Below are 71,257 nucleotides of genomic sequence, written 5' to 3' on the forward strand. Positions count from 1 at the left end.
GAAATTTTACGGGAAATTTCGGCAGCATAACGGGTGGGAGGAATCGCATACACAGCGGCAATTAGGAAAAGGAAAAAGGCAACTCTTTTCTGAAAACACCAAATGCTTTCTTTAAAAATTGCTTCTTGATATAGCAATCACTCACAATTTTTTTCTTTCATTACAATTAGATGGTTGACTAATAACTATAAGAGTCTAGCAGAGTGGGACTGATTTTATTGTCTAAAATTTATTATAAATTTGTTTCTGTTGGTAATAGGATCAGAAATGTTTTATAAGACTATATCAATTTTCGCAGAGTGGGGCTAATGAAAGGCAGTTTCTGTGTCTGTATATCCACCTCCAAGGCTCCAACTAAAGGCAAGAAACATGATTTATTTGTTTCCATAATGAACCAATATGCAAGTTTATAATGTCAATTTAAGGAACTGAAAGAAAAGCTCAGCGGGGAGGCAAATGAACGCAAAGATCTTTACAGCAAGCTTATTAAGAACAGGTTAATTAGATGTTTATTCTATTGTCAGTTTATACAATGCTGCTGCAACAAATGGTGACAATTGGATTTAAAGCTACTTGCACTTTGCTCATTAGGTAACATAAGAGTGTTTTGCCATTGTCGGCCACTGAGTATTGTACATAAGAAATAGCACAAGAGGCTTTGGTGGCGGTTGACTTTGAATCTACACTTCCATCATTCCTTGCGTTTTTAACCATTTATCTTCTTCAAGTTTTATCAAGATAACGTTTTTGAGAAAATTTCCCCATTTGCGACTTCAATGTTTGTACCTTTACTTACGGACAAAACGACATATGTAAAACATTTACAATGCAAGGAACTAAAGGTGCTCAATGGGTTAACTACAAAATTCTAGATGAGCTCTTTTGAGCAATCAGGGACAGACATGACATCTTCCAATCTGAGACTACTGTTAGTGCCTTGAAGGTTTACAATGAACAGACTCATGAGCCCATAACACTAGCTAGTCAGTACCTTATTGTTCTTATTGTTGCTCACCAGATTGTCGTTCACTTGCATTAAGCTGTAGACTGTAAAATAATGTCCTCGCAATTTGTTCATTCGGTATGCATTAATTGTGTGATGGTCAAAGGAGAAAACTTGATGAATGGAGAGGGTACAAACAATACATTATGGCTAATTGACCTCGCTGGAAGCAAGTGTTAAAACTTAAAAAGACAGATGCTCAAGGTGAACGACTCAAAGAAGCACATAATATTTTTCCCACTTTTACAAACTTTCAAAAACAAAAATTAGTGATGAAGATGGTGAAACATCTTTAGCGATGAAAGGGGCATCGATCAAGTGGTGAATTGCTGATGCATAGGTATATAGAAGAATTTTTTGCACTGACTTTTGATTGAGTTTGCTCATCCCAGTCTTCCGAAACACCTGGCGCATGAGAACTAGCCAATGAGCGATCTAGTTGATGGTCAAAGCAGGCCACACCAGCCTATTCATGAAGCATCTGCATCTAGGTTGACGCATGCGTGCCAAAGATTCCAACCTAGAGGCTAGGCAACTACATCAAGTGATAATGTGTTGCAACTTTTTTCTCTACTCTTATAAAAAAAACAGAGTTGATGATGATGGTGTACCTGCCATCCTGCAATATAGACCGTTCGATTTATATCTGACGGATAGAAAGAAAACTATGACAATTTTATAAAATGCCCACACCCCTCTTCATATTTGCAAATAAGGTCTTCCTTCGTTCATCCTTTTCTCCCACAAAATAAACTACTCATACAATGCATCTTGATGTTCCGTGCAACGCATGGGCATCTTGCTAGTTGAAGAAAAAAGGGTTGTGTGACACTATTTACTACTTGCTTTCACAAAACATTGAAGTGACACAGGCATTACATACATATTTAAATAGTATCATTTCCTGTTTTTTAAAGGATTAACGGCGCAATCCGAGCAATTTCACGCCAAAGGAAAGATAAGGGAGGTAGAAGTAGACGGGCTGAAATCTACCAAAGTGCACGCCGGCCGGCCGATAAGCTCTCGAATACCACACAACTCAACTTTATTTTATAATTTCAATTGCAACACACACACTTTGCAAGCAGAATTTTCATGATATGCAAATATGTTTTTGCACAGACATTTAAATTAAATGCAATTCAACTTTTTTTTTTCCGTTCCAATGCACGGGCATATGTGCTAGTCCTTTCCAAAAATCCTAGACGTACGGAAACACTGCTACGTGCTGGTTTTACGAGAGGATGTGTCCTCCTGTCAACCATAAATTCTTCCTCCACGGTAGCACCAGCCATCCAAATCTTATCTTATCTTATCTTACCTAATAATAATAATAAAAAGCCTATGGTTTCTGGAGGTACTCATGATTATTACCCTGAAAGTTGCACAATATTACCCACCAATGCAACCTATAAGTGATAAAAAAAAAGTTTCCCATAAGGAAATTCCCCGTCTGGGCCGGCCCATGCAGTAAAAACTTTCTATACAGCGCTCTGCACCTTGTGAGTAGACATTTCGCGCCTTCAAGAAAATTGTTTAAAAATATGTTCAATATTTTAAAAAATGTTTGCAAATGGCATAAAATGTTCATGAATTCAAAAAATGTTCTTGATTTTAGAATATTTTCAAAATTCATAAAGCATTTCACAAATTTGAAAAATGTTCACAATTTCAAATATGAGCACGAGTTTAAAAAAATATTCATGATTTCAAAAATTGATTATGATTTCACAAAATTTAGAGTCATAGTTTATCTCGGTGATGCAACAAAATATGGTCCATTGAAGATTATGATTTTTTTTTCCTCCCGTTGCAACGCACGGGCCCTCTTGCTATTGTATATCCATACCTAGTAATAAAGCACAGAGTGCTTCTGTCGGTTCACTGTAGTGCCTTTTAAAAAAACCTCTATTTTCTATAAATTAACCCGCGGTACACGTTTAAGTCACAACTGAACCATTTTTTTTTGCATTTTCTTGGAAAACCCCCCTATGTTTAAGGTCATCAACCCACCATCCACATTGAAATCAAACGAATCGGCTATTTTCGTTTTAACAGAAAACCTGCTGAATTTTTGGTTGACCAGTCCGCAGCTTATCTAAAACAAAATTGTCCATATCTTTAAACCGTAACTCCGATTTTAACATGTTATATATGAAATTTAGTTAGAAAAATGTGTAGAATCTAAATATGATATTAATTTTAGCTGTTAAATATTTCTAACATATTGTTTTTGGTGCAAACTTAATTTATAGTGCAGGTCTATTTTTCTTTCTAGCGACGGCGATCTGAATTGCAAATACTCACTAAACCCAGATTGAGAGGAAAAAACATCGATAACCACATATGTACACCTCCGAAAAACCTTGCGGAAAAAAACAACATATTTCTCATCTTATTCCGAGAGAGAGAGAGAGAGAGAGAGAGAGAGAGAGAGAGAGAGAGAGAGAGAGAGAGAGAGACCTTAGGACTGACCATATTCAAACACGTTTTCGTTGTGTGAGCACTGAGACCGCCGTTGGCAACACAAATGTGATGTCATGTGAAAATAAAAGGACGCGGACCTATTAGGGCCTTGAGTCATGGTTATTGTGTTAAGAGCGTGTGTTATTTTTTCTCTCATTGTAACATATATTTTTATATTTTTTATTTTATTTTTTCTACTTTAAATAATTTGGGACTTCAAAAATATTCCAAAAATTTAAAAAATGAGATTTTTTGAAATAAAATGTTTAATAAATCATTAAATTTTTGTGCATTCAAAATGTTCACCGATTCAAGAAATTTGTTTAGAAAAATGTTCACAATTTTTTTAAAATGCTTGCAAATAGTATAATATATTCATGAATTCAAACAATATTCTTGATTTTTTGAAAATGTTTGATTATTTAAAAGGTGTTCACGAATTTGAAAAATATTAAAGATTTCTAATATGTTCTCGAGTTTAAAAAATGTTCATTATTTTCAAAATCGTTCATGATTTCACGAAATTGAGAGTAATAGTGTATCTCGGTGGTGTAGCAAAATATGGTCGTTGCCATTGAAGATTACGAATTTTTGTTCCCGTTGCAACGCACCGGCCCTATTGCTTCAAACCTACAAACTATAGAGCTCCTCCACGCCTGGCATCGACCCTTTGCTGATTCTATGAAGAACTAAAGATACACCGATTCCACCTCAAGTTGTCTGTCCGACTGTATATCGACTGTTGTTGCCCCAGTGCTGCCCTCCACACTACTAAGAATTGGCACATCGTACTAAAGAAAGGCATAGCATTCACAACACTACGGTGATCTTTAGCATTCAGAAGTTTTTGGGTCACCTGGACATGCTCGGACATCGCCAAAAATCGATCCACTGCTTGTAACAACACGTTTGCAGATCAACCAAAACTCCAAAAGTGAAGGAGACAGAGCACATGGCTATCTTTACTCAATCTGATAATCACATGTGCATACAATGAATAGGGAACGCGCCTTATTTATACACGAAATTCAATCTGAATCTCACTTTATATGCAATAATAAATAGAGAACTACTCTCTGCGTCCCATAATGTAAGATGTTTTTTGACACAAGTGTAGTGTCAAAAAATATCTTACATTATGGATGGGAGGAGTATTTTATTTTATTTATGGTGAAGATGACCCACATAAGATTATCTCTACAAATTGAACATCTCAGATTGGTCCACAAAGCGCTGTAAGCATGTAGGCTTGTCTGCGAATAGTGGACGGAAGAATTTATTCACGTCCTCCTTAAACGATGGTTCGCCACAGTAGGTGCGATTGAACATGGCAGTTGATAGAAGCCAGATGACGGTAATGAACTCACCGCCGCTGTTGAGCTGCCTGGCGTGGGAATCCCTGCTGCAGTGGTGGGCCGCATAGCACATCATCTCTACCCACACTCCAAGTATCACCTGTAGCACCCCTGGCACGCCCCGCTCCTCCATGTCTAGCAGCAATCTGGCAAGCTCTGCTCCACGGGCCAAGGCAGGTGGAGCTGTAGAACCAAGCTGCCTGCTTTTGATGCGTTCAATGAGATTCTTTGCGCCTCGCCTACCCCATTCCACACTTCCTATTTCAGTATTGGCATACAATATGGGAACAGAGCTCCATCCCACATTTTGTACTTCAGTATTGGCATACAATCCGGGGCGGACAGGGCTAGGCAGCATGTAGGGCCGTTCAACAAGGAGGAATATCATGTAGTTAGACAGCTCCCTGATTGCCTCCACAAGGGGCCCTGCATGCCAAGTAAAGATGAATATTTCGGTTGCAAAATGCCAGGTACAAATTTTGTCATCAAAATCAATGCCAGTGTTTATGGTGGGATCCTCAAAGATTCCGTGCCATGGATTCAACGCGCACTGACCACTATAACTCGTCATGATTTCCTCTTTGCCCGCACACGCCTTCACCATTCTGAGTATCTCTTTCAGCACTAACTCCTTAGTACCATCTGAAATCACCGTTAAGGAGGGATGTATCTTCTTCCACAAGTCCCAACATACAAACGAATTACCTTGCTTGGGTCCAATGGTAACATGAACACTGGGCCCATTAAGCTGCAGCTGCAGAAACTTATGTTGTCCAATGGAACCTGACCATCTTCTACTTCTTTTCCCTGCCTTGACATACCGCCGAGCAGATATGGTTATGTGGTGGAGCCAATCCCACCTTCCAGCACGCAACAATGCACACATCCATGTTGAGCCAATCGCCCTCAACACTGCTGTCATCTCTAGGAGGAAAGCCCCACCTAGTAAGATATACGTGACGACGACATCAACTCTTATGAAAACATTTTTGCTAGTGCTGGATCGAAACAGGAAGAATGTGGCGATGATGGCAACTAATGAAATGGCACGGATGAAGCATCCCCACCATGTGTTGATCACGACTGCCTTGGTGTAAAGGACGTCATGCATCAGGGACAGCTGCATCTCAATCAACTCATACGTGTAGCCCTTATCACCAAAAAATCTTATGGCTTTACTCTGGAATGGGGACGGCCAAAACTTATAATCCATGAACTGACCCATGCAAATGGGGAGCAGGTCATGAGCTCCCTGTAGAATCTCTTCAGAACCCAACTGCTCTGCTTGGCCCCACCGTTCACGCGGACGGTAAGGCCCTATCTGATCCTGTTGTCGAGCCTCTCTGAACTTCCTGCTTTCGAGGAGGTTACTGATGTTCTCCAGGTTGGCTGACTTGAGCGCCCATACTCTCTCCGCATACTTGAGAATACCAGCGACAAATATCAACACCGCGCCTGTGACCAAGGTCCGGCTGCCTGTAGTATACTTGTACAAGACATAAGCTACTCCAAGGGCTTGCACAATCAGAGAGAGTAGGTGGCGTGGCCACAGATAGTTGTCTTCCATGGCATAGGCGGTGACAGTGTCCTGGCCACCAAGATGCATCAACAGGAACGGCGTCCAGAACGCCGCGAGCTGTTGGTATTCATGGGGCTTACTACAGAAGGACATGTGGCCGAGGATATATATCGCAATGGAGTCAGCCAGCAGGTATGCTAGCCAGATGAGGGTCCTTGGGACGATGGAGATGTTCCGCCGTCGCATTCTGGCGAACATGAGCAAGAACACTTGCAACACAAAGCTGAAAAGCACTAGGACTTGGACCTCCCAATCGTTCCATAGGCTCACCATTCCAGCCATCAGTGACCACTGAAATGCACATGGCAATCATCATATGAAAACAAATTAGCTAAACATATGCAAACTCCTTGAAAAAGTACACACAATGATAGATAAAATTTTCCAATGAATATGGCAGCCACCTATCTATGATTTTTCTACTGCCTTGGTTTTTCTACGAATTTGTTTATGTAGTTCACACATTGGAGCATCTTTGCATAACTACATAGTAGATGGGTGCACTCTGAGATGAGATGCCAAAAGTTCTAGCAACACGACGATGTCCCCCTCCTCTTCCTCCCGCATTGTCCTCGCGCTTTGGCTGGGACGAAACCCTAGGCCACCACCGCCAGGGGCTCAGCCAACCAAACCTCCACCGGAGCCGGCGGCGGCGGGGCTCCCTCGTTCCCCTGCATGTAGGGGCTGGCGCGGCTCTGCCACCTTGGGCTGGGGCATGGCACAGGCGCCAGGAGCTGCGGTGGGACAACGCGCGGGCGTGCTGGTAGGCGCAGGTGTGACGGGCAACACTTTGGACGGCGTGGTTGGTGGTGGTTCGTGCAGAGGCGACTTGTGGCGGCGGTGGACCTGACGTGCGATGGTTCCTGAGGTGAGGGGTGGGGGAGGCACGGCCTTGCGATCCTTGGGTCGTCAGGCGGCGGCTGATGGCGGTGGTGTCTAGCAGTCTCTTATCACGGGCGTGGAGGCGAGCCAATGGTCGGTTGGTGGTGGCCTTCGCGTTGGACGGTGGTGACGGAGCTCTACTTGGGAAGCCGGGGTAGGGCTAGCACCGGTGTGGCTACTCACCGGCAGGAGTTGCCAGCTGCCATGAGCGGCCCTCATCTAGATCGAAGTTGTTCGGGTCTCTAGGTCTGATGGGGCGGCATCCACCTGTTCCGGCCATGGTTTGTGCTCCGTGAAGTGGGGGGTTGGAGATGTCTCGTGGCATGGATGCCGGGGCGGTAGCCCAGGAAAGTCGTCCGCATGGTTGGCTTTCCAGCGGGCACCATGGTGATGGCGGTGACTATGTTTCTAGATCTAGGGGCATGTACTCATCACGGTTGTCCTACGTGCCTCGTGATTGCACGGGTGGGATACCAAGCGAAAGCTTCGCCCTTTGACACCGACGGCAGTGACGCCCGTGGGTGCCTCCCTCCTCTTGAGGATGTCATCGTGGTTCTTCTCTCGGTGGCAGGGCTCCAAGTGAAGGCCATAGATTGTTATCAGGCATGGCAGCGGAGATGCTTAGCGTTGTTCCCCCTCCTCGGGGCGTTGTCATGGAGCGTAGGTGACCTAGGGTGTTTTGTGGCGTTGTATTCTAGCTTAATTGTTTTCTTTCTTGACAATGTAGTCATGGGTGCCTCCCTCCTATTGAGGACGTCGTTGTGGTTCTCCTCTCGGTGCCAGGGCTCCAGGTGAAGACCTTAGTCCGTCATCGGGCATGGCAGTGGCGATGCTTAGAGTCGTTCCCCCTCTCGAGGGCGTTGTCATGGAGCTAGGTGACCTAGGGCATGTTGTGGCGTTGTATTCTAACTTAATTGTTTTCTTTATCGGCAATGTAGTCGTGTGTGCCTCCCAACTCCTGAGGACGTCGTCGTGGTTCTCCTCTCGGTGCCAGGGTTCTAGGTGAAGACCTTAGTGCATTAATGGGCATGGCAATAGTGATGCTTAGCGTCGTTCCCCCTCCTGAGGGCGTTGTTGTGGCGCTTAGGTGACCTACGGTTGTGGCTTTGTATTCTAGCTTAATTGTTTTCTTTCTCAGCAATGTAGTCGCGTGTGTTTATGTGGTTATCCTAGGATATGCTTGTAACAGGGCCTCCTCGGTACTATGTATCGTTCAGCCTTGTACCTTGATTGTTGCTTTATCTATAAAGTGGGGGTGAGTCTGTTTTGAGATGAGTACACTCTATATTATATTCTTGTGGTAGTCTAGACCAACCAAAATGATACATTTGACATACTATGCCCCGTTGTAATCTCTAGGCACCAAATAAACTACTCCCTCTAATTCATTTTACTTGTCGCTCAAACGGATGTATCTGCAGCGGATCAGAGAGACGAATACGAAAACCACCTGTCTAATGCAGTGAGTGAACACAAATGAGGAAAAAAAACGTGATGGTTCCAGCAGTATAGCCTACTACAAACATTTTAGGAACAATTGATGTCTAAGCTAAAAAAAATCTACCACGCTTCATAGAAATGCTCCATCGACAATACAGTTTTTCCAATACGAAATTTCAGAAGGAAAAAAACATACAGGTATTGCCCTCTCAATATTTATTATACATGCACCCCGCAAAAAGAGTTTTTTATTATAAATTTACAAGCTACTACTAACACATTCTAAAATTTGAACATATGACAGGGAACATCATTTTTTGTTCTGAGGAGCACCTAATTTGCAGTCTATGTAGATCTTAAGCATGTAAGAGAAACTCACCTTAACCGCACGAGACACGAGCGAGATTTACTCCCTGTATGTGCAGAAGGACTCCAGTTCTAATTGGCTGGCTATGCATCTACGAAACAGAAGACCGGGCAGGCCTTTGGATGTTTTGATCAATCAAAAACTTGGTCTCCAGGGGCTACTATATATCAAAGGAAGTTGAGGAACCAGGTTCCTTGCCCTGCCCCCTACCCTAAAGAACGACCCACAGCAGCCTTTTTCTCTATGAAGGAAAAGGCACTCACTGACCATCCCTAGATTTTGGTATGTGCCAAACAAAGTATAAAAGCCCACAGAAAAGATAAAGCAAGGCCAGCTAATGCCTTCCTTAGCACAAACTAAATAGACAAAATCTGCCATTCAAGAAAAGAGAAAGTTGTAGGTGCGGGACCTTGGCCTTTGGATCCTTTCCTCTTGCTTCTCCTGCAGCAGAACATTAGAGAACCCCGCAAAGATAAAACCCATCCTGCTTGGAAGTAAGGTATGATTTGTATTTCAGAACAAGAAGCAAGGTATGATTCGCAAATGGCGTCACAATCAAGCTTATATCTTACAGACCCACCTCCTCCAGTCGCTAGTAGCAAATGTAGGCGCGGTGAGCTCCATTGGCTGATGCTGGATCCAAGGCTTCGTCCGTCCCCTCCAGTCGTCGGTAAAGCGGGATCCGGCAATGCTCTGCTGTTCGGGGCCTAGCGCAACGAGCGGCGGAAGTGGCAACCAAACGCTGGGGCGGTGAGGTGGCAGGGGCGACACATGGCCGGCCCTGGGTTTCGGGAGGCCCTAGGCGAACTCGACGACATGGGCACCTATGTCCTAAGACCATATATATGTATGTATGTGTGTGATACATAAACATATCTATATATAACTTCATTTGCAACTTTCAACCACACATCTTTAGTTTGAGATCTGACTATAATAATTGTTGGACAATGCCGTATTACCAAAGAAATAATTAAAAGATAGCAAAAATGAACTAACATGACATGATTACCTCAAATAAGAACCAAATTCGACTGACTCCATCGACAACAATAATACTTCACTGCTTCAAAAAAAGTTTTTTCAGACGTTTCTTGATGCAAAGTCATTTAGGGCAATATCATGATCAACATTGTCCAAGATATCCTTCTCAATGCGGCACATAGCCAAGTCATTCGATCTATCTTGCAACATAGTTGACCTCAAACAATTTTTCAGTAGTTTCAGTTTAGAGAAACTTCTTTCAGCTGAGGCTACAGTCACATGCATTGTTAAGAGGATCCAATAGGAAACAGAGACATTTGGATAGCAACCTACAGCCATAACAAACTCAAGAATCTCGAGCGCCGACATCAAACTATCTGGCAAAGTTACCTGCAACACTTTCAACTCAGAGACAAAAACATCAAGATCAACATCAGATGAGTCATTCCCGTAGATTGCTATCATCCAAGAGAGAGAGAGAGATAGCGTGGTTGACCAGTCATGAGAGAAAGAGGAGATGGTGTTTGCCTTGTCTGAAAATTGTGATGGGTTTAAAAAAAGAATCTTTTTGGGAAAACTTCCAATCTATTCATTTTCTACGACAAACATCGAAAATAATAAATATTACATCCAGACGCGTAGACCACACCTGACGACGATTACAATCACTGAAGTGAGCTGAAGACGCACTGCCGTCATCAGCCCTCCGTCGCCAGAGCCGGGCCAAACTTGTTGTAATAGACAGTCAGCAAGTTGTCGTGTCAAGACTTAAGACCACATAGGACTAACGCATCAGAACAACAACCGTCGCTGATGAAGAGAAGCGTTGATTGGAAGGACCCAACCTGAAGACACACAAACATAGACAAAACGAAGGGCGGATCCGATCAGATCTACCAAAGACAACCACTAACCAAATCCTACGAGATCCACCGGAGACACGCCTCCACATGCCCTTCGATTATGCTAAACACACCACCTAGACGGGCTCTAGGCAGGGAGTACCTTATTCCTTCTTCAGGGAGCCGCCGTCGTCTCGCCTACTCGAACAGAACACAATCCTAACAAAACTCAATGAAACATCTAAAAACGGAGCCCTCTCGGCGCCAAGGGTCGGGACCAACCGCGCCCCCGAGACGAGGAACATTGGCGGGGCCGCCGACAGGAGGCAGGAACCCTCGTCGCATGTTCGCTTGGGAGGAGAGACGAAGGGGTAAGCCGACAAAAAATGAGGACACCAATAAGTCCCGAACATTTGGCATTTGACCACACTAGTAGAAAACTGGGCTTTGGTCACAGGGCAATATTCACATTAGTCCCGGTTCAGTCACGAACCGGGACTAATGTGAGCATTGGTCCCGGTTCGTGCAGCCAGGGGCCTGCCGGGCCTCGTTGGGGCATTGGTCCCGGTTCGTCCGGCCCCTTTGGTCCCGGTTGGTGGGACAAACCAGGACCAAAGGGCCACGCTCCTGGCCCACCACCGTTTAGTCCCACCTCGTCAAACGAAGGGCGCTCACACCAGTTTATAAGCCCGTCCCTCTCTGCCTTTTAAAGTGAAAATAGATGCCCTTATACAGGGAATTTGACCTAAATTCACAGTAAATTTCATAGAAATTTATTATGAATTTAGGTTGAATTTTCTCTATAAGCGCATCTATTTTCATTTTTTTATATTTATAAAATAAATAAACCTTAATAAAATAAATAAAACTAAATAAACCTTAATAAAATAAAATAAAATAAACTATAGTAACTACAATAAATAAACCTTAATAAATTAAGTAAAAATAGCAGCAGTAAAATAAATAAAAATAAAATAATTAAAGTAAAATACATAAGTAATTAGAAATAAAATAAATAAGTTTTTTTGTTGTAAGTAGAAACAAAACAAAACAAATAAAGCAAAAGAGAAAAAAAACAGAGGAAAAAAATTATGCCACCTACTGGGCCACCACGGCCTGAATACGACTAGAAACCCATCCATGGGCCAGGATTCAGGCCCGCAGAAGGCCCAGTAGGCCCCACAGGCAAAGAGTGACAGAATAGGCCCGTAAGCCTGCATTTGAGAGGAGCTCGAAGTGGTCAGCGCAGCTGCGCTTATAAACCACTGTCGAAGCCTCTCGGCTAGCGAGGTGGGACTAAACATCCCACCGCACCGCGCCAGTTCCAGCACAAGGCCTTTGGTCCCGGTTGGTGCCACCAACCGGGACTAAAGGGGGCATTGGTCCCGGTTCGTGGCACCAACCGGGACCAAAGGCCTTTAGTCCCGGTTGGTGCCACGAACCGGGACCAATGAGTTCCCTATATATACCCCATCGCCACAGCAGAGCACTCCAGAGTGCTCTGTTTTTTCTGGCCGGCGAGGGGAGGGCATTTGGGTGCTCTAGCTCACCTCCTATGCACATGAGGTATTCGATGAAATGTCTAAGCCACACTAGTTAATCTTTGTCCTCTTGAAACTCGACCTCCGAGCTCCATTTTCCCTGAGATTTGTCTAGGTTTAGCGGTCCATCACGTCCCGTCCCCGTCTTCACCGACGTCGATCGCCCGCGCCGATCTCGTCGCCAGCACCACCGTGGTGAGCCTCTTGTTCTTATCTTCTTTCTGAAAGGAAAAAATTCTTACTTTAGATAGTTACTTGTCTAATTTTGTTACTTTTATTATTCCTTCTTATTACATAGTGCGATGGTTTTGGTATCCGCCCCCGTCGGCCCTCGTCCTGTCTATGATTCGGATGTGGTATATATTATCTTTTTATAACTATTTGGTTCATTTATTGTTTATGACAAATATACCGACCAACGTGACATAGATTTTATTTATCTAGGAGGTGGTTGAACCGGAAATTCTAACCGACCCTATTGTCGAGAGGTTAAATTTAGTTGAAGAAGAAAACAATTATTTGAAGGAAAAAATAAAAAAATGAGGAGGAGAAGATGATATTGGAGTTGCATGTTGCGGATGTCGTCGATGATCACAAGATCAAGATGGATGCAATGCGCTTGAAGATTAGAAAGATTAGAAAATATGCCATTCATACCAAGGCTTGGTATCATTATGACGTTGGATCAATTGTTACCTTGGTTGCGATTATGATCGCATTTGTTTTCGCATTGAAATGTTTTACATAGTTTCAATGTATGGTTTAATTAATTAGATGCTCTAGAGAGCTATATATATGTTGTTAGATGAGAACTATGTATGTACTTTGGTTTTAATGTGATGATGAACTTCTATTAATTTGGTCACTTAATTATCTATTCATGATGTTCTGTAATGGTTTTTGACACACTTAATTATATATAATGCACGCAGATGAACCGGCAATGGATGTACGATGACAGACACACCTCCGAGTACATTAAGGGCGTGCATGATTTTCTTGAAGTGGCTGAGGCAAACAAGCAGAATGGTTTTATGTGTTATCCATGCCCTATATGTGGGGATACGAAGTCTTACTCTGACCGGAAAATCCTTCACACCCACCTGCTTTACAAGGGTTTCAGGCCACACTATAATGTTTGGACGAGGCACGGAGAAATAGGGCTTATGATGGAAGACGGCGAAGAAGAGGACGATGACAACTATGTGCCCCCTAAATACGGTGATGCTGCAACGGGGGAAGCTGCTGAAGATCAAGAGGAACCAGACGATGTGCCCAATGATGCTGCAAGGGGGGAAGCTGCTGAAGATCAAGAGGAACCAGTGCCCGATGATGATGATCTCCGTCAGGTCATAGTCGATGCAAGGACGCAATGCGAAAGTCAAAAGGAGAAGCTGAAGTTCGATCGCATGTTAGAGGATCACAAAAAAGGGTTGTACCCCAATTGCGAAGATGGCAACACAAAGCTCGGTACCGTACTGGAATTGCTGCAGTGGAAGGCAGAGAATGCTGTGCCTGACAAAGGATTTGAGAAGCTATTGAAAATATTGAAGAAGAAGCTTCCAAAGGATAACGAATTGCCCGACAGTACATACGCAGCAAAGAAGGTCGTATGCCCTCTAGGATTGGAGGTGCAGAAGATACATGCATGCCCTAATGACTGCATCCTCTACCGCGATGCGTACAAGGATCTGAACGCATGCCCGGTATGCGGTGCATTGCGGTATAAGATCAGACGAGATGACCCTGGTGATGTTGACGGCGAGCCCCCCAGGAAGAGGGTTCCTGCGAAGGTGATGTGGTATGCTCCTATAATACCACGGTTGAAACGTCTGTTCAGAAACGAAGAGCATGCGAAGTTGATGCGATGGAACAGTGAGGACCGTAAGAAAGACGGGAAGTTGAGATCACCCGCTGACGGGTCGCAGTGGAGAAAAATCGAGAGAAAGTACTGGGCTGAGTTTGCAGCTGACCCAAGGAACGTATGGTTTGGTTTAAGCGCGGATGGCATTAATCCTTTCGGGGAGCAGAGTAGCAATCACAGCACCTGGCCCGTGACTCTATGTATGTATAACCTTCCTCCTTGGATGTGCATGAAGCGGAAGTTCATTATGATGCCAGTTCTCATCCAAGGCCCTAAGCAACCCGACAACGACATTGATGTGTACCTAAGGCCATTAGTTGAAGAACTTTTACAGCTGTGGAATGGAAACGGTGTACGTACGTGGGATGAGCACAAACAGGAGGAATTTAACCTGCACGCGTTGCTGTTTGTAACCATCAACGATTGGCCCGCTCTCAGTAACCTTTTAGGACAGACAAACAAGGGATACCACGCATGCACGCACCGTTTAGATGACACTGAAAGTATATACCTGGACAAAAGCAGGAAGAATGTGTACCTGGGCCATCGTCGATTTTTTCCGACCAACCATCAATGTCGAAAGAAAGGCAAGCATTTCAAAGGCGAGGCAGATCACCGGAAGAAGCCCGCCATGCGTACCGGTGATCACGTACTTGCTATGGTCAATGATTTACACGTAATCTTTGGAAAGGGTCCCGGCGGACTAGCTGTTCCGATTGACGCTGAGGGACACACACCCATGTGGAAGAAGAAATCTATATTTTGGGACCTACCCTATTGGAAAGAGCTAGAGGTCCGCTCTTCAATCGACGTGATGCACGTGACGAAGAACCTTTGCGTGAACCTGCTAGGCTTCTTGGGCGTGTATGGGAAGACAAAAGATACACCTAAGGCACGGGAGGACCTGCAACGTTTGCACAAAAAGACGGCATGCCTCCGAAGCAGTATGAAGGTCCTGCCAGCTACGCTCTTACGAAAGAAGAGAAAGAAATCTTCTTTGAATGCCTGCTCAGTATGAAGGTCCCGACTGGCTTCTCGTCGAATATAAAGGGAATAATAAATATGCCAGAGAAAAAGTTTCAGAACCTAAAGTCTCATGACTGCCACGTGATTATGACGCAACTGCTTCCGGTTGCATTGAGGGGGCTTCTACCGGAAAACGTCCGATTAGCCATTGTGAAGCTATGTGCATTCCTCAATGCAATCTCTCAGAAGGTGATCGATCCAGAAATCATACCAAGGCTAAGGAGTGATGTGGCGCAATGTCTTGTCAGTTTCGAGCTGGTGTTCCCACCATCCTTCTTCAATATCATGACGCACGTCCTAGTTCATCTAGTCGACGAGATTGTCATTCTGGGGCCCGTATTTCTACACAATATGTTCCCCTTTGAGAGGTTCGTGGGAGTCCTAAAGAAATATGTCCGTAACCGCGCTAGGCCAGAAGGAAGCATCTCCATGGCCATCAAACAGAGGATGTCATTGGGTTTTGTGTTGACTTCATTCCTGGCCTTAAGAAGATAGGTCTCCCTAAATCGCGGTATGAGGGGAGACTGACTGGAAAAGGCACGCTTGGAGGGGGGACTCAATAATATGCAGGGACGGATATTCTTGGTCTCAAGCACACTACACAGTTCTACAGAACTCTACCTTGGTGACCCCGTATGTCGATGAACACAAGAATAGTCTGCGCTCCAAACACCCGGAGCAGTGTGACGACTGGATTACATGTGAGCACATCAGGACTTTCAGCAGTTGGTTGGAAACACGTCTCAGAGGTGACACCACTGTTTGTGATGAGTTGTACTCGTTGTCCAGGGGACCATCTTTGACTGTATTGACTTACAAAGGATACGAGATAAATGGGAATACATTTTACACGATCGCCCAAGATCAAAAGAGCACCAACCAAAACAGCGGTGTCCGCTTTGATGCAGCAACCGAGAGGGGAAAGGACACATATTATGGTTACATAATGGACATATGGGAACTTGACTACGGACATGATTTTAAGGTCCCTTTGTTTAAGTGCAAATGGGTCAATCTGTCAGGAGGCGGGGTACAGGTAGACCCACAGTACGGAATGACAACAGTGGATCTGAACAATCTTGCGTACACTGACGAACCGTTCGTCCTAGCCAATGATGTGGCACAGGTTATCTATGTGAAGGACATGTCTACCAGACCGAGGAAAAGAAAAGATAAGGAAGCGAATACAGCATACGATGAGCCAAAGCGCCACATAGTTCTTTCAGGAAAAAGGGACATTGTGGGAGTGGAGGGCAAGACAGACATGTCCGAAGATTATGAAAAGTTTCATGAAATTCCTCCCTTCAAAGTCAAGGCTGACCCAAGCATCCTGATAAACGATGAAGATTATCCATGGTTACGGCGCAAGAAGCAAATGACACAAGCGAAGAAAAAGTGAAGACTTTCTCCCGCAACTATTATGATGATACCATGCCAACTTTGTAATAGACGGGTATGATACCATTGTCCGTTTTGTACAAGAAGTGCATCTAGATTTTGCCGTAACCCTCTCAACTTTCTTGCACATGCTATGTGGATGAAATGATAATACCATGCCAACTTTCAACCTTTTCAGAGTTCATTTGAAATGCTTTTCAATTTTAGGGTCTTATAGCTCAAAATAATTAGTAAATGCATGAAAAATAACAGGCCAAAAATTAAAAATTATGCCACCTACTGGGCCACCACGGCCTGAATACGATTAGAAACCCATCCATGGGCCAGGATTCAGGCCCGCAGAAGGCCCAGTAGGCCCACAGGCATGTACAGAGAGGTTAGGCCCGTAAGCCTGCTTTAGAGAGGAGCTCGACAGCTCAGGCGCACCGCACCTTATAAACAGGTGCGGCTCTCTCTTAGCTAGCGAGGTGGGACTAAACTCACCACCACGCCGTTGTGCAAGGCCATTGGTCCCGGTTGGTGGCACGAACCGGGACCAATTCCACCCTTTGGTCCCTGTTGGTGCCACGAACCGGTACTAATGAGGCTGTGGCCCCACGAGCACCTTTAGTACCTGTTCGTGGCACGAACCGGTACTAGAGTTTCTTACTAAGCAGGTTTTTAGTCCCACCTCGCTAGCTGAGAGGCACTAGGAGCGGTTTATAAGCCCTGAGTGCAGAGACGATGAAGAAGAGGCGCAATGCTCACGTTGCTTAGCTTCAAGCCTTGAGGAATAAGGTAGACTGCATCGAGCTATGTGCAGTGCAGTCTACGCTATTCCGAAAGGCTTGAAGCAAATCAACGAGCATTGCGCCTCTTTTTTATTTTTAATCATTAAAAGCAAAAAGAATTTTCATAAAGACCTTTTTTTGATAGAAACTTTAATAGCAAAAAGAATTATCATAAAGTAAAATAAATAAGTAATTAGAAACAAAATAAAATAAAATAAATAAGTTTTTAGTTGTAAGTAGAAACAAAACAAAATAAATATAGCAAAAAAGAAAACAAAAAAACTAAATACAGCAAAAAGAATTTTCATAAAGAACTAATGGCACTAATATAAAGTTTATATTTTTTCTAAAACTAATGGCACTAACAGACAATTTATAATTTTGCTGACCTAAAAGCAAAAAGAATTAAAAAATAAAGCAAAAAACAAAAGAAAATAAATAATGCAAAAAACAAACAAAAAAACTGAATAAAAACTATTTTTATACTAAAGTTAATCACAAACTTGTGATTCACACAAATTTCAAAGAATTCAAATTTTAACAATTCAAATTTGAAAACTAATGGCACTAATAGAAAGTTTATATTTTTTCTAAAACTAATGGCACTAACAGAAAGTTTATAATTTTGCTGACCTAAAAGCAAAAAGAATTAAAAAATAAAGCAAAAAACAAAAGAAAATAAATAATGCAAAAAACAAAACAAAAAACTGAAAAAAAAAACTATTTTTATAGTAAAGTTAATCACAAACTTGTGATTCACACAAATTTCATAGAATTTAAATTTTAACTATTTAAATTTGAAAACTAATTGCACTAACAGAAAGTTTATAAATTTTCTGACCTAAAAGCACAAAGAATTAAAAAAATAAAGCAAAAAACAAAAGAAAATAAATAATGCAAAAAACAGAACCAAAAAACTGGATTTTTTTTAAAAAAGTGCCACCTATTGGGCCACCATGGCCTGAATACGACTAGAAACCCAACCTGGGCCAGGATTCAGGCCCGCAGAAGGCCCAATAGGCCCACAGACAGCACAGTGTAACATTAGGCCCGTAAGCCTGCATTTGAGGGGAGCTCGAGAGGGCAGCCGCAGTGGGGCTTATAAACCACTCCGAGCCCCTCTCAACTAGCGAGGTGGGACTAAACTTTTGGCCGCGGGCAGCGCAAGGCCTTTGGAAAGGCCGCCGCTTCCCGCCCTTTGCGCTGCTGAAAAGGGACCTTTGGTCCCGGTTGGTGGCACCAACCGGGACTAAAGGGTGGCATTGGTCCCGGTTGGTGCCACCAACCGGGACCAAAGGTGTGCCTATATAAGCCAACACTTGGGAAATTTTCAGATCCCTCGCCAGTTGCCCCCGACGCCGCCAGGCTGCCCGTGCTCGCCGTCGCCGCCCGCTCCTCGTCGCCGTCGCCCCGCGCCCTTGCCTCGACGGGTCGCCGCCCGGTGCTCGTCGCCGTCGCCCTGCCCCCACGCGCCGCCCCGCCTCGTGCTCCCCTGCTCGCGCGCGCCGCCTCGGCGCACCGAGCCCCCTGCCCGGCCCGCGCGTGCTCGCCGGCGCCCTCGCCGCCCCCGCCGTCGCCATCGTCCTAGCCGCCCCCGCTGTGAGAGCCGCCGCCCCGGCTCTGTTTTTTTATTAGTTTAATTGTTTTTTGATCATATATATATAATGTATATGTGTATGTATGTGGCTATATGTTTTTGTTCATATGTGGCTATATGTTTTTTTATTTTTATTAGTTTAATTTTTTTGTTCATATGTGATGTATATGTGTATGTGGCTATAATGTATATGTGAACAAAAAAAATTGTATGTATGTAGATGTTCAAAATGTATGAATATATATGTCAAAAATGTTTTTTTGTTCATAGAAAGTTTTTTGTTCATATATAGAAAGTTTTTATATATGACAATGGATATATATTCGATATATATGAGAAATGATGATCCATGGAAAAGTTTTATATATGCAAAAGTTACAATTTTAGAAAAGTTTTATATATCTAGCTAGGAAGGGAAGAAGAAGAAAAAGAAGGATAGGAAAGAAGAAAATAAGAAGAGGAAAGAAAGAAGAAGAGGAGAGGAAGAAGAGGAGAAATAAATAAGAAGAGGAAAAAAGAAGAAAAAGAAGAGGAGAAGAAGAAAAAATAGAATATTCTATTTTTCTTCTTCTCCTCTGAATATTCTATTTTTCTTCTTCTCCTCTATTCCTTTCTTCTTCTCCTCTATTCCTTTCTTTTTCTCCTCTTTCTTTTTCTTCTTTTTTTTCTTCAATCCTCTCCTCTAGTCCTTTCTTCTTCTCCTCTTTTTATTTCTTCTTCGTTTTCTTATGTTTTATCGGGTCTGTCGTCGTCGATATATACCCCCCCCCCCCGATAACTTCAACACGAGGGGGGTCGATATACCCCCTCCCCGATAACATTATTTTCCCGTGTATATATGTCGTCGTTGTCGATATAACCCCCTCCTGATAACTTCGACACATGGGGGGGTCGATATACCCCCTCCCCGATAACATTATTTTCCCGTGTATGTATGTCGTCGTTGTCGATATTACCCCCTCCCGATAACTTCAACACGAGGGGGGATAACTTCAACACGAGGGGGGGTCGATATACCCCCTCCTCGATAACATTATTTTCCCGTGTATGTATGTCGTCGTTGTCGATATAACCCCCTCCCGATAACTTCAACACGTGGGGGGGTCGATATACCCCCTCCCCGATAACATTATTTTCCCGTGTATGTATGTCGTCGTTGTCGATATATATAACTCCCTCCCAGATAACTTCGACATGATGGACGGTCGATATTTATACCCCCTCTCGACCGTGATAACTTATACCACGGGAGCACCCCCCGGCCCTCTCGCTCGACCAAAACTCTCGAGGACACCCAAACCCTAGAAAAAACGATGTCGGTCTCCTACCCCCTCCCGCCGCGCCCCTACCCTTGAAGCGTTGCCTAGGCCACCCCAAACCCAGAATAAGCTAGGTCTACGTTTGCACTAATATATCCACCTGTTGTCATGTTTGTGTAATAATTGCCATGTTGTAATATTTGCAGAAACAATGGAGCACGGACGAGATGAGCAAGCAGAAGAGGTGTTGGGGGACATAATCTTAGCCGGAGGTGATATCTTGTCGTATCTTAACGACAATGATGGTCTGGAAGAACAGGGTGAAGAAGCAGGCTACGGTGATCGAAGAGTGGAGGAGGAAAGACATGATTATGATGGCTCCGGTGACCCAATGCTGGTGCAAGAAGGAGCCCGTGGTGACGGCTCCGGTGACCGAACAGAGTCCGGCCAGGTAAATATATTAGTTAAGCCTGTGCTGACTAGATAATTGATGCATTCATTGTTTTGGTATGTACACATATTAATTAACACTCATCTTTCTTCTTTTTTCTAGCCCTCCGGATCGAGCACAACTGCGGTAAAGAGACGAGGCCCGAAGAGAAAGTTGCGCTCGGATGAAAGGTTTGAGATCACGGCAATCGCGCGCGACGGCCAACCGATTGAACCCATCCGGACAAAGGATGCATTTGCTGCTCAGTGCGGGGTTCTAGTTAGGGACAAGATCCCGATCAGCATCCACCAATGGTATAAGCCTAAGAAGGAAGACCCTGAGGTGTCTTATGTCAATGATATGCAGAAAGATGATCCTTGGACTGAGCTGAAGGCAAATTTCACCCTACCGCCAGAGGAGGATCCGGAGAAGCCAGTTATAGAGCAATTAATCAAGTCTCATGCTCTTAAGAAGATGGCAGACCTATTCAGGAGGTGGAAGAATGAGCTGAAAACGTTTGTCGACAAAGAAGAGACACCAGAATTCATCGGCCGGTATGAGAAGATCAGAGATCACTGGCCCGCATTTGTGGCCCACAAGACATCGGAAAAGAGTAAGAAGATGTCAGCGACAAACAAGAAGAATGCTGCGAAGAAGAAGCTTCACCATCGCACGGGGTCAGGTGGCTACCTCAAAGCCCGACCTAAGTGGGCCAAGGCTGAGAATGATCTGCTTGAAAAAGGGATCGAACCACAGACAATGAACTGGACAGACCGTTGCCGGACTTGGTTCTTCGGGGCTGGCGGAACCTTGGACCCTGTATCAGGGAGGTGCGTTTGGACGAATGAGCTTTTGAGAATACCAGTCAAGAAGATTCAGCAATATATCGATGCAGTGCAGGAAGGGACGTTCGTTCCAGACAGAGAGAACGACAAGCTCACAATGGCCCTCGGGAATGCTGAGCACCCTGGACGGACACGAGGCACGCCAGGCTCCGTTCCGTGGAAGGCTGGTTTTCCGGACGCGGGCGGTTACAAAAGTCAGGAGAGGAGGAAAAAAGTGGAACAGATCCAAATTCAGAAGCTGCACGAAAGGGTTCTAGCGCTAGAGGAACGAGACGGCAATCGACATGCCGAAACTGCCCCCGAAGCTACACCGCCATCTCAGCGGAGAAGCAGCGTGGCTTCCACCGAGTTGCTTTAGCTGGAGCATGCGGCTCCTGCTAGCTACCCCGTGGATGCTATCATGGAGTCTCAACATTGCCACCTTATGGCGGAATGGCAGAACTTCAAAGTCAAGGCGGCTGTTGGCTCTGTTTTACCTCCTGAACCCGGCGCAACCTACCACTGCCGGCCGATTCCAGAAGGATATGCTAGGGTGATGGTGGATAAAATAACGGAGGGATTTGAGGAGCTCCAGCTTGACCACCCTACCGGTGAAGGGGAGATTCGGCTGGGTTCTGCTCTGAAGACTCCATGCCTATGGCGGAAGGAGCTCATCAAGCTTCCGAACTGGACGGCTCCGGCGAGTAAGGGCACTCCGCCTCCTCCTCCGCCTCCTCCTTCGGCGAGTGATCAGGGCACTCAGCCTCCTTCTCCGGCGCGTGACGGCACTCCGCCTCCTTCTCCGCCAGCGCCGGCGCGCCAGAGCAGCCAGCCTCCTCCTTCTCCGCCTCGTCAGCAAGGGCGGAAGAGACCCGCCGCCGCTGCGGCTGCTCCGGCGCGTCATAGTCCTTCTCCTCCGCCTCGTAAGCAAGGAAAGAAGACAGCCGCAGCCGCTCCGTCTGCTCTGCCGGCGTCTAGCAGTACAGCTGCCAGAGGCGGGAGGCAATACAGATTCGGTCCTTCTTTGAAGACTCCAGAGAAGTTACCATACGAGAGGACCGAGGAGGAGAACGCGAAGATCGTGCGAGCCGAAGTGAAGAACTTCTTTGAAGGGGTGAAAGCAAAGAAACATCCACCTCCGGAGGAGAAGGTAGATCCGGTGAAAGCAAAGCGCACTCTGGCTGCCCTGACAAAACCACCAAAGTCTCCGCCGAGAGGCAACTATGAGCGCATTCTTGCAAAGACATATGCCGAAGCGGAGCGGTCGGGAAGTACTGTCAGTGATAAAAGGTTAAAGAACGACGAGCTGGGAAAAAAATTGCCCAGCTCGGCGAACAAGCGAACCAATCGTGCCCCCGCTCAAGGTGTCAAAAGACATCGTCGCTAATGATCCGAGTATGGTGCCCGGTTATAGCAATCTTGGAGATTACCTGCCCGACGATGTACATTATGAAATCATGGAGGTGGACGAACACAAATACCATTACGGGAAGCCTCTCGTCAAAGATGAAAGATCTCTATCAACGATGATGCGAAGACTACATGATTGGTACATGAAAACCTGCAGAGAGTCTGATGGGATGGCTACTTTGACGCTGAGAGTTAAACCGGAGCATGACCTCGTTGGAATTGATCTGCTGAATGTTCCATTTGAGGATTTCTTCCAGTTTTACAATCAAAAGGCCCTCGATAAAACAACGATCACTTGCTACTGTCTGTAAGTAGTACTACTTCTGTCATTAAGTCTCTCTATATAGGTCAGCTCTTTCATTGCATGTATTTATACTTATCCTCACTATATTATGCAGATTGAAGATCGCCGAATTGAAGAAAAGACAAATCGGTGATATTGGGTTCATTAACACAAATCTCATAGATGCATATACGGTTGAAAAACATCCCAAAGAAGCCGAGGCCAACTTGCTACAATCGTTGGTATTAAATCAAAACAAAGATATAATACTCTTTCCTTACAACTTCAAGTGAGTGTTACTGTCTTGTGCATATTCGGTTTCCCTTATTAGTCCAGGTTATGGTAATGTAATTGATGACTTATGCATGCATGCGCAGCTTCCACTATATTCTCCTAGAGATTAAGCTTGAGCAGGGAGTAGTAACCGTCTTAGACTCGAGACGAAAAGATCCCCAGGACTATGCGAACATGACTCAAATGCTCGAGAAGTAAGTTAAATCGATCATTATCCACCATATCAGCAACTTTGTTCATTTCCTGATATCAAGTAATTGTTTTCTTTGTCTGGCAGGGTTTGGAGAAAATTCACCTCAAAAGCTCCGGGACTGCCGAAGAAGCTGCAATTTAATCACCCGAAAGTAAGTACTATAGTAGCATGTTCCGCGCATCTCCTAGTGATTCAAGCGCTAGTTTCATCAATACCATTTAGCATGCTTGCTTATCAGTTAGATTGACCTCTATTTCTTGTAAAGTGGTTGTGGCAGGAACCCGGGAATAATTACTGTGGATACTACGTTTGCGAGTCCATCCGCTACACGACCTGTGAGCGGGGCTACACTGAAGAACAATATGAAGTGCGTAAGCAATAATATTCACAATTTTATTTTATTACCATCATTTGTGTTGAGTTTCATTTATTCATATATATATGTATTGACCCCCTTCTTCAAATTAGATGTTTCGGAAGCGGGATGAACTCCTAGCAGAAGATCGTATGCGAGGAATTCAAGAGGAATTGGCGGCATTCTTCCTTGACCACGTGATCGCTGAAAACGGAGAATACTATGTGGACCCTGTGTTCCTACAATTTAATTAGGAGATTGTATTGTAAGAGATAATTATTGTATATATGTAGCCGGTAGTGTCGGATAGATATACGAGAACTTGTTGTTCGACCAATATCTCGGAGAAGGAGAGGTGGTCGATATCACTTCTCTCTGTATGCATATGTTCATGACGATCTTCTGTTTCCTTCATTTGATTACTAGCTAGCGTGTCTACTCTCTCCATACGTATATAATACGTAGCGTCGACCAAGCACGGAGATAAGAGAGGACACTTCTCTCTATTAATTAGCTAGCTAACACAATATATGAAACACCTAAATTAACCCCCCAAAACCCCTAAACCACCCCCTTTCAAAAAAAACAAAAACCTCAGCTACTGCCAGCTGCTGACGCGTGGATGCCTATTGGTCCCGGTTGGTGACACCAACCGGGACAAAAGGCCCTGCCTATTTGTCCCGGTTGATGCCACCAACCGGGACCAAAGGCCCCCTGCCTGGGCTGGCAGCAGCGGCCACGTGGAGGACCTTCTGTCCCGGTTCGTGTAGGAACCGGGACTAAAGGGGGGAGGCATTAGTAACGACCCTTTAGTCCCGGTTCGAGAACCGGGACAAAAGGCCCTTACAAATCGGGGTAAAAGCCCCTTTTCCTACTAGTGCCACGGGAAATCGAACTTTTTTGTGGCAATTTATATTTGTTGACCATGGCAAGTTTAGTTGGCAAGCATGGAAAATCCCTCACCAGTTTTTTTGTTTGGAAATTGTCATCCACGCGAACTAAACTTGCCATTCTCACATCAACTAAAAGTGCCTTAAAATGTTTAATTTGCCATGGTAAAAAATCTGATGTTCAGATTTTTATCATTTCTGAAAAATAATCATTGTTCAATACATGTATGATTTTTTCCACATGATTGCACTTATTAGCTTTTGTATTCATTTACTTAATACTCCGCCATCTCTTCCATCCATTTAGTTCATTTGTATATCAGGCATATAATATACTATCATTTTCTCGCAATATGTGATGACTATTACATAGATTTCCTAAAGTTTAAAAAGGTGCCAAAAAACAGTTGTAAGTTCATATCACAGATTTTTGAAGTAATGGCAATTTGTTAGATAAAGGGCGGACGAAAAGATAGGAAATGAAGGGGAAGGAAGGGTAGTGTGAAAGATGTTGATTTGTCTTTGCATGTAAGTGGTGGTTAAGGAAACTAACCACGACTCTCAATGAGCAAAGAAGTAGAAGAGAGTACGAAAGTCCATGAATCTGAAGTCAAATGCACCTGATGAACAGTAAAATCAAAACAATCTAGTAAAAATGTGCATTTATTTTTTTCTGTGTGAATGGAAACCATGCCTCACCCACTTTTTTGTTTTTTTGGAGGAGGATAACCCGGGCTTCTGCATCAGAATCAGAACGATGCATGCAGCCATATATTATTAATAAAGCAAAATCCAGCAGCCAAACGATCTCAACCCGAAGATAAAGCGAAAAACAAACCCTAAGGCCGTATACCTCGCGACAGTAACTCCCTCAGATAGCCACTAACCCTATGTTACAAGACACATCAGAAACGAAAAATACACAACTCACAGGCTACACCTTCAAGAAGGAATCGCCGCACGTACGCCGATGATGACAGTCCACCACAAGGTTGACCTCCGGATTCTCATCCCCAAAGCAAAGCTTCAATCCACCGCCTTTAGCAAAGACACGACGCAGAGATCATGTGTTTCCACCAGAGTGCATAAACTCATCGTTGAAGCCGTATGTACCATCTACCCTTATCTGTCTAACGACTCCTCGAAAGTCGGATACCTCTGGAGAAGACAACGGAAGACAAAGACGCCCCATACCACCTGCCTCCCGCAACTGTCGCACAACCTTTGATCCAAGAACTACAGGTTAAACATGGCACCTCCGCCAGAGCCACCGTGCATCACCTGCCGGTAGCAGACATGATTTGACGTCTTCGTATAAGACGTCGTGCGTAGCATCCACCGGTAGCGCATCCACCGATGCCTTCACCTGCCGGCGACATGCACTACTCGACAACACCGAAAGAGACGCATGTGTCACCTGCCGAGCCGCATCAAATCCGATCTGTTGATGAAGGGGACGTCCCATACCGCCACCAGCCTCAGAAAGGCCGTCGCCACCTCGAGATCCAGACTCCGAGTCACCCACACAACCCTGGAGTCCGCCGCCGTCGATGAAGAGGGGCCGCCACCCCGATTCCGAGCAGTACAGGGAGCACCCACCGTCGTGCCAGCCGCTATCGTCGCCCATGCAACTGCAACAGCCGCCCCGCGATCTCGCATCCAGCATCGTCGACGCCAGAGGAAGCTCCAGCCGCCACGCGCATCCTGTAACGTCCCTGGGAGTGGGATCCCAAGATCCGCCGCCACAAGGATCCACCACAAGGCCTCACCCACTTTTTTGAATTGGAACAATTGTTTGAGACAGGTGCAAATTTGTGGACTCTCTTCTACGAGGATGTTTATGAGTCGCTTTTGTAGCTACATTTCTCTCTTTCCTTTTTTGCGGGGGATACATTTCTCTGTTTGCAGCAATAATTCTACTCCTAGCAACGTCATGGACCTGAAGTGAGCATTTTTGTATATATGGTTTACTTGGACGACCAACACGGAGGAGACAGAGCAATCGTGTGCATGTTGCGTTGCGTGGCGTTGCACCGACACCAAGATATACGCGACATGACACATCCATCCATCCGTTCCGCCCCCTTTGCAGAATTGGCCTCGAATCCGCTCCTTCTTTCAAATGCCCCATGACCCGGTCTGCCCCCTCTGCAGAATTGGCCTCGAATCCGCTCACCACGTCTTTGCTGATTGCGCATTCACAGCTGGTGTTTGGGTTTCTGCCTGAGAGCATCTCCAACAGCCGCCCAACGCGCGGCGCGTTAAAAGTCAGAATATAGCGCCGGGTGAGCCAGCTTTCGCGCGCGGCGGTGCGTTGGCTCCAGTTGCCGCCGCAAAATAAAGCGCGCCCGAGCCGCTCCAGCAGACGCGCTATATTTCATTTTTTTCCCTTGACGCATACTATGTGAACTACGATTCGATACACATTTGGTTCCGATAGTACAAATGTGAGATAGTTCGTCACATAGCCTGCTTCTACGATACAAAATAGTGCATAGATAGTTCATAGTCTTCTCCTATGATAGATAGATAAAACGAAAAACTACTACTACTCGTCATTCTCCGACTCAAACTCTGCCTCGGTGATGTCCTCCTCCGATGTCTGAGTGTAGGCGTCAAGGAACCGCTCGTCGCTGGAGTCCCAGGACGACGCATCTCCTAGCGCGATGTTGAATTTAGCGACCGCCTTCCGCGTTTGCTTGTCCTCGCGATAGGCGGCTCACTCCTCCCTCCTCTCCTCCCTCTCCGCCCTCTTCACGGCGAAGAACTATTCCTCGTTGATGATGTCTTGCGGGAAGCGTTGGCGCCACAGCGCCATGGCTTCCTCATCCATCTCGGCCAGGCTGAGACGACACTCCCGCCTCCAGTTCTCGCGACGATCCTCGTCGGTGATAAGCCGCGGGGGAGGCGCCAACTCCTGTGCCCGCTCTCGCGTTGCCACATCCGTCAAGCTCATGTCCCAACGGGACCGCCGGAGGCGCCACGCTGCAGCGTCGTACGCGCGGGCGGCATCCTGGGCGGTGTCGAAGGTTCCGAGGCCGAGGCGCACGCCGCCCAACCGAATCTCGGCAGAGTAGGTGCCGGACGGACGCACGCGGACGCCGCGGTAGCCCGAAACTCCCCGGCGGCGAGGCGGCATGGTGGCGCGGTGGTGGTGTGTCGGCGGTGAGGAGAGAAAGTGGTAGAGGGAGCGACGAGAGAGCGGCCTCCAGGGCGCTGCAATTTTATAGGCGCGCCGGACGCGGCGCGCCAAATCTAGCGCGCGAGCTGCTGCCTTTTCCCCGCGCGCTAGTTTCCTGCCTCCGCTGGAGCACGCGAAAATGTCCCCCGCGCGCTAAAATGCCAGTTTATCGCGCGCGCGTCTTTCGGCGCCAGCAGCGATCTCAGTGGAGTGCGACGTTGCTTCCGGTTCCACTTCCAAACCCCAGGCGCATGCAGCTCATCTATTTATGGCCATGGAAATCGCAGGTGCAGCTCAACTCAGCTAGCTCGGACCGGCCGAGTCGGAGCTCGTGACGGTTTGTGGCGATGGAGAAGCTGCTGTCCTCGGCGGTGGCGTCTCACGATCACGAGACGGTCCCGGGGCGGTTCCCGTTCCTCCTACCGCCGGCGCCACCCGTGCCCGTGTCGCTGCCCGTCATCGACCTCTCGGGCGGCCGCGACGAGGTCCGCCGGGCCGTGCTCCGCGCCGGCAAGGAGTTCGGCTTCTTCCAGGTGGTCAACCACGGGGTGCCGGAGCGGACCATGCGTGAACTGGGGACGGCGTGCGGCGAGTTCTTCCGCCTTCCCGCGGCGGACAAGGCGGCCTTGTACTCGGAGTCGGAGGACACGGAGCGAACCAACCGGCTCTTCTCCAGTACCATGTGCGTGTCCGGCGGCCAGACCTACTGGCGCCACTGTCTCCGCCTCGCCTGCCACCCCGTGGAGAGCACCAAGCCCGGCTGGCCCGAGAAGCCGGCCGCTTTCCGGCCCGCCCTCGAGGACTTCATCGTCCCGGCCCGCAGCGTCGGCATGGAGCTCCTCCGCCTCCTCTGCGAGGGGATCGGGCTCCCGCCGGACTACTTCGAGGGCGACCTGAGCGGCGGCGAGGTGATCCTCAACGCCAACCACTACCCGGCGTGCCCCGACCCGGGCGTCACCCTCGGCCTGCCGCCGCACTGCGACAGGAACCTCATCACCGTGCTGCTCCAGCCCGGGTACGTGTGCGGCCTCCAGGTGTCGTACAACGGCGGGTGGATCGACGTCGAGCCCATCCCGGAGGCGCTCGTCATCAACTGCGGCCAGCAGCTGGAGATCGCCACCAACGGGCTGCTCCGGAGCGTGGAGCACCGGGCCGTGGCCAACGTCGCCGTGGGGAGGACGTCGGTGGCGGCCTTCATCATGCCAACCATGGACTGCGTGGTGGGGCCCGCCAAGGAGCTCGTCGGAGAGGGCAGCCCGGCGAGGTACGGGAGCGTCGCGTTCCGCGACTTCATGCGCAGCTACAAGCTCTGAGATCCATCGAGGGGAGGAGAGGAGATGGGTACAGATGGTGATTGGGATTGACTGAATCGATATAAACGTGCTATTAGCCTGTTACTTGTTTGATTAACTACTGCTCCCTCCTTCCCATAATGTAAGACAGAGGGAGTGTATTTGCAAATTCATCGCACATTTATATGGGTGTCACCAGCTCCCACATATTAAGAAGAAGACAGAGCTCTAGTGTTAACACTGCTAATATCTTGCACTATTTTTAGGCCAAAAAATTTCAAGACCATAAGATTTGGCCATATTTCCAACGCACAAAAAGATTTGGACACATTAATTATGCCATTTACATCGAACGACCCGTGGATTGTTTTTGCCAGCCTCCTCCGGCACAAATGATTCATTTGCCAACAGCCTGCACAGATCCTCCCCCATCTTTCCTTTCCGTTGGCGCGCTAATCACATCAGCGACGTGCACACCGCAGCTACATTGCGACAGGGAGCACTGTCTTGCCTCCGGCAGGCGCGCTACTGGCCGGCCCATTAATGTGCCAGCGTCATGAGTTTTTCTGTGTGGTATTTTATTGTTTTTTCACTGTTTGCAGTGGTTTTCTTTGTTCTTCTCTGGGTTTCTTTATTTTTCATTCTTTTTCCTCTATATGGTATTCTTTGTTTTTCCATGGTTTTCATCGGCTTTCTTCAAAAAAAAATCTATTTTATTTTCATTTTTATTCAACACATTCACATTGTACATTTTTCGTTACATCAGGAACATTATTTTGCATGTTTACATATTTCAAATACATACTTAACATTTTGTAAAAATATATATTTTGATATCTATTTTTTCATACACATTCTACATTTATTGGAATACATATAAAACATTTTTGTACTGCATGCTTATCATTTTTCAAATACATGATTATATTTTTTCAAAATGCTTGTTTAAAAAAATACGTGTTAAAAAATTCAAATGCATGTTATTTTGTTTCAATGATACAAATTTTTTAAAACTATGTGAACATTTTTTTTACATTGTATAAATACTGTTTTTAAAAATGTCACAAACATTTTATTGAAATGCATGAATTTAAAAATATATAACTTACATCTTTTTAAATGGTGCGAAACTTTTTTTAACTAGATAACACCCCGCGCGTTGCTGCGGTATGTATGCTTGAAAACAGGTATGAACCATTGAAAGCTAATTAGAAAAATTGTTCATTGCTATAAATATATTTTTACAAATAAAGAAATATGAAGAATGGGTTCCATTTGAAGAAAAAACGTATGTTTAGTTTGAAAATACTGGCGTCCCACAACTACAAAAAATGGGAGGTGATACCAAATGAATGTATCATTTTCACTCATACAACACAGCAAGCGTATTCATTCTACTTCATGCCTTTGTCCGTGAGGTATACATGTGAGTTCAGGAAACAGACACACACACACGCACACACACAAAAACACTAAGTGTTTTTTTCTCTCTCGAAAATAAACACTAAGTGCTTTCTTGTGAACACAATTTTTGGTCAGCAAGGAAATACAAAAACAAATAAAATCACTGTCTGCCAACAATATCTCTGTAGGTGTTTGTCATCTGCTAAGAAGCAAACACAATACGATACAAACAGCAAACGTACCTATGACATTAATGAATGAACTTGTACACAAATAAATCAGAGAATAGATTGTTGGCAGACAGTGCTATAACAATTGGACATGCCCATAACCAAACAAACATAAATGCAATAGTGACTGGACTCCCAAAGGCCCAAAAGCGATATTATGCAAGGAACAGTGAGCATTTAAATAGTACAGGCCAAACAGGCTACTAATGATCATTTGAGACTGAGATGGCACGAAACACTGCGACCCACGAGTAGGAAAGTCGATGTTGGGCACCTTGGGACATGAGAGCGACACAGGGGTGGTGTGTCGAGGGACTGGCTGCACGGAAGGTAAAAAGTGGATCGACCTCCTCTGCCGCTCCCGCGGGCGACAGGGGAGCCTCCCGCCGCCGCCGGCTCCCGTCCCCCCGTTTCCTCCAGTCCCCTCGTCGCCGCCCAGGCACGCAGGCCGGCGAAGCCTGCCTGGCGTGGGCGGCGGTGGGACGCCTCTCCCCTTCATCGCTTGGCTGGCACGGGACGGCCAGATCGATGGAAGGCGCTGGGCTAGCGTGGGGCACGGCGGCGTGGCAGCGGGCGCTCCTGGCGGCGGCGTGCGGTCGGCGCGACGACGCTATGGTGGCGTTCTCGCGGCGCGGTATGTGGCTGCGCCGCCATTTATGGGGCTCGTTGGTTTCGCTCTGGCGGCCAGCGAGGGCTGGATCCCGGGGCGGCGGCCCCGGACGGCGGAGGTTGTGTCGGTGGTTGTGGTCTCGCGACGGGCGATGCAGCGGCCGCGGTGGTGGACGATCCGTGCACAAGACGCTTGATAGTGGGCATTGGAACAGATCTAGGTGAAGACCTGCTCGCGGCTGCTGCCGAGGCCGGCGATGGCGGCACTTTTCGGTGTCATTCCCTTGTTGAAGGCATCGCTGCTGAGAAGTTCCAGGCCACTATCTGCTACCTTCAGGGGAAACCCTAAATCAGTAGATCGGATGACGGCGGCATTATTGTGTCGTTTTCCTCTTGTGGCGTCATTCTTGGAGTTGTACACGGGCTCGAGGGACCAGTGGACAGAATAATTGGTGGAGCGGTGCTTCATCCTGCACATTAATGGTGGCGTTTCTCGGCGGCGTGGCGCGGTGAAGACTCGGCAGCCGATGTTTGGCAAGGGACTCGCGCAGGAGGGTGCCGTTATCAGGCGCCGTGGTGGCGTCGATGGCAGAGAGGCCGGGCAAGGTGGTGCAGCAGTACACACTGAAGATGGATTGGAGGCAGGTGGCTGCGGCGGCCTCATACCCAGCAGGCGTCCTGGTTGAGGAGTGCGCCGGACTGGTAGGTACCCCATACCCGGCAGGCGTCCGGGTTGGGACCTCAGGTCTTAGATGTTTAGGTTTGGCTGCGATGTCTGTTTGGTATTAGGCCCAGACTATCAGCGCCCCTTCATCAATTGGATAGGAGTAGTGACAGTTGTTGCATAGACAGTGGCTTTAGTCTGACTGTTGTATCACTTTGTAAGGTCTTATCAGAATAATTAATAAAGTGGCCGTATGCATCGCCCAGATGCAGAGGCCGGGGGTCATCCTCCTTTTCTAAAAAAAAGTAAAGATCTAGCAAAACACAATATATTAGTGCATGGACCAGATGGTGACATGACGGTTGCTCCTGCTATCCCACATGAATGGATTTAGAAATATCAGGTTGTCATGGACGTGACAAAGAGAAAGGAAAGGTACATAAATTTGGAGAATTAGGATAAGATTACCAAAACTGACACAGGTCTTTGTTGTGAATCTCGTGGTGTTCAGGGAGCTCCTTGTGGTTGAGTTCGGCGGCGAGGGGCCATTGGCGACTGGCGTGCCCTTTTCTCGTGACATGTAGCCCGCTAAGTGTATATATGCCTCGCTGGTGCTTCCGATGGAGTGCCACCTCCTGTAAGATGAGGTCGTAATGTGGTGCTCCATGAGAAGCAGAGGGGCTGCAGCAAGAATTGCTCCCGTGGAATCCTCTGGAGTCCCGACCTACTTCTCCTAGGTTCCTGCTTGAACACAACCAGGCCAGGCCCACTGGGGAGCCGTAGTATATATATAGCAAAGGTGGAACCGAAGATCCACAGGTGCTGAATCGGGCAGCAACTATTCATCGGTTACTGGTTCGATCCGTTTCCTTACTTTGGAGGATAATGGGAGGTTGGTGGGAAATTAATTACGGTGGAGAAGATTACCGAAAAAGGCTTTCGCCCCGTTTTATATATAAATAGTGGAGAAGATGCACTTCAGAGATATGTGGCTTTTGGATTCTGGATCAACGAAGGTTAGTGAGAGGGGAAAACTATTTTTGCATGTGAGACTATTTGATGATGTAGATAGGCTGCATGTCAAGAGAAATAATATAGTGAGGATGAACTATTTAGGTATTATAGATTACACGAACATCTTTTTACATTATTTACCATTTTTCATAAATATCACGTACATTATTTTGAAATGTGTGAACATGTTTTGAATGTCATGAATATTTTTAGTGGTATCAACAATTTTTGTGATTACACTAACAAAAAATTTAGATCGTGTTAATATTTTTCAAATTCACAGTGAACATTTTTTTAAAATATAAATACATTTAGATTTCTGAAATATATGTATTTATAAAAATTCTAAAAAAATAAAAGAAGAAGAAAAAAAGGCAAAAATAACAAAAACTGTACATGTACCTGCTCGATTATGGGCCAACCTGTTTAGGGCGTCCTTGAGGCGAGACGTGCTTGTATCCTGCTGCGGGCGAGACACATCAGCTCCCTGATTGTAAAAACTGCCCTAAAAAAAACAGCGCCCTGATTGTCCAAAAAAAATCAGCGCCCTGAATGCCCTAAAAAAAAAATCCGCGCCCTGACCAAACTTGCCATGTTCACAGCTTCCCTCATCTACACACGCTTATTGCTAACGAGACTCAGTTTAAGCTTGCATGTACACACACACTTGGATTTGTGAGGTCCCACAAGTACATGTGGGCAGTGTAAAGTACACGAAACAGCGGCAGAAAAATAATGACAAATTTAACAAATAATTTGCCTTTGCAATAAACAAATAGAGGTGTGTACCACAATACATCAATGTTACATAGGTAAAGAACATACACATGAGGATTAAAAATCCTCAACTTACAATACTTATGAAGAACATGCAATGCAATCCAAATGAAGCTAAAGATAAAATAGTACTTCAACAAACAAACAAACAAACGCCGCAACACAAGACTTTTTAGAACTGTGCTTGGATCCAATCTACCGTGTTCTTCTCCACCTGGAAGGCCTTGGTAATAACATCATCTGAGATGGCAGGCTCCGATCCAAACACTGCGTTGGCTACCGTGATCACTCCAGGGTTCTGGCTGCTCAGCGCCGCGATGGCCACCGCATGAGTATTCCCATTATTGAACTGGTAATGGACGAGGCCCTTGGGGAACACAAACACATCTCCCTTGGCGAGAACCTTGGTGAAGTGTCTGTTCTCAGGGTTCGAGGTCACGAAGCCGACGTGGAGGCAACCCTCTAGCACGGTCAAGATCTCGGTGGAGCGCGGGTGGGTGTGAGGAGGGTTGAGGCCATTTGGCGCATAGTCAATGCGGACGAGGGAGATGCCCATGGTGTTGAGCCCGCTGATCTGCGCGACGTTGACGGCGGTCACCGCCGAGCCCTGCTTGTTGGCCGTGTTGCCGGCCATATGGAGGCCGGAGAAGAAGAAGTCCTCGGCGACAACTTCGTTCGCAGCTTTGCAAGGCAGCCCGTTGACACGCACTGCGGTGATTGGATGCATTCATCGAAGATGTCAGAGACGAGTGATCGGTTAACTACAATTCCATGAGAGTACATCAGTCAGTGTGCATTGGCATTACCTTGAGACACCTTGTCCGCGACACAGAAGTCCTGGAGAAGGCTGGGGTCGGAGGCGGCGACGCCATGCTGTGAGCATGCAAAGGCCAAGAGAGCTCCTGCAAGGAGCAGCACACGAATGGCCACCATTGTCTATTTCCGTTTTCACCGTACTGAAACGAGTTACCAAGCAGTGTTGACACTGGTAGGAACGTGCTGGCTGTCAAGCTTTGGGAACTGGTTGCTGTGCTGCTTCAACTGCGATCTCTAAACAATAATGGAGGCTAGTATTTATAGTGAGATCCTGCCATAGTGTCATGTATGTATGTATATACATGGGTTAGGTAGGAACAAGTCTTGTGATGTGGGCAGCCTGCAGAGCGTGTGCTTAGATCTGGACAGCCTGCTACGCATATGTATATATGTATGTATACATTGGACGGCAGGATCAAATTAATATCTATGCTTGAACAAGTCGCCTATACATATCCACAACGACCAAGAATCCAAGGAGGCTAATACAGAACCATAACCTCCTTGACCATGGACCCCTTCAGGATGGCCTTGCGTCGGGCGCTGATTCGGTTTATACGAAGCAGTAGAACACATCTTCATGAGAGACTGTAAAATTTATAGCGTCAGGAAAGTAATACTCCGTCCCAAAATAAGTGTCTCAAGCTTAGTACAACTTTGTACTAAAGATAGTACAAAGTTGAGACACTTATTTTGGGATGGAGGAAGTATTACAGAAGGGCCAAAGTTACCATATCAAAGCCATACCGTCGACCAGGAAAGTAATGGCTATCAACAGGATGGATGAGATATTCTTGGTTACACAGTACACTCACTGAAGCAGCATTTACAAAAAAACGTTTTAATGTGTTCTGATAGCAACATCGCAACCACACAAAATCATCGTGCGGTGGGTACAAACAACGGTAGAGTCCAAGTTAATGCAGAGGAAAACAGGCACAATCACACCTATATATACCTTTGATTTTTCGTGGACGGCATACAGTTGACAGAACCCTTTGTCAGATATCTCTATTTTCTGATGCGGAGATATGATGCTATTTTCATGATATATTTCTTGTATCCTACACAGACTTTTCTCTATCTTTTTTCATCTTTTCTACTTCTTGGTAGGTATGACAGCATTTCAGCCTGCAAAGACGAAAGTAGAACTTGGATCAGAACTTGAAATGAGAAGAGACCAGACATTAAACTGGAAACACGTCTTGCGTAACTGAATTGGCACAAGGGGCAATTGCCTAGCAGGTTTCAAAACAAGTATTTGGTGGTGCAGCTAAGAGTATTCGTAACAAACTTGCCTGATTTCTGGCACGATCAAATTCAAAGAACTATGTCTTCTGCACAGCTGCCTCAGGATCCCAGCTCCTGGAACACAAATCAGTACTGCCGCAGCCACTCAGTACCAGGCTCAGGCTTCCAGTTGCGCACTCTGAGGACACCGATGACACCATTGTAGTGGAATGGCTCTCTGAGCGTCCACTCCAGGCACTCGAGAGTGTAGCCAGATAAGAGTGCAGCCACCCACGAGAGCCACCAACAGCCTCTGTGTCCTCCTTGTCAGAGTTGTTGACTCTCCAGCTCCCCGTGGTACGCCGTGAGGACACCGGCACTACAACTGCAGTGGCATGACTGCTGGAGCATCCCCTCCAGCTGCCTGAGAGTCTGTCCAGTGAAGAGCGCAGCCACCCATGAGAGCCCCCCACAGCCTCTGCTACTTCCTCTCCAGGTGGAGCTGGCGCAACCACTGTCTGTGCCTTGACATCATAGTGATCTGAGCTGTGCGTCTTTTCAGGGTCAGGGCAGGGGATGGTGATGGAAGCCTCGCAGAACGGACAACAGTATGGTGCATGGCCACGAATCCATGGGATAATGCATCGCTCGTGGAATTTATGCAAGCACGCCGGAAGGGCCAGGATCATATCGGTAGGTGCAAATTCTTGGGCGCAGATGCAGCAGAACATCCCCTGCTGCAACAGCATGGGGGGTTGTGATAGCAACCCCAAGATCACCTGCTCCACCTCTGGTAGAGAGGGCGCAGATGGCACAGGGACCTTCAACCCAAACACCAATCCTTCTGCATGCTTTCCAGACGAAGCACTGGCCCCCAGGGAAGCATGAACAGCTGCCGCTGCCGCCGCCGCCGCACGCTTCCTGTCCGACTCTCCTAATGATGAGGCCCTCCGGGAGATGCTGCTGTGGCGAGAGAATGGCGACCAGGACGAGCGAGGGGGACGGGAGCTACGGCAAAGGACCTTAATGCAACAGATCAGCAAGGTCGAAGCGATGATGACGATAGCGATAATGGCGATGCTGGCACCTATGGATGATGCCGGTGCAGCTGAGGGTGACGCGCTCGGCACAGAGGGATATCCCATAAGAAGAGGTGGTGGCGGTCCTGGAAGCATATCTGGAGAAACACGATAACTGAAATCAGATTCCTCTACTAGGTCAACCGAACAAATTGATGGCACAAGGATTATATTTTTTAGAACGAAGACGCAAGCAGCATTCGGCTTCAATTAATAAAGCCCACAGCAGGCAGAGTACATGAAGCCCGGCACATAGCCTAAAAAGGCCAAGGGAGTTCAGCCAAGTTAAAACAAATTGATGGCAGAAGACCAAGGGAGTGTGCCAACTGCCAAATAGCGGTATGCTTGATCACAAGGTACGGTTCATTGCACATGCATGCATATAGTGAAATAACAAGCGCTGAATGTTCCTTCTGTAAGATGGCTTGACACTCTTACGAAGTTCCTATGCAATGATATATACAAAGCGTGAATTGGGTGGTAACTGGTAAGCCTTTCTCCCCAAGTGCTTGCTATACATCTCGCAATGCAGCACTCCAATCAATCTGAACTCGGTAGTTCAGCTAGAAACCTGTGAATCCCCCACTTCCCCGCACGGCTCGAAATTTCTCAACGCGAAATGCACAAAAGCACAGACAGTATACACTTGGGATCAGGTTGCCGCGACAAATTGAGCTCGAAAATTCGATCTCTCGCCCCATTCTAGAATCTAGATCGAATCGAGTCATCAATCCAGAGCACCAGTAAGCGGAATCGGATCGGCAAATCCTACCCAATCCATCGGGCAAAAAATCATAAGCCTTAGGGGGAGGGGAAGGCATGTACAGTAATAGGTACCTCCTGATGCATCGGTGATGGAAGGGACCACGAGACGAGGCCGACGGTGGCTGCGCTGCGGGTGGCGCCTTCGCGGGGACCTGGAGCTGGCGGAGGAGGAAGAGAGGAGAGCTAGGGTTAGGTTCCGCATGCGCGCGCGGGGGGCGGAGGAATCGGAGCGCGCGGGTGAGCGAGCCTTACCTCAGGGGGCGCGACGGCGACGGGAGGAGAGGCTGACGGAGCGGGTCGCCGGCGGGAGGGATCGCGCGCGCGGCGGCGGTGGGGATGGGAGAGGAGAGGCCGAGGTGGAACGGGAGGAAGGTTTTGGTGGGGGATTGGCGCCTGAGCTAAGACTGAGCGGGAGGAGACCGCGATTAGAAAGAAGCAGTTCTGTGGCCCACAGGTCAGCCTAACAGGCTATTGGTCTTTCTCTTCCTCGTTGGTTTTTTTGTTTTAAAAAAAACTTCCAATTTACTATTCATCAAACATTATGGCAGTACAAAGAACAGCAAAAGTAAAACAAATTATGTCTATCTCCATAGACCACCTAATGACGACTACGAGCACTAGAGCGAGCCAAAAGTGTGCAGCCGTCATCACCCCTCCCTCATTGGAGTGGGGCAAACCTTTTGTAGTAGACAGTCGAAAAGTCTTCATGTAAGACTCTGAGCGACAAGCGCATCAGAACAACAACCGTCGCCGATGGAAAGAAGTGTAAACCGAAAGGGTCCAATCTATAGATACGCCAACACTGACGAATGAAGACTGGGTTCAAGCAGATCCACCGAAGACAAACATTGACTGAATCCCATGAGATCCGCTAGAGCCACACCTTCACACGCCCTCCAATGACACTAGCCATAGGCGGGGAGAATCTTATTCCATCTTCAGGGTGTTGGCTTCGTCTCGTCCTTCTGAGCAAAACATAAAATCTAAGCAAGCTAAAAAAAACCTAAAAGGGGTATCTGTTTGCACAGTGCTTGTGGTGCTATCGGATGCCCGTAGCGCATTTTAGAATGTTCAAAAAAATTTAAAAAAAAGTTAGCGTATTCACACAACATCGGTGTATGTTTTCACAAAATTTTAAACCAAAATCCAAAACATTACTCGAGGTGCAAAAATAACAAATTTGACACTAAATACTACATAAAATAAGCTGGGCTTTAGATTTGGCCCACTGTCATATTGATGTCAAATTTTCATTTTTGTATCTCATGAAATGTTTCGAATTTTGATTTGAAATTTTGTAACAACATACTTTAATGTTGTGTCGATGTGCTAGACTTTTTCAAGATTTTTTTGAAACATTTTACAATGCGATATGGCGTCCAATGCACCGGTAGCACTACAAGTACCGGTGCACCAGATACATTCCCCCTAAAAAGGAGCGGCAGCCCTTCACCCTAATCGCTGGAAAACAACTTTTTCGTGTGTTTCATTTTTTCCCTCGTGGATTCAATAATGGGGTAACATTTTAGCATATATCATGCGTTAAAAAATGGTTTAGCATATATCATGAATTAAGAAACATTTTAGCATATATCATGGGTTAAAAGGAAATGGGTATATAATGCAAAGAGTAGCCTTGGGAAGTTTCCCAAATTGATCCGCAAGAGTAGATATTTTGCTTTGAATTTGACCAATTAACCATGGCTTGGAGATATGAATACGCAACAACAATGAAGAAATATTTCATGTAGACATTAACATTATTTTTTCTAACATTAGTTTTCCCTAGCTAAATCCAGTAGTACAAAATAAATCAATATAACCTAAGAAACAAACTATGGTACAACAAAATATTACTACATACAAAAGGTGAGGTGGATCATCCATAAATAAGAAAGAGTGAAAACTTGTCAACTAAAATAAACTTCGTAGTGGCCTTGGTCATTTTTTACAATTGAGCTGATAAATCTCGCAGAAGATGACTATAACTTCTTAGCAAAGCTTGCCACCAAAGTTAACTCTACGGACATCTCCATGGGAATCGTTAGTACAAGTCGAGATACAGTTTTATTGTTCCTCGTCACTTTGTCAGCAAGATCTTGCAACAGAGCCCGTTATTTGGATCCTCATCGTCTGGTCCAGGATCATGAGATCCAAACTACAAACATAATCTCTTTTCTCGATAATAGAACGATAACCCATCACCAATTACTGACTTGGCAAACTGGCAATCCATCAAAATCTTCAGCCTGAAACATGTCTTTTCGCATCATTTGCTTAACTAGGTAGATTCTGCAAGGCATCCAAGCTTCTGCCTATTCTTTCCTCTATCCAGCCAAGTCTCCTCTCAAGTTTTAACACACTAGCATGCATAACCCTAATATCAACTTCCGCAAGCTTGGCAAATGAGCGCAGCAACAGGTAATAATCAGCATGTCCAGCACAAACAAGACGACCAGTCATTGTCTTCCTTCTATAGTGAAGGTAACCATCTGATCTTGGCCTCTTCCTTGGCAGCATATAACAAAATCCGTGGTCTTCCATTTCTGACTTGATACTTTGTATCCCTGATGATGATGGTGCAGAAAAGCACCTTGCACCAACAGAAGTCCCATCCCGACCTCGTTTATTCACTCCATTTGTGGTGTGCTCTTTTGAATTTTCATCCTACAACGCAACAGGTTTAGACATCAAATCAACAACAATCACTACCAAAAGACATGTAGATAATCCTCGAGGTGCTACATTTGTACAAATTTTAAGTTCAAATATGCTGCGAATAAAAAAGGAATAAGAGTTGACAACAACTTTAAGTTGGGTGCATTACCTCTCGTCCTTTGAACAGATCCTGGAAGATCTCTATTAAGTGCTCTTCTTCAACTGAACATGCAATCCCAGGAAAAACAACATCTTTGCAATATCTGAGATATGAGTGAAGGTCCTTCGAATAGTCTGCAGAATTAGAGAACTTCATCAATTTTGTACCACTACTAAACATTTGGTCTAGTAAAACGTACTCCCTAGAATGCATTCACTCAAGACACAAACGATTATAATCTGAGCAAACATATCACTGTGAACATCTATATTAAATAGATGAGAATGGAATGCACACTTTTTTGATCCAATATACTTTGACCTTATTGTACTTCTAAGCTTTCCTTAACATGTAAGATAATAACAAACCAGATCAGCCAGGACTAGCCCTTGCGAGCTTTATTTAATAGAAGGGGCATCCTTGAGCACAAGGCGAGAGAGCCAAGACTCGAATGCAGGCGGGCTGGCTGCGCACGCACGTGCCATCCTAACAGAGTAATGCTCTGTTCTCACAGGGGATTTACTGAGCACCATCCGTACAAAAGAAAGAGAGAAGTGCAGCTCTGTCTTGGACTCTTGGTTGAATTTTTGAAACATGGGATCCCTTGAAACATAATGAAATGTTCTAGAATACTCTTTGTCAGACCTCTATGTTTGTTTGAGAAAGAAAGAATATGTTTTTTGGATAATCCAAAGGTACTAGCAGAAAACAGTATATTTCAGTGGAAGATACTGCTGCACTGTTTGTTGATTTCTGTAATCCTGCCTGGTGCAAATGCCCCATAAATGTTCAAGAACAAGCATTATGAAGCTCTCTATTTATAAGTGGGGAGGTTGAGATCCAGGAAATGTGAAAAGTTATTTATTGCAAAAAGGCCAGAAACTCCACACATACATCGACATATTATTCTACCCAATAAAAAAATATAATTGTTATTCTGGTAGCAATTCTTGACAGTTACTAAGTAAATGTCCTTAAATTTGAAAATACAGCTATAACAATGGTCCATACATATCCTACCTCGGTAATTGATAATTACCATTGCAAGATAGACTAGTGGCTCTACACATAAGAGGGTATCTATACTACTATTAAACAAGAAAACATCCTCAGAGGCGAACGAAAACTCTGCCATCCACTGAATCGGCACGAAAAGGTCCCGTAAAAAAAAACTACAATCACGCAACAAACTCCCCCGCGATACCTAATCCTTGCCGGCCCTCCTTACGCTCGCCCGCCCGCTCCCCCCCCCCCCCCGGCGATCCATCTGCAGAGCCCCACCGCCACCCTCCCTGGACGCCCGCCGCACATCAGCAGCCGCTTTCCCTGAGGCGGTGACGCCCACATCTTGCTTCCCTCCTTGCCGCCCCTTGCCACCTGCTCTGCACGGCCCTGCTGCCCATCTCTCTTCCTCGCCCGGCTCCGGCAAGGTCTCCTGCTCTCCACCACGGGGAGGGCTTGTTGACTGCGGCAAGAACACATACCACACTACCAGTACCAGTGATTGATAGGGATTCCTCAGGATCTGTTCTGTCGTGCTATTGGTGAGATTTGACCTCCCGCGCCGCCCTGTGACGCTGCCTCCACGACCGCAAGAACCGGGGATGGATTCCAAGTCTATCCGATTGATGGGTAAGTAATCTTGTCAGCATCTTGTTTGACCTGTGTAGCTGCCCAATTTAGTTCTGAATACCCGAGCCTCTTCATGGGTTCAGGCGGCCAATCTTCGTGGATGAGGACACGAGGGCTCCATCTAGAATTCTAGACCAAACTGCCATCGGCATGAGCCAAAACGAATTTCCGCTGACCAAGTTTCTTTGTGCTACTCCATGTCATGTATTGAGTCACAAATAAATCCAGGTGAATGTATATGGTACTGTTTCTCTTCGAAGAAAAAACAAACAATTTATCCTGATGAATGGATGTATATCTGTGGTGGATGATCTCTGTCTTTCTATTGCAGGTCATAATATGCATCCACACAATTCAAATTCATGTTCTGGACTAACCATGTATTAATTGCATAGTTACTTTTTTTGTTTTACTTCTACCCCAAACTGAGTTCTAACAGTCAATATCTGATTCTGGTACAGGCTTCCGATGACAGTTACAACAATTCTAGAGCATATATCGTCCTCAATCCTCCTGATTTTCCTACCATCATTTCCATAGTATTCGAGTTGTAAAGCCTTGGCCTGTGGTAATTAATATTGGTTCCTAAGCTTGAAAAGTGTATTTGGCTAAATAGTACTTGATTCTATCATGTTTGTGTAGGCTGAATTGTTTTTGCTGGAAAAATATCGTTACATGTATCATTTTAGTATGGTAATTATATCTTAGGGTATGAGAAATAAATGTACAAAATTATTTTTTCCGTGTAGGCTACTATGATTTAGAGGAGGTAATTGTTTCTGATGAAGAGTTAAATCTAGGCACCATGGATTGTGAACTGTTACCGTGAACTGGAGAAGTGATTATCTTTTTCTATATTATAACTAAAATGCAGGCTTTAACTAAATATTTTGTTATGTCCGCCAATCGGCTGGTTCATTTAGTCTCATTTGTATCCACATAACCATCAGATAAAATATTTGGAAATATCGAATAGAGAGAATCAACATCACAGTTCCGAGGAGCTTCATTTCTCAAACTTTCTGGAGCAGACCATCTTGATCATTTTTGAAGGATGGGTGCTGGACTTGGCACATTTCCCTGAGAGGATCACTCTCGCAATAAATGTTGGTTTCTGATGGAATTATGTATCTGTATTATTCACCCCTGCCAATTTTGATTCTTGTTCTCTGGTAATCTACAGAGTGTAAGGTCTAACTGTGTCTGGCCATAATGGCGGGACGAATCCCTCATTTTCTGTTGTATTTGTTTTTCTCCGGGTTTCTTTGAAAGAGTAGTTGTTAGCCTTGGCTAAACCAATAGAATCTAGGCAACTATGAATCATGTGGATGCGTTACATTTTTTCCTGAATTAGTCCTTTTGAATTTGAAGCCCTTCGGAATTTTGCACTGCTCCTAGCCCATTGGCCATGGCATTGTCTGTATTATCTGTCTTCTCTGCTACAGCTCTCCGCGGGCGCCAGCACACGTTGAGTTTTATCCGCACGTACTGACAGGAGAGGAGAGTGGTGCTGCGGGGTGAGGAAATTTATGACAAAGGGAAGGCAAGGAGAGAGGCAGCCCTGATGGTCGAGCGCAGGTGTGCGGCGCCTGACATGGGATGAGGTGGGGAGGGGTGCCGCTATTGCATATACATGACATGGCTTTGGCTACAGGATACGTGCATGGCACGTGCAAGCTTACTAGTAACCTATTAACACAAAATACGACATGGCTACCATGGATGCTACCATTGAGTCCTATTCTCTGTTATGACATAGCTACAGTGCTAGAAGCTATAATAGCATGTAATTGGTAACATAAGAGGTAAGTATATAAATCACTAATGGACAACATAAGGATGAGACCTAACATGAATATATTAGTACAAGAAAAAAATGATGTAGGTGCAAAGCACCAATGGTCAAACAATTACCATGTGCAACGTCAATTTTATCATAGCCATCTACAAGAGTCCATAGCAATTCTTTTTTGCCAAACTCCTCACTGGTGCCGCCATCAGGCTTCACAGATGGTGACAAATTTGCATCACGGTCAGACCCACCTTGATTTCTTGCTGCCTCGCAAATCTCCTGAAGAAAAGAGAAGTTCAGCCCATCATATTTATGGCAGATGTTACATGACTTACGAGAGTGACTCTATATGGAATACTCACCTCCCATACCCCTTGACCATTGATGTTATACTGAAGTCTTAGAGCCACTATTATTATAGCCATTACACAGACCCTTGTAGGGACCCTAGCTGGATTACTAGACAACCATAGTTCTGCAGGCATTGCCCACTCATAGATGCGGCAAGCGTGAGGGAGGGTTCTTTCTACCGGCACAGACAACTCATCCAAGTAGCGCTGAGCAATAGCATAGAAATTAACTGAAGGAAGCTGCAAGCCTATTCTTTGTGCTATGAACCCAGCTGCCGCTTCCAGCTGCCACGCTCCAATCACTCGGACTGGCCTGAACAGTTGCCTCGCATTCAGAGGGCAGTGTTTTAGAGGGCTCCCAAGAAGCTTGTCCACTTCCGTAAATGCTGCCACATAAGGAAGCTTACCCTCCATCGCCCACCTATAAATGTCGGTCGGTAGGACGGCTTCCCGGGCAATATGACAGGACAGGAAACAAACAGACAATGTCGAGTACAGTGGCAGCATCGTCCTCAACGAGCGCAGATAGATGAACTCGACCCTTCGCCTGTCTTTTCGGGGCGAGGTTTCATCGGCCCATTCACACTTCACCTCTTGAGGTTCCTGCTGGCCTGGACACAAAGACACTACATATGTCGATCAAGTTTGTTCTGTTCTTTCAATGGTGATAATAACTGGACAGGAGCTTAAAATTGAAACCTCCGCTGGCAGAACGCTTCCGTCTCCATGTGGCCTCGTCCTCGGCAAGCACCTTCCGCGCCCACATTTCGTCGAACACCTTGGAGGCGGCCACCCAGCGCAGCCAGACGGTTCCGGCCACGCCGCAGACGAGCGCGCCCACCCGGTACCTCTCCACCAGCACTTGCAGCTGCTGGTGCAGGATCACCTGCAGCCCCTCCACGTAGCGCCGCCGGACCCGAGTCCCCAGCTCCTCTGGCTCGCCGCAAGGGTCGGCGCCAGGCACAAAGTCGCGCGGCTCGTCGGATTCTTCGAAGGGAGGGGTTGCCCGGGCCTGGGGTAAGGGGTTGGATAGGGCGCCGGGGTTTTGGTGGGCTGGGAAACCCGGTGGAAGGACATGTTGCCCGGGGTTTGGAAATCGGCGTGGTCGACGGCGGTCGCCTGGGTGTCGAGGTCGCCGTAGCACCGCCCGCAGTAGAAGCGGCCGTCCTCGGTGTCGTCGAGGCTGTAGTCGTCCTTGAAGCCGCATCGGCATTCCAGGCGGATGCTTCCGCCGCCGCCGCCGCCGCCGCCGTGGTGGGACGGGGAGGCGCCGCCGTCGTCATCCATGGGAGCCGCCGCTCGCGGCCTAGCTCGCTGCCTCAGAACTGCCGGTCTGTTGATGTTAGATGGGCTGGAGTTGGGTTAGTAGGGTTGACACGGGCTTATGTTCTGGAGTGGGCTTTGGGCTAAATGCTGGTGCTGGGCTGTATAATGTTTCAAAATTCATTTAGCCGAAGCTTTTTCAAATACGCAACTTTTTTCAAAATTCGTGAATATTTCAAATTTGCAAACATACTTGAATTCGCGACATTTTAAAAACTTGCCAACAGTTCGTGACCGGTTTTTTGAACTCACGAACATTTTTCAAATTAATGAACACTTTATTGAAACCCGTGAACATTTTTTGATTTCCCCAATTATTTAAAATTAACAGAGAAAGCCGACATGGCTTTTTTCCTTGAGAGAACATACCAATAGCACAAGAAAAAAAAAAGAGCGAGCACATGAGGGCGAACAGGCGAGCCTACTGAGCCGCGGCCCGTGGGGCGCACCCCTGTGCACTATGCAAGCAAGTCGGCGCTCAAGGTGTTGTATATGAGGTACCCGCCCTACTGCAAAAAGAGGGCAGTGTAGTGTGACGGTGGCGCTCTGCATCAATAAGCAGCTTCACCTTGCATCATTCGCTTGCCTATCTCGATCAGCAGCGGCTACTTAAGATGCGTCGACTCCACCAAGCGGCGGTTTGCATGCACATCACCCCACATTAGTTCCGATTTCTTTGAAATAAACATGCAATTTAATCATCCAATGTTCAAGTTATTCTGCCACTGCTAGGATTTATAGTAACTCGAAATGATATGTGTTGATTTAATGCTTTTGCCCTACTTTTGTAAATGAAAGTTCACAAAACGGCCAACTTAGTTCGCTGCAATTAGTTCACATACCTCAAATTTATGCACCCGAATCATGTGTTGGCAAGATATGCTAATTTTAGATTTCAAATTTCAATGATGCTATGATGACTCATATGTCGTGATAGTATTAAATTTTGCTTCATATCATTCATGCTTCCTTGGTTTCTTGTATGCACTTTGTCCGCACACACGAACAAGTCACTGGGTGCCCCTGACTCGAGCACGATACATAGGGCACGTCGCTGAATGAGCCAGGCACACTGGCAGTATCTCCAAAGCCTTTTTTTTTACGGCAACTGACCTTTTGCAACAACGGTATGTAACCCGTTCAATTAGAGCGGTTTCCATGGTTGAACGAAAGAGCGACCGGGTAAAACCGTAAAACCATCATTTTCGCATGGCAGCTACACATAGGGAAAACAATCCAGAAAAATGCAAATATAGTGTAGCATAAACATGGCAGCAAACAGCTGCCATATATAAATAAATAAATAAATTCTAGAACGTGCGCAGACAGTGAGTGTAGTATCAACATGGCAGCAAATAGCTGCTATATACTCCCTCCGTTCCGAAATAGATGACCCAATTTTATACTAACTTTGTACTAAAGTTAATACAAAGTTGAGTCATCTATTTTGGGACGGAGGGAGTATATCACAAAGTTGTTATTGATCACAAAGTTGTTACTCCGCTCCAGTTATTTGTGTGGAATTACAAACTTTTTTTTTTTTGAAACGGAGGAATTACAAACTATGATGCGTGGAAAGAGACCGGGGGCCTGCATACCAACAACCCTGCTTGGATTGGATGCCCGATGGTTGGTGAGTCGGTCGGGTCTTGTCCGATAAGGCGGCACAAAAGCCAAAGGACCACTGCACCAGATTAAGGCTTTTCTTCTTTCTGCAGCTCCAGAGTGCATCACGCATGGCAGCTCCGACGGCGCCGCCGCCGAAGACCGTCCTGAGGGTGGCGGCGATCTCCGGCTCGCTGCGCAGGGCGTCGGCCAACACCGGCCTCATCCGCGCCGGTAAGTCCCTTGCGCCAAGGTGTCCTTCCTGTTTACTGCCTGTTTGTGTGGCTGATGACCTGGGTGTGAAGCCAGCCGCACAGATCTGCAGGGAGTCCATCCCGGGCCTGCAGATCGACCACGTCGACATCTCGGAGCTGCCGCTGCTCAACACCGACCTCGAGGCCGACGGCGGGTTCCCGCCGGCCATCGAGGCGTTCCGCGACAGCGTCCGCGGGGCCGACTGCTTCCTCTTCGCCTCGCCCGAGTACAACTACTCCATTTCAGGTGCCCGATTAATTCTCCTGACTGTCACTCCACTGGAATTTTTCCTTCTCAAACTGCATGAACCCCTACCAGGCCCTCTGAAGAACGCGCTGGACTGGGGATCACGGCCGCCCAACTGCTGGGCCGACAGAGCCGCGGCGATGCTGAGCGCGTCGGGCAGCACCGGCGGCAGCCGGTCGCAGTACCACATCCGGCAGGTCGGGGTGTTTCTCGACATCCACTTCATCAACAAGCCGGAGGTCTTCACCAAGGCACACCTGCCCCCGAAAAAGTTCGACGCAGACGGCAACCTGATCGACTCAGAGACCAAGGAGCAGGTCAGGAAGATGCTCCTGTCGCTGCAAGCCTTCGCCCTCAGGCTCCAGGGCAAGTCTGCAGACTCTGTTTGAACAGGGGAACTGATGCCTCCGTTCGTTTCTTCAGGCCAATGCTAGTGCTCTGCTCATTAATTAGATTGTATGAGCAGATCGTCACAAACTCCACATGCCAAATCCATATACTCCTTGATGCTCCATGATATTTGGAATAATTCTTCATCTGCGACTGAACATTTCGGTGGCACATTACTGCAAATCTATTTTTATTATCTTGCCCCTTGGTAATTTTTTATCTACTAATACCCAAGCCTCTATTCCACGCAAGGTTTTTGCCCCAACATTCATCCACTTGGATGAAAGTGACCCATGGTGAATTTTGGGCTTGGCACGTGGTATTATTTTGGTAAATGGCTGTGTACAAACGCTTTATGGATTCAATGTTTAGTTTCAAAAATTTTGAACTTGTGTGCTGAATTCTTGGGTGCGGTTAGCGATTTTGCCGCTCTATGGTGAAAAACGGTGCCGCTTCCATCAGCTGATCTGGAGGGTTCTTGCGTTTTTTGATCGATGCCGCTTTCATGTTTCGATCTAGAGTCTGCTTTTTGTTTCTGATTTGCGCCGCTGTAGTCGTTTGATCTCGAAACCTCGCCACATACCACCATCGCTTACGTCCTGGGGGTTATAAATAGATCGTCCTTCTTCTCATATCATTGTGCTAGGTTTTCTTTGGGTTAGCATATACTGTTTCTATGGTATATCTTCTTCCTGTCGTAATGGACCGTGGCGTCCTGCTCGGCCTCCTCCGTCGCGGGGAGCTCTGGTTGGCCGGTGTGGTGGTTCGGGTTGTCTTGCTGCGTCAGCCGTTGTCTCGGCTCGGCCCGTATGTATGGAGCATGCTTCGTCCTCTGATGATCGGCCGTTGCCGCCGCCGCGCCCTGGCTGTCGGCAACTCGCTGCTGCTGCCCCGGGCCTCCTAATCTCCCTTGACCTTCTTTGCGGTGCTGGCGGGCCTGGTGAGGATCAGCCACAGCTTCGGCTCCGGCATCGCCCTGAGTCCGTCCAACCGGCCGTCCGCGGCCGACGGTGACTACGTCGAAGATGTTGTCGATTGGTTACGGGCTGCGCAGAAACCGGGTGTCCCGGTGGCCGGCGCTTGCGTATCCCCTTGGCGGGGCCATGGTCTCCGCTCGGACGTAGTAGGACGCCCTGTTCGGGGAGCATAGATCCTGCGGCAACAACCTCTACGACAACGACGACGGCATCACCACCGCCGGATAACGATCACTTGCCCGTGCGAGCGGTGTGACAGTGGCGAGGGCGGATGCTCCTGGTGCAGCAGACAGCAGGTTGCTCTGTGGCGCCGACAAGGGGTTAGGTTGCAGCGTCGGGGCGGAGGGGAGGCGGTGCAGCAGACAATAGGATGGTCTCGAAGGCGGCCACACTGCGCAGGAGCGACTGGAGCCGGAGTGGTCCGTTGTTAGCCAGGATCGGCTGTTGCTGATGATGCTGCGGGCATGTGGATGAGTACGTGGATCTCAATGTGAAACGTCCATCAGCAAGGCACGGCCTGGCGTTGCGCACTGCACTACTATGTGATGTGATGCTTTTGAACATGAAGTGCACTCAAACCGCGATGCATGCCATCCGCGTTGTATCCCCTTGCATGGTCCGACGAGGTTTCGCGTACGTCCAGGTTCGTGTGATCATCTCTCTCTCTCTCTCATATTTTTTGTGCAGCTCAACAGCGAGGGAGATTTGCAAGTGGTCAAAATTCGGGTGCTATCATTGCTATGTAATAAGACAAGGTTTCTCCTGATCCTCTTTCTTCTTGATAATCCATATAGGGATTGCTTCTGTCGGTTATTTTGAAGCCTTTTCTTGTAGACTAAAGGTTCAGAGATGGCCACTAACTGATTGGTGTTATTTAGCTTCAGATTCATTTTTGTGCTCTTAAGGTATAGTATCCCTTCCATCATTGCTGCAAACATTTACTATCTGTCCTTGGTGCAGGAATTTGCAACCGTTAAACCCATGGCGGTTCCGGTGTGGGATATATTCTTCATGGTCCCGTGTCCTTTGCTGCATCTGCTGTTAATTTGATGATATGGTTTTTGGGATGACCATGATTTACTCCCTTCTAATATTTGTTCTATGCAAGCATCAAGACTAAATAATATGGGTTTGCCCCCTTATCATATTTGTTGTATGTAGGCATCAATACTAGAGATATGGTTTTAACCCCTTCTCATATTTATTTTTTTGAACGATCCCTTGTCATATTTATTGTATGGATGCATCAAGCTATGATGAATTTGGATGACATACTATTAACTTACATAATAAGACCCTTACGGGGTGGAAAGCCGGAAGCAATTGCAAGGCATTAACAATCTGTTTTTCTTACTGAAGCTGAACAACTGCCCCATATACAAGCTCTATCATGTTAACTACTGATGTGAACTTCCTCAGCTATCATTTCATTACGAACACAAAACCAATGGGCGGTCAAACAAGGATGCCTTGAATTACCAAGGAATCAGAAATTTATCATGCAATATCAATATGTATTCTCTTTATGTACAATTAATGTACTGACTCTTTTCATTCAATAAAATTTTTCTTTATGAAAGATTATAGCATTTGTACCAATATAATTTTTTTACATACACCATAATATAAAATTTGAAGTGAACACGTAAAAAGTGAATAAAATAATTAAATAATTGGTATATGAAGTTTAATATTATTGTACATAGAATTTCTCACATAAAATATCAATAGGCGCGGCGTGCCACCGCACGGGCATGAAAATTCAACATGGCTCGCTAGCAAGTAAGTACCCAACAGGATGAATTTGCAAGACAAACAATGATCTTGGCGATAATATGCAATGATTTCTCTGACATGGCACTTCTTCGCATGTACCCCAACGTCCTTAGAGAGATGATCCCATCATTACATACAAAGGAGCTAAGACACCCGTTGGACAGGTAGAGGAATTTGCAAAAGCTCTTGACTACTTCATTACAAACTATCTTACAGGGGGCTACACTAGGATGATTTAACTCAACTAGGCCATCCGCGATCATTTACTTTCATGCAGTTGCATCATTGTATATGGTATGTTCCATAGAACGGTCTCTATAATGTGCCAATAAGTAGACCTTATTAGTAGCGTGTACATTTCCGTTCATCAGTATTTATCATACATGGCTGCAATAAATGTACTCATTTTCCACCTTTTAGAACTCTTTTTGGGTTTTAATTATGCGATTCTGTCATTAAAAATATAAGAATGGCCTTTACGATCCGTATAAATATAATGCATCACCAGGCGCGGCGTGCCGCCGCGCGGGCTATGCTAGTAAGTAACTATGCCCGCTCAAAATGGAGCGCCCTCCTTCACTCGGATGCGTGGAGCCCTCTCCTCGCTAGGTGAATTTACCAATTATTTATCTATTAATTTTTATCATTTTCATGTTTTCAATCATGAATATTTAAGAAATTTCTTAAAGATTTTTTTAAATTAAAACATTTTACATTTGTTATATTTTCCAATCTGTTTTAAATGTGAATTTTTAAATTTATGAATATTTCCTAATTTGTGAAGATTTTTTAAATTCATGAATATTCTTTTAGCAATTATGGTTTTGTTAACTTACAACAGTTTTTAAAAAACTCTGAACATCTTTTAATTTAACTTAGTTTTTCAAATAATTAACGTTAGCCGGTTTTTTCTGAGCTAGCACCGAAGCGAGCGGAGGAGGGAGCTGACTTGAGTCTTCAGCAAGCTAGGGCTTCATGGACCACATAATAAAAATAACTTCATCCTTTCAACATTGAACATGAGCTTCCAAGGGGATCACACAACGAATACCCACAGGCACTGACGTCAAAACGTGTAAGGACACCACAACCACGCATCAGACAAGTCCACTCTCCTCCCAAAAGAAATATCATCTTCAACAGCAGACCAACACGATATATGTATAAAAAAAACCACCGCTAGAACATAACTAAAACTCAAATCAACGCGGTTAAAACTAGAACAAAACAACCGACAACAATAATATTCTAGAGAAAATTTTTATTCCCGCAAGTAAAAAATGGTGCGGCGAAGCGCACGTTTGCCTCTAGTATGATGCATGTCAAAAAGAGGGCAGCCTTACTATCTATAACATGACGCCATCATTTGCTTGGCTAGGTAGATTATGTAAGGCACCCAAGCTTCTGTTTATTCTTTCTGCTATCACGGTTGGATAGTGCTTCTCGTCATTTATCATACAAGTTTGAGTTTGCTGAATTCTGAGTTCATTTGCACAAATTATGGCAGTTTTACTTGGGCAAATTTTCAGCTCTCTAACGGTAGTACCGCTCAGCCCACGGTAGTATCGCTTATGCGGTACTTCCACTATGAGCTACCGCAGCCACTGGCGCTTATTTTTCGTCCTCTGTAGGTTCGATGTTCCATCATGGTAGTTGCATGGTAGTACCGCTTGTGCGGTACTTTCGCTGTTTTACAACCGTTGTCACTACCGCTTTGTTGTGTTGTTGTTACTTTTTTTGCTCTTGCGGTACTAGGGTGGTAGTAGCTGCAGTAGTACCGCTCCGAGCGGTACTGCTGCCCTATAGCCTCCTAGTACCGTCATTCCTCTATACTGCGCCGCTTCGGCGGCACTACTGCTCCAGCACTGCACGTGCTCACTAGCTATTGCTGGAACTGCCGCCTGCAGCAGTAGTACCACTCCTTGGAGTGGTAGTACCCACTAGTAGAAAAAGGCTCATTTATCCCGGTTCATAAGGCCCATTTGTCCCGGTTCCTGAACCGGGACTAAAGGGTCGGTACTAAAGCCCAGTACCTTTAGTCCCGGTTCTTATACGAACCGGGACAGATGGGGCTCCACTGCGACCCGTCAGCGGGTGCTCTCAACTTCCCGTCTTTCTTACGGTCCTCTCTGTGTCATCGCATCAACTTGGCATGCTCTTCGTTTCTGAACAGACGTTTCAACCGTGGTATTATAAGAGCATACCACATCACCTTCGCAGGAACCCTCTTCCTGGGGGGCTCGCCGTCAACATCACCAGGGTCATCTCGTCTGATCTTATACCGCAATGCACCGCATACCGGGCATGCGTTCAGATCCTCGTACGCACCGCGGTAGAGGATGCAGTCATTAGGGCATGCATGTATCTTTTGCACCTCCAATCCTAGAGGGCATACGACCTTTTTTTGTTGCGTACGTACTGTCGGGCAATTCGTTATCCTTTGGAAGCTTCTTCTTCAATATTTTCAGTAGCTTCTCAAATCCTTTGTCAGGCATAGCATTCTCTGCCTTCCACTGCAGCAATTCCACTACGGTACCGAGCTTTGTGTTGCCATCTTCGCAATTGGGGTACAACCCTTTTTTGTGATCCTCTAACATGCGATCGAACTTCAACTTCTCCTTTTGACTTTCGCACTGTCTCCTTGCATCAACAATGACCCGGCGGAGATCATCATCGGGCACAAATATCGTCTGGTTCCTCTTGATCTTTAGCAGCTTCCCCCATTGCAGCATCACCGTATTCCAGGGGCACATAGTTGTCATCGTCCTCTTCTTCTTCGTTGTCTTCCATCATAACCCCTATTTCTTCGTGCTTGGTCCAAATATTATAGTGTGGCATGAAACCCTTATAAAGCAGGTGGCTGTGAAGATTTTTCCGGTCAGAGTAAGACTTCGTATTCCCACATATAGGGCATGGACAACACATAAAACCATTCTGCTTGTTTGCCTCAGCCACTTCGAGAAAATTATGCACGCCCTTAACGTACTCGGAGGTGTGTCTGTCACCGTACATCCATTGCCGGTTCATCTGCGTGCATTATATATAATTAAGTGTGTCAAAACCCATTACAGAACATCATGGCTAGATAAGTGACCAGATTAATAGAAGTTCATCATCACATTAAAACCAAAGTACATACATAGTTGTCATTGAACAACATATAGCTCTCCCGAGCATCTAATTAAACCATACATTGAAACTATGTAAAACATTTCAATGCAACAACAAATGCGATCATAATCGCAACCAAGGTAACAATTGATCCAACGGCATAATGATACCAAGCCTCGGTATGAATGGCATATTTTCTAATCTTTCTAATCTTCAAACGTATTGCGTCCACCTTGATCTTGTGATCATCGACGACATCCGCAACATGCAACTCCAATATCATCTTCTCCTCCTCAATTTTTTTTATTTTTTCCTTCAAGTAATTGTTTTCTTCTTCAACTAAATTTAATCTCTCGACAATAGGGTCGGTTGGAATTTCCGGTTCACATACCTCCTAGATAAATAAAATCTATGTCACGTTGGTCGGCATAATTGTTATAAACAATAAATGAATCAAATAGTTATAAAAGATAATATATACCACATCCGAATCATAGACAGGACGAGGGCCGACGGGGGCGGATACCAAAACCATCGCACTATATAATAACAAGCAATAATAAAAGTAAGAAAATTAGACAAGTATCTATCTAAAGTAAGAATTTTTTTCTTTCAGAAAGAAGATAAGAACAAGAGGCTCACCATGGTGGTGCCGGCGACGAGATCGGCGCGGGCAATAGACGGCGGTGAAGACGGGGACGGGACGTGACAGACCGCTAAACCTAGACAAATCTCGAGGAAAATGGAGCTTTGAGGTCGAGCTTCGAGAGGAGAAAGCTTAACTAGTGTGGCTCAGGCATTTCATCGAACACCTCATGTGCATAGGAAGTGAGCTAGAGCACCACAAAGCTCTCCCCTCGCCGGCCAAAAAAACAGAGCAGTGTGGAGTGCTCTGCTCGCCGGCGAGGGGGTATATATAGGCACCTCATTGGTCCCGGTTCGTGGCTGGAACCGGGACTAAAGGCCCCCCCCCTTCTGTCCCGGTTCCAGCCATGAACCGGGACCAATGGTTGTGGGCCAGGAGCGAGGACCATTGGTCCCGGTTCGTGCCTCGAACCGGGACAAATGGGTCCAGACGAACCGGGACAAATGCCCCACGAGGCCCAGCCGCCCCCCTGGGCGCACGAACCGGGACGTATGCCCCCCATGGGTCCCGGTTCATGACTGAACCGGGACTAATGGGCTGGCCAGGCCCGAACCAAAGCCTTGTTTTCTACTAGTGACCTCTTGTGCATGAACATTGCACATAACGGTTGGATTTGGGGGCCACTATTTAAGAGGGTGAAAGATCGTGGATGTCGCCTAGAGGGGTGGTGAATAGGCGCTTTAAAATAATTACGGTTAAGGCTTGAACAAAATCGGAATAAACCTAGCGGTTAATTTGCCAAGCACAAAACCTACAACAACTAGGCTCACCTATGTGCACCAACAACTTATGCTAAGCAAGATAGACTACTAGGTGAAAGCAAGATATATGACAAGAAACAATATGGCTATCACAAAGTAAAGTGCATAAGTAAAGAGCTCGGGTAAGAGATAACCGAGGCACGCGGAGACGATGATGTATCCCGAAGTTCACACCCTTGCGGATGCTAATCTCCGTTTGGAGCGGTGTGGAGGCACAATACTCCCCAAGAAGCCACTAGGGCCACCGTAATCTCCTCACGCCCTCGCACAATGCAAGATGTCGTGATTCCACTAAGGGACCCTTGAGGGCGGTCACCGAACCCGTACAAATGGCAACCCTTGGGGGCGGTCACCAGACCCGTACACTTTGGCAACCCTTGGGGGCGGTCACCGGTACCCGTCAAATTGCTCGGGGCGATCTCCACAACCTAATTGGAGACCCCGACGCTTGCCCGGAGCTTTACACCAAAATGATTGAGCTCCGAACACCACCAACCGTCTAGGGTGTCCAAGCACCCAAGAGGAACAAGCTCAAGGGTACCAAGCACCCAAGAGTAATAAGCTTCTCAACTTGTAACTTCCACGTATCACCGTGGAGAACTCAAACCGATGCACCAAATGCAATGGCAAGGGCACACGGAGTGCCCAAGTCCTTCTCTCTCAAATCCCACCGAAGCAACTAATGCTAGGGAGGAAAATGAGAGGAAGAACAAGAAGGAGAACACCAAGAACTCCAAGATCTAGATCCAAGGGGTTCCCCTCACATAGAGGAGAAAGTGATTGGTGGAAATGTGGATCTAGATCTCCTCTCTCTTTTCCCTCAAAAACTAGCAAGAATCCATGGAGGGATTGAGAGTTAGCAAGCTCGAAGAAGGTCAACAATGGGGGAAGAACACGAGCTCAAAGGATAAGGTTCATTGGGGAAGAAGACCCCCTTTTATAGGTGGGGAAAAATCCAACCGTTATGGTCACAGCCCGCACCGAGCGGTAGTACCGCTCCAAGGAGCGGTACTACCGCTAGGGCGGTAGTAGCCCTTTGAAACACAACATCGAGGAGGCAAAAAAGCCAGAAGAACCGTCGGAGCGGTAGTACGCTTGACCTCACGGTACTACCGCTAGGGGTAGCGGTACTACTGCTTGCGAGCGGTACTAAAAAATTACATCCGTGCCTACCACCGCTGGACTTGTGACGAGTTTTTGGTCCCGAGCGGAAGTAGCTGCGGTAGTACTGCTCCAAGCATTAGTACCGCTCCCAAGAGCGGTAGTAAAAATTACATCCGCTCATGTCCGCGGTAGTACCGTTGCAGCCTTTTCAGAACACCAAAACTGACACAACTTCTGCAAACGACTCCGAATTCGACGAAACCAAGTTTGTTGGAAAGCTAGCGACAAGGGCTAACACAATCTTGATAGAAATACCAATAAGAAGCAAATGAGAAAATGCCCAAAAGAAAATGGTGAGAACCCTTCCTCGGATAAGACCGGTAAAACCTCCAACATCGAAAACATCATAGAAGACGCATGCAAACTCCGTTTTCGATGAACTCAAGCTTGTCATCAAGATGACCATAAGCTCTAAGACTCACAAAGAGAACCAACAAGAACCAAGAAACATGATGCAAGGATGCAATGGTTTGAGCTCTCGACGAACGATACGATCAAGCTACTCACTTGAGAGCCCCCTTGCTAGTACGGCTATCGATCCTATAACCCGGTCTCCCAACTACCACCATGAGACCGGTAAAATAGAAAACCTATCAAGGGAAAACCTTTGCCTTGCACATGGTCCACTTGAGCTAGATGATGACGATCTTGACTCCCTTAAGTTGGACCACCTTTCTTGATTGCGTTGGCTCGATGAAGACTAGATGATTACTCCTCCATAGTCCACTATGGGTGAGCCACTCTTCGGCACATCTTCACAAGTCCATTGTCACCACAATGGACGGCAAGCTTCAAGCACTTGATCTCTTCGTGATGCTCCACTTGAACTTGCACACGGCAATCTTGATGACGATCACCACTTGATGTCATCCTCTCCATGGGTTGAGTGATATCTTCCTCTTGACGCAAGCCCATGAACACGTACCTAACCCCACATAGAACTCTCACATAGACCATGGGTTAGTACAGAAAGCACAATGGAAAATGCTTACCATACCATGGGATCACTTGATCCCTCTCGGTACATCTTCTACGCTTTGTGAGTTGATCAACTTGATTCACTCTTGACTTAGTCTTGATCAACCTAGAATCTTTCCAACTCTCTTCATTTGGATGATGTCTTGAAGGTAAACATGAATGATCACACAATCTTCTTCTTCAAGACATGCTTGCAATAAGCTCAACTCTCACATGACCAATCTTTGGATAATTTCTTAATAGCACCTTGGTCAACACAAACTCTCCTTGAAACCAACACATGTACTCCAAGAAAAGCCTATGGACAAAACCTTCAAATATAACTCAAGGCAACCATTAGTCCATAGAGATTGGCGTCAATTACCAAAACCAAACATGGGGGCACCACATGTTCTTTCAATCTGCCCCATTTTGGTAATTGATGACAATCACTTTCAAGAGAGTTTATATAAGGAATTATGCATCACCATGCAATGCAACAACCAATGATGCATGAGTAAGAGATGCAAATGCTTAGGAACAAAACCAAAGCAAGAGGAGAGAATTCTCTAAACTTCTCCACAAAACTCTCTGAAACTTCTCCCCCATTGGCATCGATTGCCAAAATGGGAGAAAAGCTTAGAAGGCCAATATAAATTGTGTTCATCCATAATTTGTGTATTTCTCAACAAGAGAGTGGAATGCAATACACAAGTTTGGCGGTAAATACTAGGAGGAAAACAAACTATATTTAGGCCCGAAGTTTACAAAAGAAAGATATGCCACAAAGACATAAGAAAGAGAGAAACAAGCAAACAAGCAATCAAAGATACCAATTGAAGCAAGCAATCAACGGATATCAATTGAGCCAACTAGACCAATGATCCTACGTGCCACATGAATGAAATAAATTATGATATGAGCAAAGGAGTGTTCTAGAGAAACTAGAGAAGCTCCCCATGATTTGTGCACAATTTAGTTTTGTAACTGGATACAACGAGCACAAAATAGGATCGTCACTCCCCCAAGATCAATAGAACCTCACGACAAGTGCAAGAGAGCAACAGAGTGTTCTAAAGACACTAGTGAAGCTCTCCATGATTTGTGCACTTCTTACAATATTTGCATTAGGATACCGAGTGCACAAAATAGGATCATCACTCCCCGAAAATCAATAGAAACTCACAACAAGTGCAAGTGAGCATATAGGAAACAAAGCCTAGCACTTGCAACAAACAAATGGTTGAGCAACATATAAAAGAGGCAACTTAAGAGTAGGCTCAACCAAAATGATGTGTGTGAGTCATGGCAAAGCACTTGAGAAGACTAATGTACGAATGAGCATTAAGCATCAACATAGTCTTGGATAGTGGAGATACAAGGTGCATGACATGTCCTCCCCACACACACCAAGCAAAAGGGTTCACAAGCACACTAAAAATGCAAAATGAATAACCAACACTTGTGACAACCCATGGTGAAGATAGAAGATGAAAGCCTCATCAAGACGAGGGATACCAATTAAGATGGCAAAAGCCTCGTAGAGATAAGCATGAGGAAAATAATCTTCACCACACAGGAGTGCATCAAGATGCAACGAGATAAGACATGCACTCAAGGCAAAAGCTTTCACGGAGCCACCAAAGAAATAACAAGAAAGACAAGGTGGACGTGAAAGAAAGGATATCATCTAGAGATGTAATTTCTCTCAAGTGTATAAGGTTCTAGGTAGACGAGATCATGATGATATATATCTACAAAGAAGGATGTACACCCGAAATAGTTACAACACGAAGGAACAAGATATCCAAAAGGAAGTCATAGATATACCAATAAGATATTTGCTTGGAAGCATAGCACATGGCTAGATATGGTCTTATTGTACATAAATGAATTCCTACCACACAACCATCAAAGACATCACAACTAGCAACAAGAGATCATTGTTGGGATGCTTTGAGAAAGGAAACAAGTATCACAAGAGAGAATGAATAACATGCCATGATACAACCTACACAAGGTTGATGCAAGAAATGTGTGCATGAAGTATATGAAGATACTTGTTACCGAGTTAACATTGGAAGGATGTAGTAGATACCAATTGAAGGTACAAAGTAGTTCATTGATCATCCTAGCTTGACTCCAAAAAGCACATGGTGACAACACCTTCCTTGTGAGTGAGCCGAGCATCCAATGCATCTCCAATTGTTCCTAGAACAACAACACAAACAAAATGGTACCCAAACTCATTGGGACCAAAGAGTTAGAAACATCAACAATACATAGGACAAACTCCACATAAATATGTGCATATAGATATGGAAATGAAATTCATGCACATCTCATCCAATTTGAGACTTGGTGGAGTTTCCCCTATATATTGGGTCAAAGAGAGAAAGCATGCCACGGAAACTACATGAAGTTAATATGCATGCTCAAGACTTTCAAGAACCGATACCAAAATACAAGGAAATACCAATTGAAAAGAATACCAAATGGAGAAATCATCACTTGGAAGATATCATTAAAAGATACATCAAGGAATGAGATATCCATTGGAACCCACAAAATGATATCAAACTCCCAAAAGAGAGGATGGTTCCAAACAAACCAAGCTCTCTACAAAGTTTCATGATGGCACAAGTACCAAAAAGAAAAGGCTTGCCGTCCATCAACACACACTTAAAATGGATCACAAGTTTAGTGTTTTATAGAAAATAGGATAGCTCCCCCACGAGTTGTGCATTATAGAGAATTTGCATTTGAATACAAAATGCACAAGGTAAGATCACCACGTTCACTATATCAAGGAAAACACTAGACAAGATCAAGAAAACAACAAGATCCTCAAGTGGCACGGAAGGCAATGGGAGTTGACACAAACTTGGCAAGAGATAAGGCAAATAAAAAGCAAACGCCAACGTGAAGATGATCAATAATTTCTACCACACATAAGTGAGTACCAATTGTCAAAAGACAAGAAGTATTTGGAAATAATTCCCGGTGGTAGATAGCAAGGATATCCGAAATCATCTTCACACCAAACACAAGCAAATTGCAACTTGTAGAGCTAACATGCCACGTAGGAACAAGATAATTTACAATATCAATTCTAGGTGACAATATCTCAAATGTACACATTTTCTAGGCTAGTAATATACATAGCATATTACTCCCCCATAATGTGATACCAATTAAAGAAAACTTAACAAGAGGCAAAAAGAGGATCCAACAAGAGATAATTAATGGACTATTTAGAATTTGAATTTCTCATGAGAAGACATACCACATAGTGACTAGATAAGCTTGCAATATCAATACTAGGTGGTATTCCTCATGTAAACACATTTATGGGACCGTGAGGTGCACAAAGCACATCACTCCCCCAAAATGGGATGTTCCATTAATCTCTCACAAGAGCCAACTAACATACAAACAAGATGCGCAAAGGCTCAACGCACTACACACACGTACATGATGTGCAAACCAACACACACATACTTGATTACTCAAGATAAGCAAATTGGAGGCACAACATATACAACCACATGCAAGGAACAAAACCAAAACATGCAAAGGGGCAAGTAACTTTCGATGTAAACAATTTAAGTACAAGTTACCGGAAGGAGGCACATTGGATCTAGAATAGAAACTTGATAACCCAATTGACTTGGCTTGAGACAATAAGAATGATGAAGTCCCCTTAAATCTTCATAATGTAGCCAAGTCTCCAATGCCCTCCAACAACACCTATTGATCAAGTTTGAGCTAGTTGGTCCCCAACCAAGTTGGGTCCTAAGAGGTTAGTCACAATAGGCTTGGCTACCCAAATGGTTCTTTTCTTGACACCACTTTGAGCACCAACAAATTTGGCAAACACATGGCCAACATTATCCTTCCCAAGAGAATAGATATCATCAATAATAATTGGGTTGGATAAGTTACCACTAGTGCATGAAGAGGCGAGGTGACCTTTCTCACGACATAAGTAGCAACGTCTACTCTTCACTTTCTTCTCACTTGATTTCTCAACTTGAGAAGCATTAGCTTGAGGATTCTTGGGAAGAGGACTTTCTTCAACTTGTGGTTGAGCATGAGATCGAACTTGTGGCCGCTTCCCTTGTTGCTTGTCACTAATGGCCTTCTTCTTCAATGGGCAAGATCTAACATGATGCCCTTCTACTTTGCACTTGAAGCAAACAATCTTGGCCGAATTCTTGACTTGTTCTTGGCCCTTCTTTTTGTTCATCTTGGACTTCTTCTTCTTGTTGGAGTTGAATCCAAGTCCACCTTTGTCATTGGGGGATTTTTGCACTCTCAAGATGTTGTTGAGTGTAAATTTCCCTTCATGACTCTTTTCCAAGTCTTTCTTCAAAGAAGTGACTTGGGCCTTGAGCTCTTTGATTTCCTCTACATGGTTAGTCTCAACACAAGCACTAGAGGAAGTATAAGCTTCATCGTTAGAGCAACAAGGCAAGGAAAGCAATTCATCACAAGATGTACCAACGTTATGCATGGATGAATCGCGAGGACTAGCACAAGGCAATATAGCATTTTGACTAAAAGTAGTGCTAGTGTCCACATGAGGCTCACTAGATGTTACCTTAGCAATCATGGCCTCATGAGCTATCTTTAGCACATTATGGGATACTAGAAGATCATCATGAGAGCTTGAGAGCTTTTCATGGCTTTCTTCCAATTTCCCATAATTGCTAGATAGCAACTCAAGTTGAGCCCGTAGCTCAACTTCTCCTTTAAAATGGATGCTTCACAAGAAATAGAGTTAGTAGCACAAGCATCATCATTAACAACAAGAGGAGAAGGCAACTTGGCAAGCTCTTTTAAATAAGAAGCTTCAAGTTGAGCATGAGACTCGGTGAGTTTGATGAGCTCACCCTTGATGACCCTTGAGCCATTTTCGAGGTGCTCAAAATCCTCAAGGAGTCTAGCATGAGCAACTTCAAGCTTAGCATTTTTAGTTTCAAAAACATTGGCCACCTCAAGAGCTCTATCATGAGATCCCTTCACTCTAGATAAGTCTAGAGCAAAAGTCTCCTCAAGAGATTCCTTGGTAGTTTGTTCAAGTTCAAGAGCTTGAGAGAGGTCCGCAATCTCATTAGCGTAATCACGCTCATGACCTTCCATTTTATCAATGGTGACCTCATGCTCCTCAAGACGAGATTCCAACTCATCAATATATTTCTTGCCCTCAATAGCAATAGACATGATTTCCGTGAAGTTGGAACGAGCAATTTTATTCTTAAGAAGAGCTTAAAAAATTATTTCCCCCTTAACTTTTAAGGAGGCAACATCATCATTCTTTTCATCATAATCGACATCATCATCACTCTTGCCATCATCAATATTATCACAAGATATATTGGGATTCAAAGTGGGAGATACCTTTGAAGCCTTGGCCATAAGGCAAAAAGCAATCGATGATGATGTAGGATCCCTTGAAGCACCGTTCAAGACCACATCTTGTTCCATGGAGTGTTGGGTTTCCTCTACATTGTTAGCACAACAACTCGAGGAAATAGATACATTTTTATCATGGCAACAAGACATCGCAAGCATATCATCATGAGATTTGAGCAAGCAATTTCTACAAGATATGCAAGAACTTTTAACACAAGCATGTGAAACATTTAGAGTGCTCCAAGTGTTAAAGTCCAAAGGTGAAGCATTGCAATAATAAAGTGATGAAGGATCATCAATAATAAGCTCACTATAATCATTGCAATGAACACCACTACTCACCATATCATTACCTTGTGGCAAACCACATGTAGGTGAAGTAGAAGAAGTTGAGAATACTATACGACTGGAGGTGGAAGGAGGACAATCATCTCCACAAATCTCGGACCCGCCATATTTGTCTTGAAGCTTTGTCCACAACTCATGAGCATCCCAAAACGGCATGAGTTGAAATATAACTACATTGCTCAAAGCATCAAAAAGCACATTAGAAGCTTGAGCATTGAGATAAGAGTTTTTCTCATCCTCTAAAGATAATCTTTGTGGATCCTTTGGAGGAGAAAACCCCATATCTACAATTCGCTCCAAATTTGGGTCCATGACCCTAAAGAGATTAAGCATGCGAATTACCCAAACATCAAAATTTGTGCCATCGAAACTAAGAGTGTCAGAGAATCCTAAACCCCTAGTCGACATCCTTACTCTCTAGGCGGTTAAGCCCTATAAAGAGAGACGAGGCTCTGATACCAATTGAAAGATCGTGGATGTCGCCTAGAGGGGGGTGAATAGGCGCTTTAAAATAATTACGGTTAAGGCTTGAACAAATGCGGAATAAACCTAGCGGTTAATTTGCCAAGCACAAAACCTACAACAACTAGGCTCACCTATGTGCACCAACAACTTATGCTAAGCAAGATAGACTACTAGGTGAAAGCAAGATATATGACAAGAAACAATATGGCTATCACAAAGTAAAGTGCATAAGTAAAGAGCTCGGGTAAGAGATAACCGAGGCACGCGGAGACGATGATGTATCCCGAAGTTCACATCCTTGTGGATGCTAATCTCCGTTTGGAGCGGTGTGGAGGCACAATGCTCCCCAAGAAGCCACTAGGGCCACCGTAATCTCCTCACGCCCTCGCACAATGCAAGATGTCGTGATTCCACTAAGGGACCCTTGAGGGCGGCCACCGAACCCGTACAAATGGCAACCCTTGGGGGCGGTCACCAAACCCGTACACTTTGGCAACCCTTGGGGCCGGTCACCGGTACCCGTCAAATTGCTCGGGGCGATCTCCACAACCTAATTGGAGACCCCGACGCTTGCCCGAAGCTTTACACCACAATGATTGAGCTCCGAACACCACCAACCGTCTAGGGTGTCCAAGCACCCAAGAGGAACAAGCTCAAGGGTACCAAGCACCCAAGAGTAATAAGCTTCTCAACTTGTAACTTCCACGTATCACCGTGGAGAACTCAAACTGATGCACCAAATGCAATGGCAAGGGCACACGGAGTGCCCAAGTCCTTCTCTCTCAAATCCCACCGAAGCAACTAATGCTAGGGAGGAAAATGAGAGGAAGAACAAGAAGGAGAACACCAAGAACTCCAAGATCTAGATCCAAGGGGTTCCCCTCACATAGAGGAGAAAGTGATTGGTGGAAATGTGGATCTAGATCTCCTCTCTCTTTTCCCTCAAAAACTAGCAAGAATCCATGGAGGGATTGTGTCAGAGTAAATGGCCACGGGTAGCCTAACCGACTCCCCCTGGCTCTTCAAAAACTTATCAGGCCATTCGAAGCCTTCAAGCATACAGAGTGCAGGGCCGCCTTCCCCCGGCCGGCTATCCCCGGGGCCGACTGCCAGAAGGCGACCCGGCCTCAGAAACCTTCCCCAAGAAAGCTACGAGATGGCCGACTCCAGGAAGCTGGCCCCAAGAGGACCGACTCCCAGAAGCCGGCCAAGACTGCACCCACCAAGACTGCATCCACATAACGGTGATAAGACGGGGCGTGGCCGCAGTACAGCCCACTACCCCTGAATCCCGAAGCAGGCATGGCCACAGGGCGCCGTACGGGCCAACCATCCCCCGTCCGGCGCGGCACTGTAGCCATGTTGGCCTCGATGTCACCCACGACAGGCGCCAGTACGGCCCGCGGGCGGCGGGCCCCTTTAGCCAGAGAGACACTCGAAGGCGGCCCAGCCTCCCCTAGTCGGCCAGGGGCGTGGCCGGCTCCCAATAGCCGGCTACCTCCCTCCCTCGAAACAGGTGCCTCATTAAGGAGACAAGACGAGGTAAGGCTACAGTGAGAGCCCGCAAGGCGGCGGCACTGTAGCCATGCTTACCTCGACAAAGCCCTCGTCATCAGAGGCGAGGCAACAGTAACCAGCCGCCGACAAAGCCCCCAAGCGGTGGGGCCGGCCTGCCGGCCAAGAGGCCGGCAGCCGGCGGGACCCACCAGTCGGCGGGCCCCAATGGCCGGCGGAGAAGTCGGCGAGCATAGACACTGACGGCTGGGACCCGCGCCCATCCAGATTACCATTGTACCCCTGGGGGTAAGCCTATATAAACCCCCCGGGACACCCATGCAAAGGGTTGATCTCATAGAGTTTCACACACCACATAGAGAGAAAAGGAGAGCTAGCCTTGCCCTTCTTCTTCCTCTAGCCAAACAGCTCAAGGAGCACTTGTAGCTACTTGTACTGATCTAGTGATCATGCGGAGACCCCGCAGAGCAGGACTAGGGGTGTTATCTCCACGGAGAGCCCCAAACCTGGGTAAGATCCGCCGGCGTGCATGTCTTCGCCTTATCCCGTTTCCAGGCACCGGCGATGTCTTACTGGCTCCCACAATGATAAGCCACCCGTTGGCATATGTCGCACCTACCACCCGACATTTGGCGCCCACCGTGGGGCCAGGTGCACCGTCGTCCGGAGACCTGTTCTGGACGGGAACCCTTTTCCTCCCCCGCGAGCGTAGCCAGCTTGCTACGCCCGATGGCGCTTGCCCCGACGCGCTGCAAGGCGTCGACGACGCCTGCGCGGCGAGCTGCCTCGCCGACCTTCTTGGCGAGACTCGCGTCTCTGACGAGCCCGCGTCCGACGCGGGCACAGACTACCCCGAGAGCCGCCTCGTCAGCCTCCTCGACCAGCTTCACGTCTCCAGTGAGCTTGCTGTGGACCTGGAGTCGGTTGGCTCCACCGACCCGATGCTTGTCGACTCCGACACGGCATCGCTCGACGCCTACCCCTCCGACGTGGTAGTCTTCGACGACCCTCTCCCTCGAGCCGACAGTGCCAGCAGCGCTGTCACTGAGGTGCTGGTCATCAGCCACGCCGCCGACTCGGGCGAGAACGCCCACGACGCCCTACAAGCGGCGATGCATGACTTGTCCATCCCCATCCCGGCCGACGCCGATGCCGAGACTCTGGAGGCACGCCGCCTCGCCCTCATCGCGGAGGGCCAGAAGATAGCCTCCATGAGACGCCTCACCGAGGCTCACCAGCGCGAAGTCGACCGCGCCGCCTTTGGCACGCCGCCTCATGGCGGGCCGAGCCGAGCCGGCCTCGTCAAGAAGCGTGGCGCGGCCATCGCCATCATGCTGGGGGCAGACCGCCCCATCTACGCCACACCGCTCGAGAATCTGCGAGCCGCTCAGGCGGCCGCAGAAGAGCTGAACGGGCTGGGGGCTGATGAGCTCCCCTACATGACAAGGCGCATCCAGCAGCTGATCGACGCGGCCGCAGAACGGCACGAAGCCGGCGCCCGCACTGAGAGTCCTCCCCCACGCTGAGAACACGCCGCGACATCCCGGTCGCCGACTTCGAGCGGCGCCCGCGCAAGGAAAGACAAGGAGCCGGCTGCTAGCCGCAGCCGGACTCGAATCACCATCGAGCGCGACGCAGAGGGCCGCCCTCGAGCAGTGGAGCGCCAAGGCAATCCGCCTCCTTCCCCGCCTCGTGGGGAGAGATATCACACCCCGCCGCCTGTCACGCATCCGACTCTCGGTGGCCGACTAGGCCACCGCGAAGGAGTCGGCGAGAACGACGCCCGCCACCGGATCGACCGCCTGGCACGGTCCCTGGCGCTGGAAGAAGAAGACGACGTCGGCCCGCCTTGCTTCAGCCCCTGCATCCGCGACGAGCCCTTCCCCAAAGGGTTCTTGCTCCCCAGAGACACGCCCAAGTACAACGGCTCAGTGAAGCCGGAATATTGGCTCATCGACTACTCTACCGCTGTCAGCATAGCGAACGGCAACAGGCGCGTAGCCGTGAAGTACGTCCCTCTCATGCTTCAAGGCACGGCACGCACCTGGCTGAACAGCCTCAAGCCCTACAGCGTCAACAGCTGGCTGGACTTCACGGAAGTCTTCGTCCGCAACTTCACCAGCACGTACAAGCGGCCTCCAAAGCCCCGCCAGCTCTCCTTGTGCGTCCAAGGGCCCAGTGAATCGACTCGCGACTACCTCACGCGGTGGGCCGAGCTCTGCAACTCCTGCGAGGGGGTGCATGAGGTTCAAGCTATCGAGTACTTCACCGCCGGGTGCCAAGAGGGCACCCTCCTCAAGCACCGACTCCTCTGCGACGAGCCGGCTACCCTCGACGAGCTGCTGGTCATAGCAGACTAGTACGCCACGGCCGACTCCTCGATGAAGACCGAGCTCCGAGTGGACGCCTCTGGGAAAGTGCTCGCTCCGGCTCCCAAGACGCCGGCTGGCGACTCCAACCGACGCCCCTACCAGAACGACCACAAGCGCAAGGCTCCTATGCCGCCTTCCACCAGTCGGCAGGTGGCCACTGTCGAGGACGAGCAGCCCGAAGAGCGGCCCGCTCCCAAGAAGAAGGGCGGCAGGCCGGCTTGGCAGCCGGCCTTCTCCTACGAGCAGACTCTCGATGCCCCCTGCAATTTTCACAGCGGCGCGAAGCCGTCCAACCACACGACCCGGAAGTGCCACTGGCTCACACGGATCTCCAAGGGCGAGGGCCTGGTGCCGCCTCCGCCTCCCGGCCCGCCGCCTCCAGCCCCCCAGCAGCCGGCTGCTCGACCAGCAGTCGGAGCCATTCAAGATGAGTTCCCAGAAGAGCACGCCGCCTACGTCGTCTTCACGAGTCAGGTTGAAGACAAGCGCAGCCGGCGCCGACAGCACCAAGAGGTCAACGCGGTCGCCTCCAGCAATCCCGAGTTCATGCATTGGTCTGAAAGGCCTATCAACTGGAGCCGGGCCGATCACCCAGAGGTGATGCCGTATCCTGGCTCCTACGCATTGGTGTTGGACGTCACCCTCGCGATGGAGAGGCGAACTGCCCGATTATCCCACGTGCTGATTGATGGCGGAAGCAGTATCAACATACTGTACCGCGACACCATGGAGAAGTTGAACCTCAAGGCAAAGCAGCTCATGCCAAGCCGGACCGTCTTCCATGGCATCGTACCCGGCCTGTCCTGTTCCCCGATCGGCAAGATCAAGATGGATGTTCTCTTCGGAGACAAGGATCACTTTCGCCGAGAAGCGATCTGGTTTGAAGTAGTGGACCTAGAGAGCCCTTACCACGCCTTGCTTGGCCGACCTGCCCTGGCCAAGTTCATGGCTGTGCCCCACTATGCCTACCTCAAGATGAAGATGTCGAGCTCGAAGGGGATCATCACTGTAGCTGGCGACTACAAGAAGTCCATCGAGTGCACTACAGCCAGCAGCCGGCTGGCCGAGTCCCTCGTGGTTGCAGAAGAGAAGAAGATGCTGGAGCGAGTTGTGGCCATGGCCGGCAAGCAGCCGACCCTAACCCCCAACCCCAAGGAATATGATGCGCAGGGCTCCTTCCAGCCTGCCAAGGAGACGAAGAAGATACCTCTGGACCCGGAGAACCCGGAGAGGTTTGCTGTCATTGGAGCAAACCTAGACAGTAAATAGGAAGGCGAGCTCGTCGACTTCCTCCGTGAGAATCGAGACATCTTTGCATGGTCCCCAAAGGACATGCCGGGTGTTCCGAAGGATTTCGCCGAGCACAAGTTACACGTCCGAGCGGACGCGAAGCCAGTCAAGCAGCCCCTCCGCCGACTGTCAGAGGAGAAGAGAAGAATCTTAGGAGAAGAGATAGCCCGGCTCCTTGCCGCCGGCTTTATTATGGAAGTGTTTTCCCAGAGTGGCTTGCCAACCCAGTCTTGGTGTTGAAGAAGAACAACAAATGGCGTGTGTGTATATACTACACTAGCCTCAACAAAGCCTGCCCCAAAGATCCGTTTGCCCTGCCACGGATTGATCAAGTGATAGACTCCACAGCCGGATGTGAGCTGTTGAGTTTCTTGGATGCCTACTCAGGATACCACCAGATCAAGTTGGACCCAGCTGACCGCCTGAAGACCGCCTTCATCACACCCTTCGGAGCTTTCTGTTACCTGACTATGACATTCGGCTTGAGGAATGCCGGTGCCACTTTTCAGCGTTGCGTGCAGAAATGCCTCCTCAAGCAACTCGGCAGAAATGCCCACGTCTACGTAGACGATATTGTGGTGAAGACGGAGAAGCGCGGCACCCTGCTGGAAGACCTCAAAGAGACATTTGCCAACTTGCGCCGATTCCAAATCAAGCTCAACCCCGAGAAATGTGTGTTCGGAGTACCAGCCGGCCAGGTTCTAGGCTTTTTGGTCTCCGAACACGGCATTGAGTGCAACCCTGTGAAGATCAAGGCCATTGAGAGAATGGAGATTCCCACCAAGTTGCGAGACGTGCAGAAGTTCACCGGGTGCCTGGCCTCCCTAAACCGCTTCATCAGCTGGCTAGGAGAAAAGGCTCTCCCCCTGTACCGACTCATGAAGAAATCCACTCACTTCGAGTGGAACGACCAAGCAGACCAAGCCTTCCATGAGTTGAAGAAGATGCTGACCACTCCACCTGTCCTGGCGGCGCCGACTGAGAAGGAGCCCATGCTCCTCTACATCGCCGCGACTAGCCGAGTGGTCAGTACAGTCATCGTGGTCCAACGCCCAGAAGAAGGCCGAGCCCAGTTAGTCCAGAGGCCGGTATATTATTTAAGCGAAGTACTGTCCACTTCAAAGCAAAACTACCCGCACTACCAGAAGATGTGCTATGGAGTGTACTTTGCCGCCAAGAAGCTGAAGCCCTACTTTCAAGAGCATCCCATCACGGTCGTATGCACCGCCCCGCTTGCCGAGATCATAGGCAGCCGGGATGCATCCGGCCAGGTGGCTAAGTGGGCCATTGCGCTAGCTCCTTACACAATCTTCTATCAGCCCCGCACCGCCATCAAGTCCCAAGCATTGGCCGACTTCCTCGTTGACTGGGCCGAGACCCAGTACCTACCGCCGGCTCCCGACTCCACTCATTGGCGGATGCACTTCGACGGGTCCAAGATGCGCACCGGCTTGGGAGCCGACATCGTCCTCACCTCTCCCAAAGGCGACAAGCTCAGATACACGCTACAAATCCATTTTGCCGCCTCCAACAATGTGGCTGAGTACGAGGCGCTCATACACGGGCTCCGGCTAGCCAAAGAGCTCGGCATACGCCGGATCCTATGTTATGGCAACTCGGACTTGGTGGCCCAGCAGTCATCTGGCGACTGGGACGCCAAGGATGCAAACATGGCGAGCTATCGATTCCTCGTCCAGCAGATCAGTGGATACTTCGAAGGGTGCGAGTTCCTTCACGTGCCATGGGCCGACAACGACCAAGCAGATGCCCTGGCACGGATCGGCTCCACCCGACAGGCTATACCAACCAGCGTCTCTCTCCAGCGCCTCCTCAAGCCGTCTATCAAGCCATCTCCAGAATCGGACTCTATCTTTGTACCGCCCGCCCCTGATGCAGCCGGATCCGACTGGAGGAACCCAGCAGGCGGCTCGGG

The 71,257-nt window shown here is 47.0% G+C and overlaps 5 protein-coding genes across 7 annotated transcripts; 2 read left to right on the forward strand and 3 right to left on the reverse strand.

The window, feature by feature from the left end:
* Window positions 1-4,482: 4,482 nt before the first annotated feature.
* LOC123140814 (uncharacterized) lies at window positions 4,483-9,217 on the reverse strand. Its single transcript, XM_044560094.1, has 2 exons — window positions 9,105-9,217; window positions 4,483-6,694 (listed from the first exon to the last, which is right to left on the reverse strand). Exon 2 carries the CDS (start codon window positions 6,683-6,685, stop codon window positions 4,667-4,669), a length of 2,019 nt encoding a protein of 672 aa, XP_044416029.1. The 5' UTR covers window positions 6,686-6,694; window positions 9,105-9,217; the 3' UTR covers window positions 4,483-4,666.
* A 19,213-nt stretch (window positions 9,218-28,430) lies between these two features.
* On the forward strand, window positions 28,431-29,763 carry LOC123140815 (2'-deoxymugineic-acid 2'-dioxygenase). The gene has a single exon (XM_044560095.1). It carries the CDS (start codon window positions 28,581-28,583, stop codon window positions 29,544-29,546), a length of 966 nt encoding a protein of 321 aa, XP_044416030.1. The 5' UTR covers window positions 28,431-28,580; the 3' UTR covers window positions 29,547-29,763.
* A 4,449-nt stretch (window positions 29,764-34,212) lies between these two features.
* On the reverse strand, window positions 34,213-38,525 carry LOC123143124 (putative germin-like protein 2-2). 2 transcript variants are annotated; one of them, XM_044561956.1, is made up of 4 exons: window positions 38,366-38,525; window positions 38,186-38,271; window positions 35,030-36,170; window positions 34,213-34,931 (listed from the first exon to the last, which is right to left on the reverse strand). In XM_044561956.1, exons 3-4 carry the CDS (start codon window positions 35,154-35,156, stop codon window positions 34,396-34,398), a joined length of 663 nt encoding a protein of 220 aa, XP_044417891.1. In that variant the 5' UTR covers window positions 35,157-36,170; window positions 38,186-38,271; window positions 38,366-38,525; the 3' UTR covers window positions 34,213-34,395. The 2 variants fall into 2 exon arrangements, with proteins under 2 accessions (XP_044417891.1, XP_044417890.1); XM_044561955.1 differs by lacking the exon at window positions 34,213-34,931 and adding an exon at window positions 36,338-37,446 and having other exon boundaries at window positions 35,767-36,170; window positions 38,366-38,524.
* Window positions 38,526-39,999: 1,474 nt separating this feature from the next.
* Window positions 40,000-46,038, reverse strand: LOC123143126 (TATA box-binding protein-associated factor RNA polymerase I subunit B). Of its 2 annotated transcripts, none has more exons than XM_044561958.1 (5): window positions 45,405-46,038; window positions 44,718-45,316; window positions 44,478-44,634; window positions 40,941-41,065; window positions 40,000-40,780 (listed from the first exon to the last, which is right to left on the reverse strand). In XM_044561958.1, the coding sequence occupies exons 1-5, from the start codon at window positions 45,916-45,918 to the stop codon at window positions 40,391-40,393; spliced, it is 1,785 nt and encodes a 594-aa protein (XP_044417893.1). In that variant the 5' UTR covers window positions 45,919-46,038; the 3' UTR covers window positions 40,000-40,390. The 2 variants fall into 2 exon arrangements, with proteins under 2 accessions (XP_044417893.1, XP_044417892.1); XM_044561957.1 differs by having other exon boundaries at window positions 44,718-45,331.
* A 1,602-nt stretch (window positions 46,039-47,640) lies between these two features.
* LOC123140816 (probable NADPH:quinone oxidoreductase 2) lies at window positions 47,641-48,912 on the forward strand. The gene is made up of 3 exons (XM_044560096.1): window positions 47,641-47,867; window positions 47,943-48,134; window positions 48,207-48,912. The coding sequence occupies exons 1-3, from the start codon at window positions 47,765-47,767 to the stop codon at window positions 48,521-48,523; spliced, it is 612 nt and encodes a 203-aa protein (XP_044416031.1). The 5' UTR covers window positions 47,641-47,764; the 3' UTR covers window positions 48,524-48,912.
* Window positions 48,913-71,257: the final 22,345 nt, after the last annotated feature.

This window comes from Triticum aestivum, chromosome 6D (assembly GCF_018294505.1).
Source record: "Triticum aestivum cultivar Chinese Spring chromosome 6D, IWGSC CS RefSeq v2.1, whole genome shotgun sequence".
Lineage (NCBI taxonomy): Eukaryota > Viridiplantae > Streptophyta > Magnoliopsida > Poales > Poaceae > Triticum > Triticum aestivum.

Excerpts from the sequence above, each read along its gene's own strand:
- LOC123140814 (XM_044560094.1), bottom strand. The coding sequence starts at position 6,685 with ATGGCTGGAATGGTGAGCCTATGGAACGATTGGGAGGTCCAAGTCCTA.
- LOC123140816 (XM_044560096.1), top strand. The coding sequence starts at position 47,765 with ATGGCAGCTCCGACGGCGCCGCCGCCGAAGACCGTCCTGAGGGTGGCG. Across the intron at positions 47,868-47,942 it reads CACCGGCCTCATCCGCGCCG|CCGCACAGATCTGCAGGGAG; the intron begins GTAAGTCCCTTG and ends GTGTGAAGCCAG. Across the intron at positions 48,135-48,206 it reads GTACAACTACTCCATTTCAG|GCCCTCTGAAGAACGCGCTG; the intron begins GTGCCCGATTAA and ends AACCCCTACCAG.
- LOC123140815 (XM_044560095.1), top strand. The coding sequence starts at position 28,581 with ATGGAGAAGCTGCTGTCCTCGGCGGTGGCGTCTCACGATCACGAGACG.
- LOC123143124 (XM_044561955.1), bottom strand. The coding sequence starts at position 37,444 with ATGCTTCCAGGACCGCCACCACCTCTTCTTATGGGATATCCCTCTGTG.
- LOC123143126 (XM_044561957.1), bottom strand. The coding sequence starts at position 45,918 with ATGCCGATGCGGCTTCAAGGACGACTACAGCCTCGACGACACCGAGGA. Across the intron at positions 41,066-44,477 it reads TAAAATTGACGTTGCACATG|ACTATTCGAAGGACCTTCAC; the intron begins GTAATTGTTTGA and ends CTAATTCTGCAG. Across the intron at positions 40,781-40,940 it reads ATCTGTTCAAAGGACGAGAG|GATGAAAATTCAAAAGAGCA; the intron begins GTAATGCACCCA and ends GTTGCGTTGTAG.